The 72089-nt window shown below is 41.5% G+C and overlaps 1 long non-coding RNA gene and 1 other non-coding gene across 2 annotated transcripts; both read left to right on the top strand.

Moving 5' to 3' along the window:
• The first annotated feature begins 755 nt into the window (after window positions 1–755).
• Window positions 756–858, top strand: LOC125619856. Its single transcript, XR_007351447.1, has one exon. It is a non-coding gene; the product is annotated as a U6 spliceosomal RNA (small nuclear RNA).
• A 12253-nt stretch (window positions 859–13111) lies between these two features.
• On the top strand, window positions 13112–49189 carry LOC125619802. Its single transcript, XR_007351401.1, has 3 exons — window positions 13112–13240; window positions 38783–38832; window positions 47607–49189. It is a non-coding gene; the product is annotated as an uncharacterized LOC125619802 (long non-coding RNA).
• The last annotated feature ends 22900 nt before the right edge of the window (window positions 49190–72089 follow it).

Below are 72089 nucleotides of genomic sequence, written 5' to 3' on the forward strand. Positions count from 1 at the left end.
CATTTATTCTGTTTGGCTCCCATGTGCAATTAATGGCAATTACTTTATTTTTCATAGCAGAGTCAAATTTCCTCATAAACCTTTCATCATCAATGATAGAGGTGGGGAAGGACAATGTAAGGATATGTGATAGTACCAACATTTGCAAAATAGAAAAAAAATAGCTTTGTGATTTCTACTTTAACACAATCTCATTTTGAGTAAATATTCTCCTCTCCCTTTCTGAAATAGCTTCTTGGGCTCAAGAGAAATTTACTTGTATTCATGGTGGTGAGATGAAGGACAACGGGTGTCTGCCTGTGCCTCTGACAGTGGAAATAACTGAAGTGGCATCAGAGGGCCAGAAAGCAACCAAAGCACGGAGTGAATCCACCTGCTGCTCTGGTATGACAAAGTCCCACAATGCCCAGATGATCCTCTCAAGGAAGTAGACATAGAGACTGGGGGACTTTTGAAAGCACACAAATGATCATTGAACTTGACTGAATATTTATTCAAAGGAAAATTAACCTACAAGAATGAAGTTGTGGGCTGGGATTGTGGCTCAGCGGTAGAGCGCTCACCTAGTACGGGCGGGACCCGGGTTCGATTCTCAGCACCACATAAAAATAAAGGCATTGTGTTGTGTCCACCTACAAAAAATATTCTCTCTCTCTCTCTCTCTCTCTCTCTCTCTCTCTCTCTCCTTTCAAAAAAATGAAAGTTGTGTTTTATTCTGAGAGACACTGAACTTATTTTAATTAAGAGGATTAAGTTCGCTCACTTTGGCAGCACATATACTAAAATTGGAACGAGAGAAGATAAGCATGGCCACTGTGTAAGGATGACACACAAATTCGTGAAATGCTCCATATTTTTAGACACAGAGGCAAACCCACCTTAATACAGTTATCTCATCCAGACAAAGTCATTATGAACATACATTGGAGAAAAGATAGCCTCTTCAACAAATGGCGCTGGGAAAACTGGAAATCCATAGGTAGCAGAATGAAATTTAACCCCTCTCACCCTGCACAAAACTCAACTCGAAGTGGATCAAGGACCTAGATGTTAGCCAGAGACCCTGAGCCTACTAGAAGAACAAGTAGACCCAATTCTCTATCATGTCATCTTGGGAACCAGCTTCCTCAACAAGACTCCTAAGTACAAGAAGCAAAATCTATAATCAATAAATGGGATCAAAAAATGGCATCAAATAAAAATGCTTCTTCACAATGAAAGAAACCATCAAGAGCATGAAAAGAGAACTTTTAGAATGAGAGAAAATCTTTGCTAGCTGCACCTCAGATATGTTGTTAGTTTCTAGGATATATAAAGAACTCAAAAAACACCAAAAAACAAAATAACCCAATCAATAATGGACAAAGAAACTGAAAAAGACACTTTTCCAAAGAAGAAATATGAATGATCAACAAATATATGAAAAAATGTTCATCATCCCTAGCAATTAGATGAATGCAAATTAAAACTACCCTGAGATTCCATCTCACTCCAGTCCGAATGGCAATTATCAAGAATACAAGTAATAATAAATGTTGTCAAGGATGTGTGGAAAGGGTATACTCATACATTGCTGGTAGGACTGAAAATTGGTGCAACTGCTCTGGAAAGCAGAATGGAGATTCCTAAAAAAAAAAACTAGATATGGAAACACCATTTGACCCAGCTATCCCACTCCTTGGCATAGATCCAAAGGACTTAAAATCGGCATACTATTGTGACATGGCCACAACAATGCTTATCGCAGCTCAATTCACAATAGTTAAGCTATGGAGCCAACTTCGGTGCCCTTCAACAGATAAATGGATAAAAAAATGTGGTATACATATACACAGTGGAGTATTAATCAGTGATAAAGAAGAATGATTTTATATTTGCCAGTAAATGGATGGATGGATCTAGGGACTAGATCCTGACCTTTGGCCAGTCCCCAAAGCCAAAGGTCAAGTAGAAGAATAGAAGTTGAGTAGATTAGACAAAGAGGAATGAAAGGAAGGGAGAGAAGATAAGAACAGGAAACACAATGGATGAATCTGACATAATTTTCCTTTGTGCATAATAGAAATATGCCACAGTGAGTCCCACTGTTTTATACATTCCCAAGACAGGGGTCCTAATTAGAATAAGATATATTTCAAGCTTATATAACTATATTAAAATGGATTCTTGTGTCATATATAACTAAAAAGAACCAATAAAATATAAAATGTAAGATTATAGGGAAAAAAAGAAGTTTAAGTATTTGTTTTTCTTACTACTTTCAGTGGCATGTGACCTAAGATCAAGGTCAGTTACAGAAATATAAAGAATGTTTCATTTCATTTATTTATTTATTTATGTGGTACTAGAGATTGAACCCAGGAACCCCCCTACCGGCAAACTGCATCCCAGCTCTATTTATTTATTTATTTGGAGACAGAGTGTTACTAAGTATCCCAGGCTGGCCTAGAATTTGCAATCTTCCTGCCTCAGCCTTAGGAGTAGCTGGGGTTACAGGTGTGTATCACCACCCCTGGCAGAATCCTCCAATTTTTATTAATTCAAGTGTTGTGGGTAGAATTCTTACCTCCACTATGCTTGGACTGTGTAATAGAACTTGGCTTCCTCATCTCGGAATCTTACTCATTGGAGGTATCATGTCCCCTGGTGTGTTAGTCAACCTTTCATCACTATCATGAAATGGCTAAGATAACTAACTTATGAAGAGAAAAGGTTTATTCTGGACCACAGTTTGGGGGGTTCCAGTCAATGATCAGTTGGTTCTATTGTTTTGGGCTTGTGGTGAGGCAGCACATCATGGCATGAGTACATGGTAAAGTGAAACTGCTCACTTCTTGGCCCAGAAGCAAAGGAAAAAGAGGAAAGGGAACAGGGGCCCACCTCAATGACCTAAAAAACCTCCCAATAGACCCCTCCTCCTAAGGGTCCCTAGCACCTCCCATCAGCACTACTCTGGGACTGACCATTTACCACACGGATCTTTGGGTTACATTCAACATCCAAACTATGGCACTTATATCCCCAGATCCTACCTCTTCCTAGTTCTTCCACAAAGAAATGGGTATTAGGTAGGAAGCTACAGTCTAGTTCTGGCCATACTGCTAGCCAGCTGTGTGATTGCTCTGCTTCTTTATTTTTTAATCTATAAAAGGGAAGCCAAAATAAATGAACGTCAAAGTGTTCCCAGCTTTATGGGCATATTTGCAGTCTTGTTCCCATCCCAGCCCTTTCTTCTCTTCTTGCCAGGGTATATTTTTACTGAGGGGGTAGCCAGATTCTCCTAATCAATTATTCCATTTTGTTTATTCCCTTCATTGATTTCTCTGCTGAATTGACTTAGGAACAGGTCATGCTGTGTCTGCAAAGTGACAACCCCAACTAGAGTCCAGTTAGATTTTGTAGCTGCTCTAGATGGCTTATTGCTCCCCTCCCAACCCTCTCTTCCCTACTTCCTTCTTGAGAATGTAGTTCATTGTGAAAATACTACTGGTATTGTATACTCTCAGCTTCTCCATCATACAGCCTGAGTGGCTCTAAATGCAGCTTTTAAAAATCAAAAGCACCAAAGCAGAGAGTCTGGTTGGATCTGGAAGGTAATAGTGCACTTTCCTGACAATGTTGTTTCCCCAACAAAACAAAATCTGAACAAATGAATCTACTGAACCACTGGTGCTGGGGTAAATTTCTCTCTCTTTCTCTCGCTCTTCTTTTTTTGGTGCCTGGTAGGGTTATTTCCCATCGTCCAAAGCCGAAGCCCTAATGAGCTCCAGGGGGACAGAAGTCTGTCAATCACAGGGTACTTTTCAAGTATAGTCATCTCTGCCCCATCAGAGAACCACAAGGCATGAAATAATTAGAAAGCCCAAAGTAACTGCTCTGTTTTACAAGAGCAAAATCCGTATGTGGATCATTTACATAAACTTGTCACTTCCCATTACAGTTCTAATGTTGGCTGGGTAATAATCGCAAGCATGCTGGGGGAGGGGAGGTCAAGGTAGGCTGTGCCTCCATATTGGAAGCCCAAGGTGGGGTGCGCAGGAGCAGCACTCTTCCCTGCCCCCACCTTCACCAACTAGTGAATTAATGGAAAATATCTTTTCTTTTCCATTAAATAAAAAATGTTCGTGGTGCTATGGCAGCAGACCCTGCGCTTAAGAGAAAAAAGAAAAGAAAAAGGCTTTTGCATCAAGCTATTGTTAAGGGAGAATTCACTTTGAGGAGCATTTCAAAGCTGATCCGATTGGGGAATCATGTTAAATATTTGCTATGAAATATTTATAAGAGCACAAGAGCAATTGACAAAGTTGCTTGGGAAAATAAGCATTCCTCCTCATTTGGACATGTTAGGTTGGGGTTTTAAATGTTCTAGGGAGAACTTAAGTGTAAATACATGTGTGATATATGTTCAAAAATGAGCATGTGCACACACACACATACACACACACACTCAGGCACATGGTTGAATGGGTTGATAGGATTTAGGCCAATCTGCATCTGAATGCTGTTCCTCAAATACAGCAGCAGTACAAGGGTACTGCAGACTGTCTTGATGATTGTGTTTGAGGAAGCACTGTACTGATGTCAGTGCAGCAAGATGCTCCCAGCTTCACCCAGGCAGCCATTTTATAGGGGCTGCTATTCACGCCATACCTAGAAAAGGGACCTTTGGAGGGAATAGACTTCATCCTGCCCGTTATTCCATTCACATGATGCTCAACTATATGCATTGAGAAAGGAAACAGACGATTTGTGGAAAGCCAGAATACAGTGTTTCCATCTATGTGGTTTGTGGATTTAAAAAAATAAAATATTTAGCATCAAGCCCTGCCCACTTGAATTTACAATTAGGTAACACAGTGTGGTAACTGATTTATTGCCTCCTACAGTTAAAAGAAACTGTATCAATTATGTAATTTCAATATCTACTAGAAAGAGAGAAACAAAAATATTCTGTTTTAAGACAGTCTCCAATAATAAATCACACCTTTAATTCAATATTTGCCACATGGGCCTTGTGATCATTTTATGTAGTATCTTATACTTCTTAAAAACAAAACAAAACAACAACAACAAAAAAAAACTAGTTCACAGTACTAGTAGCATAAGCATCAAAATAGTTAACCAGGTAACGTTTAATCTGTTCCTGATTCTTTTTTTAGTCTGGAAAGTCTAGAGAGAATTTTACTGTAGGCCCCAATTTTCTTAATCAACAAACACATCGTAAGATTCTGGACAGAACAAGTGAGTGCTCTGAAGTGACCAATCGTGGTAATCTTGGTAGTATTTGACTTTGTGCAAGAGGAGCCAGAGTACCCAGTGGCAAGGCAGGCAGGGGGAAGATGCACGGGCGGGCGTGGCAGGGGTCTGAACCGCAGCCAGGCTGTTTCTTATCTAAGAGATCACCAAGTGGGAAGCATTGTGGATGGATTTAAATCAGCTTTTTTTCTCCATGCCCCCCTCCCTTGCACACAACAAAAGTCTAAATCCCTTTTCAGGCCAGATTGCCCCATTTCCCTGCATGGGCCAGGCAGATTGGAAACATGTTTGTCATTCAGCTTTTCTCCAGGCTAATCAGGAGACACTGGGGTGGTGGGATTTCTGCCTTTTATCTGTGGAGCCTGCGTCTAAAAGCAGCGGCGCAGAGGCCTCTGGGCTCGCTTGAGAGCTGGGCTGCCTGTCATCTCTGCAGACAGATATAAAAATATTGTTAACCACGAGCCTAAGCAGAGGGTTTAACAGGGATTTGAATCTAAAATGTGATACTCCACATAGACCAACTTGATTTGGTCCAACAGAGCCGAACCCCTTATTCTGTTCCAACAAAGTGTGTCACATTATGGGGGAGATTTTGATGGGATTTGCGACGTCTCTGTTTCAGGCCCGCTGCTGAATAGATCTAAACTGTGAATGAATGTCGCTGCCTCCAGAGCTGTCATGAGGAGAGGCCTCGGCTGACCAGACTCCCCACACAAGGTCTTGCTGGTAGGACAGCTTTCAAGTTCACAGGGGTGTTGTCCTGAGCCTGCTGTGGCAGCTGGGCTGGGCAGGGCAGGTGTAAAGCTCCGTGCAGAGGCGTAGCCAGGGTCAGAGAGTTGCTCTGCAGTGATTCCCACATCTTAGAGTGGGAACTTCAATGACCGTTTGAACCTGAAAGTTCTGGAAAGTAGTTATTTGCAAAGGCTATGGGCACTGATGAGGAGGAGGAAGGATGGAGTGGTGGTTAGAAATCCAGAGAAACTTGTTTGACTCTGGCTTCTCCACTCACCAAGTGACTGGCCAGATTACTCTCAACAATTCCATTTCCTCACCTATAGAATGGGGATAACTATAGCTTTTTCTCCTTGGAATTATTGCAATGAGCACAGGACTCAATCTAGACCACAGTGGTAAATGCTTGGTATACTGTTGAGAGCCACAGCCGAAGAGGCCCCAGCAAACTTCCAGCTGATTGGCTCCTCTGCGGTGATGCTCATTGGGCTGTTTCCCCGCCCTTTCAGACCACGGAGCTGCTCATTGGGGGACTCTTTTGGCTCCGCCCATGCGACCCAGCCAATCTGCCTCAAGAGCATCATATACAACCTTGTTGCCTGCTGTATGTGTTCAGCAGCAGTTAAGGTTAGTGTGGGGATCTGCCTTAACCATGTGCTAGCTTATTCATAGTCCAGCTGTCTGGAAAAGCCATGGTCCACATTCTCTTTGGCGAATGTAAATGAGGCAATGACATCCTGTCATATCCATCCAACAAGACATCATTTGGGAAAGTCCTATCATTTCAGACATAAGCAAAATCCAGAAAATAGTGCCATGAACACGCAGAAATGCTCCACCACGCTTCAACAAAATTGGATCTTTTGCCAGGTTTATCTAGATCTTTTGTTAGAAATAAACCATTAGAGATTTTTATATTTTGAGCTACTGGACTTCCCTCCTGGAGCCCGTTCTCCTCCTCTTCCTCCTCCTACTTCTTTTAATATGTCTTTAGTTGTTGATGGACCTTTATTTTATTCATTTTTATTTATATGCGGCCCTGGGAATGAAACCCAGTGCCTCACACATGCTAGGCAAGCACTCTACCATCGAGCCTCAACCCCAGCCTCCTCCCATTATTCTTCCTACATCCAGCCTCTGCTCTGGGATAACCATTGTCATAAATTTGAGCTCTAATTATCTCCAGACACATGTTTTGAAAATTCATGCATTGCTATAGTTATATCTGTCCATCCAAAAAACTCCATTTTATTTTGTATCATTAGGCTTAGCTATAAATGATATTATATTGAACACATAAGTCTACAACTGGATTTTTTTCACTGAATATTATGTTTCTGTTGATTCATTTTTATAAAAAATTATTAATTTTCACTACAAGATAAATGTCCATTGCAGAAATTTGTTTTTCTCTTCTCTTGCTGGTGCACATTTAGACTGTTTCCAGTGTTCCCTAAACAATGGCATGATCAACACATATCTGTGTGTATTTTCTGGGTATATGTGAGAACTTGTCTCTGGTTCATATATCTGCATAGGAGTAGAATTTATAGGTCCTTAGGGATGTACATCTTCACTTTTATTAGATATTGTCAGATTGATTTTAATGCCAGTGAAGTCTGCATGTTTGAGGGAGCATTTAATTGAAGGGAGTATTTGAAAGAGTGTTTACTGGCCCAACTTCCTCTGTGTCTCCAGGAACTGATTTAGGGGGTGATGCTGCTACTTTCTTATCAGTAGCTATTCAGTGTGGAGTATTTTTCTTTCTCCTCCCCATGTTAATTAACCCCTCTGTACCTCCCTGTGGCCTTGGTATATCCCATTGTCGATAATAGAATGTGCCTGGAGAAAACCAGACGCTCAACTTGGGTCAAAAGGTTAGGAAACAAATACTCTCCTGTAGTCCTTAAACACCATTCTTCCTGAAGAGCCCCACTAAAAGTGAAGCTCCTAAACATAAAATAGCTGAGCCTAAAATGGTTCATTAAAGAATTTCAGGTCTTTAGTTGACCCTCCTTTTACAACAGGGCACATATTAAAAAGGGAATGGGACAGAGAGGAGTGGATGGATAACACAGAATCCTGGACACTATGCTTTAGCCACTTTGAGAGCAGAGCTTATCATTAGGCCATAGGGGCTATATTTAACATTTTCAGGAAACTTGATTGGTTTCATGAAAATTTAAAAGAGATTCAAGAATCTTTTAATAAAATACCAGGCCAGAAATGGGTGTACAGGGTTATGTGAGTTTGGAAGCAAATAATTTTATTTCAGTATTGTATAAAGTTAATCACAACAATAGGAAATTAACAGAAAAAAACAAGGATGTGGACCTATCGTTGATATTTTGGAGAGAGGGCCTGTCCCTGTGTGGATGAAAGCATGGTATGTAGATGTATGTGCACACTGCATGCATAATTCCAAAGCCAAATAAGACGATTTTCACATTACTTGCTATTTAAAATCATGAATGCCATTACTTCCCTTCATTATTCTGCCTAATTGCAAGTTGGCGGTACTAGGAAATGGACTATAGTTAATTTAACAGTCAACTAGTGACCAAACTGAAGTTGCAAAGGGCAGATTGTTGGCATTAATTAGAGACTTTTGTTTGGCTTTTAGATTCTTATCTATTTGACCTTGCGTCTTCTATAATCTGGCTGGAGGTTTTCTGGGTCACAAGGGCTTTGGAGCCCCAGGACTTTAGAACTCTGCAATTGCCTGATTTTGCTGAAAGATGAACTAGCAGTAGGATGATAATGTGAAGAATTCCCATCTTTGCCCTCAGGTTTTCTCAGACAGACCCTGGGTAGAAAGGAAAGGTCTCATTTATTTCTATCACCCTTAAAAAACATCTCTCAGTTTAAACTCTTTCATAGGAGACACAGTCAGAATTTGAACACATTCTCTGAGTGTAGAGGTCCCATGTTTACCCCCTACACTCTCTTCCTGAATGAATAACTGATGCTGGTTTAACGACATGTGCTAGGCGCTTGCTAAGAGGTCATGCACTGATGTTTTTCAACTCTTGTAACTATTTTGGATTTAGAATGTATTGTTGTACAAATAACCCCCCCCCCCCAAAAAAAAAAAGTAATGACCCAAGCAGAGTAGAAGTCTAGCAAAAACATGCCTCCGTTCCATATAGTCATCCAGGGATTCAGGTTAGCAGTGTGATTCCTCAACACATGACTTCTATGATTGTTGTGATTCCCATTTGTAGGCAGGGGGAAAGGGAAAGAGGATATGGGGAGTGGATCTCCAGTATCCAGATGTCCTGTTCTAGAAGTTATACACCCAATTTCCAGTCATGTTTCCTTACAGATAGTTTAGTCATTGTTGCATCTGGCTATGTGCAAGACAAGGAAATACAGTCTAGCAGAGCAGCCATGAGCTCAGTTATTATTCTATTACTGTAGAAAATGGGGAAATTTTCAGCAATGTTAAAGGTATTTTATTTTCAGTTGTTCAGATTCCCATGAAATCTTAAACTCATCAGGTCTCTGGGCAACTTGCAGTCTCTAACTGTTATCATCTATATTTTTCTAATGAGGCAAGTTTGATTTAGCAAGTTCAAATAACTAGTGCAAGTGTCATGTACTCAGTAAGAAGAGGCAATGAGATTCAAACCCAAGTGATTTGAGGCTAAAAGTTGAGCATTTAAATACCATTTATACTGACTCACTGAATAATTAGTTCATTGGCAGTCGTTTTTCTCTAAATGGATATCTGCTGTGGGATTCTACTTAACTCTGCTGGAAGAGTGGGGTAATTAGGAATTTTCTATGCTGGGAACAGTGGAGATGAGTCCTGGAGTTCTATACTGTCTGAGTTCAGGAGGCTACAAGCCACAGGGATTATCATGCCCTTGGAAGTGAGGTTTCTGTGGTACAGGTAAAAACCCCAGGATTTTCATGGTTATAGGATATTAAATGACAAAAGAAGGTATTATTCTAAGTCATCTCTAATTAGGTGCTTTGGTTTAACAAACCCTGTCAAGGATATTTTGAGACAAAGCTTTAAAAAAAATCTTACCTCTTTAAGTAAAACTTCCCATTAATTCTTTGATGAAAGGTGTTCTGAGCATGTGGGACCATGGTCCATTGGCTCAACTATGTAACCCATAATATGACATGCAAATAGGTATTTTACCTGCATTTCTATTCAAAGACATTGGGCAGGGTAGGAGTTTGGCATTATAGACCAAGAATCAGGAAAAAATTTTATGAAAGGTCACTGTTAACTTTATTTAATTAAATGAATGCTATTAATTAATTTTGTAGCCTCAAAAGTGAGTGCTAATTTTTATAATCCAATATGCACATGATCATACTCATCAACCCCATTCATTCTAGCAGGGGCTGCTCTTCTCAATATATCTCAGAGATCTGGAACATTTCTCAGTGTGAACACTTATGCAAACTATTAATTCCATCTGTAAAATGGGGACGTGGATGCTTTTTACTTACTGATTTTGTTGTGAAAATTAAATGAGATAGTTCATGTAATAACATTAGCACCTAGGAAGTAGTGAATAAAAAATATTCAGGATTATGACAACTGTGCATAATTCATCTTAATGGCTGACAGAGGTGAGAGCATGGATAACTAAGTCTGTCAGATTATGAAAGTACAGTGCTGTTGGGTATGGGCTTATCCACACTTAACACATTCATTTATAGTATGAATCCAGAACTTTGATAGAGCTGGCTCTCAAAATCTTGTGAACTAAAGATTCAGTTAAAGTTCTTCTAATTCTTCCTAGGCAAAAGTAACCAGTCTCCTCCCCCCAAGACTTTTGCTCTTTATTCATATGTATATCTTTGTACTTCTCTGCTGTGTCACAGGTATCTGCCAGTTCAGACTATTTGCAAACTCAGTCGGTGACCATGCGACATGTGGAATCCTCCAGGTTAGGGACTGTATTTTCTGGCTCCTGGCATGGTGCCTGAAATAAAGCAGGATCTCCATAAACATTTCTTTAACAAGGGGCTGAATAGCCTGATGAAGGTTTCTGGAACATTAGGAGTCTGGAAATACCCTGTGTTGTGTTCTTCTGGTTTGTTGGTAATCAAGCCATTTCACACTCAGTTTCTTCATTTAAGAAACATCCCTTCCAGTGTGCTTCCCTTACAGAGATGCTGTGATAATTAATGAGACTCCTTGGAAAGGAACGATATGCTCTATCCCTTTGAAGTTTGGTTTTACAAGACGATCTTTAAATACGAGGCTGTAAAAATCCTGTTCTCCTTCCTGCCCCTTTCTTCTGCAAACCCAAAGGTCCAGGAGAGATTATCGGCCTCTGAAACTCCCATTTGCTAAATGCCAGTGTCCCCTGTAGTATAACCTGCAGTGCACTCAGCCTGGTCAATCCAAGCCCTTAGGGCTGCCCTTTTCACAAGTCCATTTGTGAGCATTCAGACTAGTGGAAGCCTCAGACAGCCCGAGAGCCGTCAGCAAACAGACCAGGGAAAGCAGTGGGTGTTCACAGAGGCACATTAGCATCTGCATTCTTTTCAAAGTTACCCGCTTCTTCACTAAAGAACCACTCATGAAGGCTTGCCAGGGGAGCTAGGAGTTGGTCTTCCACAGTGGCCTAGTATGTATGCAGACAGGTGAGTTATTACATCATAGCAGAGTGCCATAAGTCAGATAGAAAGCGGTGTGTGTGTGGGCATGACAGGTCAAGAGGTAGCTCAAGGATAAGATGAACAATGGGGTACAGTTGAGAGGATGGGAAACTGTGTCAGACATGGAGACAGTACCTGGGCCATGGGTGAGGGATGAAGAGGATGCATTAGCTTTGTAAACTTGGATTTAACCTCACTGAGCTTCCATTTTCTCATCTGTAAAATGGATACAAGAATTTATTCTAGGAATCTTCCATTTCTTCATCTGTAAATAGGTATAACATAATGACATGGAGGTTAATGAAACAAATAAGTCAAACTATCTTCTAAATTATAAAAGGCTTTGTAAGTATCCATTGTTATTTGTATCTCTTAATTGTTTTCCATAAGCTAAGCAGGGAAGACACAGTGTTTAAGAGCAGCAAAGACTGAGTTGACTTTGGTGTTACCAACATTATGATCTTAGCTTGTCTTTGTTTTGAAGAGTCCTTTACGAGGTGAGGATAGGGTGTTGTAGTGGGGAGTGGAAAGAAGGCAGGGAAGTCTTTGCATGCTGACAGCAACTATCAGTTTGCAAGAGTCCCAATGGAAATGCAAAACAGAGATTTAGGTTTTAGGAAACTTCTAGTATCCATAACCTAATTTGGAGAGGAGCAAGATCTTTTCCTGTAGGCTTGCAAGGGCATTCCCTTGCCTAAGTCAAACTTCCATAAACCGTTCATCTCTGAAATGATCATAAATTCAGGAATGTTACTCATCCTTACTCTGTAATTTCCTGATCACTTTATCTTCAAATATTCCCTCAATTCTAGCCCCCTTTTGCCTTGACTTTCTCCATTATCCATTAATCATTCTTATGTCCACAGTCTCACTGCTCTGCCCTTTGTTTTTTCAAAGAACTTGCTCTTCAACACCCAGCCTGAATCCACCTAGGCTAAAACTCAATCTTTTAAGGGTCTTTAGAAAAAGTCATGCAAAATGTGAGAATAGCACTGCTCCAAATTCTGGGTTTACAACTTTAACTGCTACCTGATGTTCTTCTCTAATGGGACAATATTTAAAACTATCCCTGGATGTGTTTTTCCTTCTAGGTATTCCTGCTGATTCCCTCTGAAGCCAAGGGCATCTCTTTGTGCAAGTGGAAGACAGTAGTAATTGGCCAATAACAAAGGAGTCATTATTGAGCTTTGGTCTTCCAAAATGGGCTCCTGAAACTCATTTCAGGAAAATAGATGTGAAAGTCCAGTTTTTTACTTGCAAGATCCAGTCTTTGTTGAGAGAAGAAATTATTTGTGAATTCTAAGGAAACAAAATAGAGAACAAGAGCATTGTTTATAGAGATAACCATAGAGTGAGGGGGACAGGTGATGTACTATGTTGTGTGGTGGTTTCCTGTCAAACCAGAGGGCAAGGCAAAGCAAAACAAATGAAACAGAAACTTCCTGGGCTTAGGGAGTGGGGGCAGGGGTGGGGCACGGGGGAGGATGGAGGATGGAGATCTCCTGGGGACATCTGGTAACCCTGGGGCTGAATCTGTATAGTTCTTCTCAACTGGGACTCTGAAAGAGGACTGTTCCTTCGTATGAGGCAGGGAGTAATGGCAGTCATGAAAATGCCACAGGTAGGTAGAGGAAAGCCCTGCCATAGACTGGGTCCTTCCTATTCCCTCCACAGGGCATGCAAAATGTTGAGATGCCCTCGCTGGGAGGATGAAGTACAGAGGGATCATGGAGCTGAGATGTGAAGGACACTCTTTTCCAACAACTCCTGCCTCCCTGTGGGGACTCTTCCTCTTTCTGTTCCTCCAGTACTGATGCTTTCTCCAAGCCACCTTCTCCTGGCCTTACACCGAATTCATATCTTACACAGATCATGCTCAGGTTTGTATCTCTGGGTCTAAAGAACAGATCCTGTTTCTTAGTCTTACTTCTGGAGACTGGCTCATAATTGAATCTCAGAATATGTTTCTCAGTAGAATAATCTATCTTTTGTGCCTCTGCACTGAGTTGAAATTTTGCAGCATCTTTGCCACCGAAAGATAATATAGTGTCAAGTGGAGCATGGTGGGCACATCTGTGATCTCAGCAACTTGGGAGGCTGAGGCAGGAAAATTGTAGATTCAAGTATAGCCTGGGCAACTTTGACCCGGACTCAAAAAAAAAAATGTGTGTGTGTGTGTGATCTTTCTGTTCAGCAAATGTTGTAAGATACTTCTTACTGGAATCTTAGTGATTTTGTTTGAATATTGTTGACCCATAGAATATTGTTTCAAGGGTACCAGAGGGAGGGAAGAGAGAAAGGGAAGGGGAGATACTGCGGAATGAAATTGACCAAATTATGTTGTATTCACGTACAAATATGTAAGGATGAATCCCACTTTTATATACAATTACACTTCATCAATAAAACTTTTAAAAAGAATATTAAGTTTCATATTTTAGATAATAACTAGTATCTTTATCACTCAGCAGAAGAAGTTTAGGAATAAATAGCCCAATATTTTGAAGTAGTATAATAAGGGTCAGTTGACTTAAAGTCTCCACCCTGTTCTAGCTGGTTTCTCAGTCCCTGTAGGTCATTTATGGAAATCTCTAGAGGAATGCATTTCTTGTGTCCACAAATCAGGCTGTCAGATATTGCCACTACATGGCATTTACTCCAGTCTTTTCTAGCTTTGGTTCCCAACTATCCATATCTATTAACCACAAAGCCACTTGAAGAATGTTGCTCTTGCCACTGCCCGTGATGTAAGCAGCAGTGTCCATGACAAAAGCCATGAAAGCTTCCATCTTTGGGATATCAAAATAATACTAGTTCCCAGCAAAGGACAATTTTCGTCATAATTCTGGGCCATAATATATCACTAGGCTCCTAAATCTATGGTCTCATACTTGTTTAAGCTTTTGGCTGACCCCCTTCATGAAAAAATGACCTCTTGGAAAAGATATAAGAACTAATCTACACCAGCCCCTTCAAACTTCTTCTGGCCCTCACCAAAACTCCTTCTCCAGCTCTCAAACAAGGGCAGCAACCACACACACACATACACACACATACACACACACATACACACACTCACACACCCAATATTAATAGAAGCAGAAAGATAAGCTTAATGGGCGAGGGAAGAGAACAAAGAAGTAAGGGTATCTCAATCACAGAATATTTAGGTACTGGTTCTTTCTCTTCAAAATGCTTTGCTTCAAAATATTTTGAATGTAACAATATAGAACCATGATTTCTAGAAAAGGATTTTATTCCTTCCCTAGTAAACATGGGGAAGGTGGGAGCTGAAATAGTAAAAAAAGAAACAGGTTAAGAAATGTTATCTTAGAAGACGCTCTCGGCCTGCAGCCACACACAAGGACGCCTGGGTGCTTTCCATGAGGATCGACCTGCAGAACTTCCCTGCTCTGATTGTACCTTGTGCCTTGTCCTCTCAAGACAGAAAGATAGACCTCCCATAGGCAGCCAGCAAAAGATTCTTGGAGAAGAAAAGGAGGAAGAGAGAATTGGAAAATCAAACTTCAAGCCCCAACTATTCCTAGCCACAAGGACAGTTCCTTAACATCCTCTAGATACAACCAACCCCGAAAGGTACTTCCTCTAGGGCCAACAGACACTCACCCACACACTTGTGCTGATTCGAGCTTAGAAATCACTTTTCTCCAGGCAAAATAGAGTGGATTCACCCTTTCTAGCAAAATAGAGTGGATTCACCCTTTCTAAATCCTATCTCCCACCCATCACCTATAGGAATAGATCAAGCCCTTAAAACCCCTGGACAATAGACATCCATTGACATCCCTCTCTTGATACCTCTCCCTCTTCGGGAGCTCTACTTTCTTTCTATTATTCTAATACATCCTGATGCTTTGCTCTCACCCTTGTGTCCGTGGACTTCATTCTTCAAATTTGCAAGACAAAGAACCTACCCACCCACCCTCTGCATCATACTCTTGCTTTGCCACTGGCTTCACCATTTATTCTCCCAGCAGATGTCATCTGCTGTATCCCTCAGACTTAATACATCCTATTTGTCTGCTGGATGGAGATTTGGCCATGTTTATTCCACGCCTGCCACTTCTCTTATGCTGGAGACAGGCCTCTGCTATCGGGGCCCAAACTCCAAGCACCTGAACCAGACAGGGTCCCCACCAGCTAGCCTCCTCAAGTATCCCTTCCTGGGATCCAGTAAATCCTGGTTTTGTGCTGAGGATCAGGAAAACTCTTTCTAATTAGAATTTTAAAGTTTGGTGTTTAAAAGAATATGGCATTCTAGAGATGGATGGTGATAATGTTTACACAACACCAAACTGTACACTTTAAAGTGGTTCAAATTATATATATGTACACATATAAATTAAAAAGATAAGATGTAATTATCTATATAATGACACATGATTAAAATGGGTTAATTCCTTCAATTCAGGAAGTCTAAAATGAAAATTGTAGACATTACCTACTTTCAAATATTGTTTGTCTTTTTCCACTTACATAGTAAGGAAAGAAAGAGAAATAGAAAAAAATTAGAAGATAAAGAAATTAAAAAGTTGTACAATTCTTCAAAAATATTAACGAATTAGGTCAAATTTGCACAAAGTACTTTTGCAGTATACACTTGGATTTGTGTAGCCAGTTTCTATTTTTATCATTATGAATTTAAGTATTTCTTGCCCTGGTGGTCTGTTGCTTCTCAAAAGAGAGAAAAGTTGTAGAAACAAAATAAGGCTTTGTATATCATCCATGAGGGATAATTTGTTTTTTGAAAAAGTTTCAAGGAAGTTGGGAATCTTAAAACTATGTTTCATATAAAGTTTTCTTCCATCACTGAGATCCTACTTTTTGCAAATAAAATGTAATTCTTATTAATGTTCATGAATCTATGAGAAAACGAGAATTTCAGATCATTTAGAAAACTCAGAGTCTACATAATTCTCAGCTTATTCAAAGGCCTTGTTTCCAGTGGGCCAAATACAAATTCTTCATTTACCACAAACCCCAAAATGTGGGAAGAAGATAGCTGAGTCAACAGGAAATAAAGGAGACAACTCTCAAACTCTGTGTTGAGAATTAAAATGCTACTGTTCCCACACACTGACATAGACAAACCCTGGCTTTTAGGCCCTGCAGGCTGCCTAGCTGCTGCCCAGCTTGGGTAGAGCACAAAGACACCATGAAGCTCACTATTAAAGAAGTTTATTTTCAGTGAAGAAAGAGTATGAAATATTACTGAGGCACATCAAGTGCACCAACTTCTTTGAACAAAGAGCAGCACTGTTTGGTATACAATTTTGGTTTTTACAGAGATATGAATTCTAGTCAAATAAATAATAATCTCATTTATAAATAATAAATAAATAATCCAATAAATAATCTCATGTTAAAGCGATATCCAGGTCACTAGAAGTCCTCCAATGGCAGTTCATTTCTCATTCTCATGTCTGTGGGTAGGCTTATAATTATTCTTATAGTTTCAGACAACAAACTACAGAGGTTAAAGGTCAGGGAATTCTGCTTCTCCCAGGGCAAAGCAATTTGAGATCTGAACCCAGGTCTATTTTGCTCCAGGAGCTCTTCCTGGAGAATTCAGTTCCTGATCTTGGGAGTTAAATTCCATCGCTGTTCAAACAGGCACTTTTCTGAATCAGATTCTTCCTTTGCTGAGATCCAGCTTGATTGCATTTCAGGCAGTTTTTCAAGATGGCAGACTGCCCACTTTCTCACCATGTCTCACCGGATGTATCTTGTATTCATCCTTTGTTTATTTCCTTAACTTAATTTTAAAATTATTGCAGCCTTTCAGTAACCTAATATAAACCATAATACCTCATTAGCAAAGCGTTTGACAGTGTCATCAGGAGGCGTAATGACTTCAGGAAAGGAAGAAGTAAAAAGCTAAAGAAAAATGGAATCCATGCTACATGTTATTATAGTAATGTTCTTTGTGTGAGGTGTGGGCAAAGAGAAAAATCCTACCAGGTAACTCACCAACAAGCATGTTAATAGAAAAACTCATTGGGCTTGGGTAGCCTGCCATACAGTTATACTTAAACCAATTAATAAGGAGAATGGCTTAGGAGCATTTTTCTTCAAGCCTAAGATATTTTAGATTATCAGTCAATGATACTGTGAGGTTCTTGGTTCTGCAAAACTCTAAACCCTGAAAATCTTGGGTTAGAAACTACATATATGAGATTTGTTAGACTCTTAATTTTCATCTCTTCATTTCACATTTATTTAGCTCCTACAAAATGCAATGTGGATTTATATGGCTTTGGACATTCCCAAGAGTGGTTGGTTATTAAAAATTATTTTGAAAGGAATCTATGATCATCTATTCTACTCCTGTGATCCTTTCAAATATTGGCAAAAATCACCCCTGTTTCTGCTGGGGTATGGATACTTTCATCCCAAGGGTAGAGCAGAATTCTGCCAAAATATTCTAGCTTCCATCCTACAGATAATTAAAACATAAATGAAATACAGTTCTGTACCAGTCATATATTCTTTCTACTGCTCCTGGCAGTGGGTACATGTTGCTCTCCAAGAGTCAATTACATGTGTAATATGCCCATGGGTGTGGGGGTCTCTGGCCTAAGAAGGGATGGAGTACTAACAGCCTCCTCTGAAAGACACAACTGCTGTAGAGCGAGAATGTTATATACTTTACCCTTTTTAGGGTCCAACTAAATTGCAGATAGAATTCTTTCTAAAGGTTTCAAAAGAAAAGCAAGCCAAAATGTGCAGGCATACCACCAAGCTTCTATAACTTTTCCAGATTGCGGGCATTGAGACAGAGAAAAAGAGGCGCAGAAGAGGAGAGACAGAGATCTGGCAAGACCAGTGGCAAGCTGACTAGACTGTTCCTCCATATCTGTGTGGTCTGGCTTTGCCTGTCACCCAACATTTAAGTTAGTTAAAAGGATAATACAGAAATAAAAGAAGTTGATAAGATTCTGATTTCATTCACTAAGACATAGGTGAGGACATTACTAATGCAAAATTATAGCTCACTTAATATTTATAAGATGGTGTACCATATTTGATTCATATTTTATTGAAATGTCTTAGTCTATGACCACTAGGATCTTCAAATTTGATATGCTAACCAAATTAAAGAATATTTTGCTTTTTAAAATGCCAACACTAAGTCTCTATTATGAAAGCCAAATTCAGAAATTCTAGCATAATGGCTAAGTCATGTTTATTTAAGTGAATGATTATACAGAAATAGGGAGTATAGAAATGAGTGGATTCCTCTGATTACATTAAAAGTTGCTGGGCATAAGCAACCCAGGATTAATAAATTCCTCTGCTAATGTTCAGTGTTGGAAAAATTATTAGTGAGAGAAAAGTTGTAAAATTCAAACAAACATATCCATGAGATACTTGCACATTGGTAAAAGTAGTAAATAACCCCTTTGGTCCTATCACTCAGTGAAATCCATCTGTACTTCTTTTGATGTGATCTGCAGATGGTACTTGGGTTCTAAGGAAGGTGAGTACAGACAGGTGTCTTGGTATGTTCTGTCTCCCTCTGCAGCAGCTGCTCTAGAGGATGTGGTTTGGCTTAGCCCATTGTAGAGTCATGTTATTGTGTAAAAGGTGTAACTGGGCATGGCTTCCTGCTTTCAGACTCTTTCCTTGACTAAATTCTCCACCAGAAAAATCAGGGAGTCAGGTGATAGGATAGAAAGAAAGCAGTCCCTATGAGGGAGAAGAGAAGCCCATGATACATGACAACAGGATTGTTTGTAACATCTCGAAGAAAAATGCAGAAAATAACCTCACAAGGATCTGAAATAATGTGCCCTGTAACATAGCCTCCATTTATTCCTCTGTAAAATGGCATCAGTAAGGACTGCTTCTGTCCATCTCTCTTTCTCTCTATTAAAAAATGCTGGTTCTGTGGAATGTTAGGAAGAGGAGTCCCTCTTGCTATATTCATCCCATATTCTCTGCTCAAATAGGGTGAGGCCGAGTTGCAAGACAAGAAAAGAGTTCCCAATCCCTGGAGGAAGCCTCAATTCTGGGAGCATCCCAGGCACCACCCTTTCCCTGTGTACACCCTTTGGGACTCTGGGGTGGGCTGTGCACTGACTAGCATAACACCATCACAGGCACAGCTTTATTCCCTTTTTTTGCCTTGGATTGAACCCTGCTGGAGGGCTCCTTTGAAGGCCAGAGAAAGGAACCGACTATGCAGGATACTGCCAGTCCTTCCCCGGACTGGGCCAGAGTTGGAGGCAGGGCTGTGGAGACATCTAGTTGCTCAGTGTACCTTGACTCCAAACACCTCTCATCTGCCCTTTGCTGCCTTTCACTTCTCTGTCACTCCTTTGTTCACTTCCTATACTTCCACTCAGATGTGGTTTAGTGTTTTCTTTCCAAGGCATATTTTGCATGGAAGAATGCTTTCAGTGAGCTGAGGCCCTAATTGCCAAATAATGGTTGCCAAAACATGTTATTTTGGCTTCAAGCTGGTACAGAGCAGGAGGCATCTTCCCCTCATGAAAAAAGAAAAGAGAAAAGCCTTCCTCAGTAGCCCAAGGACCACTTGCCAGCTCAGCTCACAGCACTGAGGCCTGGTGGTTCTTCCGTTGGTGGTGAGGGTAACTCCATCTCCAGTGGTCTTTTCCCAGCCTGAGTGGACCCGATCCCTGTGTCTGTGGAAGCTCTGAGGAGGGGTGCGTCTCTGGGCCTGGCTCTTGGCTGCAGGCACTGGAGTGCATGAAGCCGCCGAGACTTGCCTCCCACCCAGCCCCGCCAAGGGCCGCCCGCTCTGCCATGAGGAGTGTTCCTGCCCCGCACACACTGGGGAGCATCTGCCAGATAACTGCAAATACAAGCCGCCCAGCCAGCACGGGAATTCCAAATAGAGACAAATCTGGGGCCCCGGGGGAAGCTGGATGGAACTGATCAGTATGAGAGATATATCACTGCTAATTAAGTCCTGATCCCCTGGCTCTACTTGAAACAAATCAGGGAGGGATCAAGTTTTGAGAGCAGGTGCTAACTGGTTGCAAAAGAAGAGTCCATCACTTCAGGAAAAGGTTTTGCATGCAGTTTGGGGAGGACACAGCCTGGAGAGCCCAAGGCTTTTCTGAGAAAATTCATTACTGGACAGAGCCACAAGCTCCTATTTTGTCTCAGGACATAAAGGAACTTGTGAAAAACAACCCCCAAACCAAGAAACCTTCTGTTGTCACAAAGAACTATGTGCCTTCCCTATGTTTCCCTCTCACTAGCTGATTTACTTCCTTCTCAGATGGACAATGGAGTAATTTAGAGGCGAATAACCCTTTCCTGGAGATGCCAGAAGCAGTTTCATTTGGATACAGACAATATGGGATTTGTTGTGACTTAGATGCCGGTCCCCCACAACCACCCACCCTGCTTCTTTCCCAGACGGCCTAAGAACAAAGTATTCTGAGTACAAATGTATAAATAAACTTAATATAGCAAATATTTACTTGAAGAAGAAAGTGCGAGGGTTCTGGGTATAGTGTGTGTGTGAGCACTGCATGTTAAGAATTCGGATGAGCTTCCTATGTGTAGATATATATTTTTTTTTTCAGAAACTTTGCCTTTTACTAGAAACTATGGCTTTACATAAGGACTACTAACATATACTAGGCACTTCTGTCTGTTGAGGTCTCTGCCAAGTCTTTACCTGCATGATCTCATGTAATCCTGACAGTGGCCCTGTGAAGTAGGCTGCTTAGAGAGGTTAAATAAACACACCCAGGAAGTGACCAGGATTTGAATATCACCAAAGCCCACCTTTTAAAACATGGTTCTTATTCTGACTCCCAACTCCAGATCCTGAACAGAAATAGCAAAACTGTAAGTGCCTAACAGATACACTAAAGAATGAACAGGCGAACGAGTCTTGGGTGATATTAAGAACTAGTCTCAGGTTCGTACCAACACAGTCATCCAGGAAGTTGCTCTAATATATGTTAAGTCTAGCATTCTGGAGATCTCCTATCTTGGGGACAATATTTGTGCTGAATTCGAAAAAAAAAAAATTCCGAGGGTCTTCCTTTGATCTGCGTGAAGAATGTTCTTAATGCTGACAGCGTTGGACCTGCATTTTGGCACATTTTGATGAACCTGCAGGCAAGTTGGCTGAAGTTATTGGCAGTGACTCCAGGAATCATTATCAACATAATTTCCTTTTTCTTATGACTTGTAATCCTTTCCCTATTCTCACACCCCGATCTTCCAACTACTCTTGATATTGGGAGCCTAGTGCTTTGAGTCATGGATCTACCCTCTGAGCTCAGGCTTTCTCTGGAATGTATCCTGTGTTTATTGCACTATTTATTAGTTTTATAGCAACAGAGCTGAGCGCTTCCTCAGTGTCTGTCTTTGGATTGTGCACATCATTCAGCCCTAAACAATGAGTGGTTTGGATCCTGGTTAGCACCTGAGCTGACTTGAAAGAGAATTTAGAGCTAAGTGTTTATAAAGCATGAATGTTTATGAGCAGTATTGTTTTATGAATGTTTATGAAAAGAGAAAAATATTTCAAATGGTGGTGCTTGGAGATACTATGAGATGAGCCAGGGTTGAGCTCAGTAGTTAAAGCACAGAATTACAAATGCTCTGGGGAGTTTTACCAGTTGGATTTAGCTCTGATGGAGGCAATCAGGCCCATTCCACTGTTCTTTTGATTCACCCTGACCAACAGTTCTCTGACTCCATTTCACTGTTACCACAATGAAGAAGCAGTACTGTTGGTCAATGCATTTTTTATACCTTTATTTATTTATTTTTATGTGGTGCTGAGGATGGAACCCAGTGCCTCACATGTGCTAGGCAAGTGCTCTACCACTGAGCCATAACCCCAGCCACAACCCCAGTGCATTTTTACCAGAAAGTTCAGCTAAAGGATATCACTCATAGATGGTGATAGTCTAAGCAAGCTGTCACCCTGAATAGGTCTGTATGCACCCATCCAAATCTCTACCTATCATTTTCTGGAGGGTGATTTTGCTGTATGGCTTGATGAACTGTTGATTAAACTGTTTTCTTGCTTTCAGCCATGTGGATTCTTGTTCCTGCAAATAGATTTCCTCCACTCTTTAGAACTTTGACCTTTAAAGTCTGTCTGAGGAATGTAAGAGAACAGCACATTTCAGAAAACTGATGTAAGATATGTTTAGAACTTCAGAAAAAAAAAATGGAAGAGGGGTGCACATTGCATTTTTACAAGAGGCCCATTCAACAACACAGGATATGGCGAAAATAAAACAGGATTGGGTGGGATGCGTGTTTGGGTTCTCAGGGGGCTGAAATCAAAGAGGTGTGCAAACTATTCTGCATAAATCCCTGCCATCCGCTTTGATAAATGAGATTATGGACTTGAAAGGTCAATTATATATTCTTAAGGAGAAATGCCAGGTTCTTGCTAATGTTTTTGCCTGACAGGATCTTAAAATAGACTTGGGTGAGCTAATCACATCGATGACCACGTACAGTAGTGGGGTAAGAGCTTAATACAGTTTTATTACCTCCTATGGGCAAATATTTGCCTCATGAGACACACCCACTCCCTCCAGAATAGTCTATTGTAAACAACTGGCTCCTTTTTACAGGAGCTGGAATCTTTATGATGTTTGGGAACGCTGAAACTAAGGCTAAACAGCTTATTTGAATCTTGTCTTTCAGCCAGGAAAGCTCTCCAGTTGATTTTTTTCCCCTCTAGTTCTTTCACACTAACTATGCCCAAGGCATGTTCTAGAAAACTAACATTGGCAAGAGTTCTGCTTGCCTTTTCCAATTTTATTCCTGAGAATGACAAATGGTGGTCTTTTAGAATTTCCCAGGTGGTTCTGGAAGACAAGGGTCCTTCCCCCATTTTTATCTGTCTTGGTGTGGCAAGGAGCATGGCTTAAGTTTCTGATAGAAAGAGTCAAGTGTCACTTCAAATACATTTTGCTGGCAGCATTTAGGCCTACAAAAGCTAAGCCTGCCTGCTTGGATGGCTCATGGAAATGTAATGAGTCTCTACCCCAAAGTGCCTCACTTATAATTGAGCACACGCTAGGTTAATATTATTGCTCCTAAACTGTGCAGTTGCGGGGCCATGTGAAGTATTTTATTTTAATTATCTTCACTTGGTTCCTTTAATAGACATAAATATATTAAAATGGTGAGATTAAAAAAATGGAGAATAGAGATAGTATCTTTTTTCTTCATTAATATGTGCATATATGTGTTTGTGCATTATTTACATTAATACTCACAGAGTTATATTGTGGCATTATTTAGGACATTGAATATCATTCTTGTTGTCAAAAGTGACTTAGTCTAACCAGATTTAAACAATTCCAGTGTAAACAAGAGTGATCTGTGTTTCAGCTAGTTTTTCATATTAATTAGGTCTGGTTGATTCCTACGTAACTTCTAAAAATATTTTTTAGCCTGTATCAGGCTTAAATTCGATCAAAGGAAACATTGCTTTTGCACTGCTAAGAGCCTCCTCTGACATTGTTCTCATACTCTTAGAGCCATATAAGTTATCATCATGTCATACTGACTGTTGGATTTGAAATCATGCTCTGCGGAGGGTCTAAGAAGCAGGAAGACCTTCTTCCTCCACCCAGAACCCTTAGAGCCCACATAAGTAAGTGAGCATAATAAGATGTGGTGAGTACCTTGGTGGACGTACATACAGGTCTAATTGGATCATGAAAGAACAGGTGGTCAGCTCTAGAAAGATTGCAGGAAGTGAAACTTGAATTGAGTTTTGGCTTTCTGGGGATTCAGATTTGGAACTAGGGCTCCCTAACACCTTCTCTTCCTTGCAAGGTGACTTTGGAAGAGCCACATTGCTATTCCAGCCAAGTTTTCTTACCTGTAAACAGTAACGCAAGATCATTGCAAAATTGTTAGAAAGATTCTATAAGAGAATATACACCAAAGTGCTTTGACAACTGGCAAGTACCCTTCAGGTGTATATGTTCTTAGAGTACCAAATGTTTTTCTAGCTTTAAAAAGAACTTACTTGATCTTTGAAGCCAACTGCTTAAATGTATGTGCAGGCCTGAGCGTGTGCACCTGCGCATGCGTGTGTTCATATAAAATATATGACTGTGGGTGTATTTGTTAAAATTAGGCTCAACTATCGTCACAAGTAGAACCAAAAATGTATTATAATTTAAACAGTAGGAGTCTATTTCATGCTCATTTAAGAGTCCAGGATGAGTGTTCCTGGTCAGTGAGTGGCTTTTCTCCAAACTGTGTCTAGCTTTGTGTCCAGAAAGAAAAGAGAATTGCAGTAAATGGCTGTCTAGCAGTCTTTGCCACCCCGGGACTGTTTGTAGGTGCACATTCCTTCATACTTCAGGCAGTACGTGGACATCTACCCAGAACAGCAGTCAGTCTCTCTCAAAGAGTCATGCACCCAAATATGTAAAGAATGACACCAGCTCCTCTTTTACAAAAAACAGTCATGTGTATTAGGTTTAGAAGAGACAAATCCCAATGAAATTCCCCAGCAGAGAAAGATTTTTTGCCTTTTTGTCTGTGATGACTGTAAATGAGGCTGCTTAAAGAAAAGAGGCCAAGAGGGTGAGATTGGCAGGTGGGAGAACTGAAGGGCGAGGCATCTGCACCTTTGTCTGAGTCTTATGAAATCGTCCTTCCTACTCTGTCGTGTTTTCTTCTAATATCTATTTCTCTTTGTTCAGCCAGCCCTGGCCCCTGAGGGCTTTAATGGCAAGAAAAGGTCATGAGTTTTCTTCCCTACAGGAAGAATATGCCAAGTGAGCCTGATACCTAGGAATATTAACAATTTAAAACCCTAACTAGATTATTAGGTCCAAGACAAAGGAAGCGGTTAGAGTTGTTTACCTGCATTGTGGCCCTTTGATAAACCTACCACTAAAAGACAGTATCTTTAAACAGACGCCAGTGTCTTGTGTTACTCAAGGCCTCACGCCATATTGAGAGTGGAAAAGAAGATGAAATCTTATTGAAGGAAGGGGAAAACCCACAAAGAAGCCAACCTGACATTTATCAGTGTGAGCTCTTTTGTTTTGGTGACATAACACACCATGTCAGTTCCTGGCATGCTTGTTTTCTGGCTTGCCTGAAGTAACAACAATGCCAGTTACTAGAAATACAGAAGCTATAAATGGTAACTGATAATATTATGCATATTTTTAACGACTTGATAAAAATGTCTTTAGAAAACTGCCTAGGAGGCTCCCGTTTCACTTCTGTAAACCAAGGAGTGATAAGATAAAGTTGGGGAAATCTATGCTTTCTCCAGCTCAGGCACCTTCTGCACTGCCTAAGGTGCTGGGGCTAAGTGCTAGGCAGTCTCTGGCCTTGCCTTTGAAGTAAAAGTTTTGGGGAAGCCCCAGAGGAGGGGGACGGGATGGACTGGTTCTGAATCACAGCCAGTACTCAGCTGTTGCTGGCATTGGCCTCCACAGACTGCATCTGCTTGGTGGCTGTGTGGGCTGGGATGAATTCGACTCCAGCATGGAATTGTTGACCCCTGACTATACATAAACATGAGAAGTAATGGAAGGAGTCTACATCTTAATACTACATCTGGAACCTGATAGGGAACTGTTGCTAGTGGTGGCCTCAGCATCCTCATTTAGACCTTGGTAGTGGGTTTTCTCCAGAACCCAGAAATACATATTTTCTTAGTAAACTTTTTGATGTGTGGAAGGCCTTCTGAAAGCATTTGAAAGCCCAGATCTGTGTTTTGAGGGTTAGTGGAAAGTATCAGAAAGTTCTGGCCTTGACCCAAGAAGCCTCTGGTTTTCTTGACATTTCTGGCCTACATGCCAACTTTGATTAAGTTGGTATAGGAGGTTGTGATAGACAGATCTTTCAACTAACTAGTGTGTGTTGGTCTGGGTGTCCCCCTCTGACACCAGTGACAGTCAACAATTTCTTCTTTGTGAAGGATCATGAGGACACCACTCTTTCTCATTACCTTCCTACATGTGTTACAAAGGAATAGCCAATTATTTGGATTTACCATGGTTTGAGATTGTCAAATTTTCCATTATCTGGTAGAATGGAAAAATCTAGAAGCTTTGAACTCAGATAAAATTTCCATCAAAATAAAACTCTCGTAGTTTGCACTTTTCTGTGTGAAGTAAATTTGGCTATCTTCATGATAAATTCCTCTAACATGCTTTGCAGAGACTATTGACATTTTTGACTAGAATAAGGTGAAGGATTAAACTACTTATATTGGTTTTAGAAAATTAGACAAATTTCCTATTCAGAAAAAAAAAAGCAGGATGAACTTGATTTCTATAAAATCTACTCAGAAGCTAAAATATTAATAGCATTCTAAAAACTGAATTTTATAACTCTTAATGTCCTGTGGGGGTGGGAATCTGGTCAAGAATGTTTATTTTTTTTTTCTTTCTGTTGCTTACCTTTTTTGTCATGTCACTAACAAGTCAATTGAAAGTTGATGGAATTCTCACTCTAGCTATTTTGCTTAGTAGCACATTTGGGGGAAAATATGGATGGGGAGAAGACTTGAAATTAAAGATTTAAATAAAAAGGTTTATATGCCTGACTTCTTTAATCAAATAAGATCAAGGTTGCCACTAATCTGTGCCGCCTTCTAAGACCCGTGAAAAGCTCCTCTCTGTGAAGCCATCCCCCAAGATGGCGGACAGGTGGAAATGCCCATCCACGAGCACCTTTGCTGTTGAAATCACTCATCTCTTCTTTTTTTGCCTTCTCATATTTTTACTCTCACTGTGTTTCATCTCCCCAACAAAATATGAAGTTTCTTGAGGTCAGGACCTATCATAAGTCTGTCTTCTCCCCTTAGTATTTATCACAGCCTTGTACTTACAGTAGTTATCCTAAACATGTTAGATAAACAGATGAAGTTGGAAACTCATGAAATTCTCCCTGACTCCCTGATTTTTGTTTAAATCCCCATTTTCATACCTTATAATTTGATTTTAATAAGAACATCTAAATTTTTGTTTTCCTTATTAGTAGCAATGGGAAAATTCAAAACAAAATATAAAGATAAGTAATAAAAAGGAAACTATAACCCTAAATATTATCTACTATGACTATTTTGCATGTTTCTTGGAAGTTTTGCTTTCTACACGTGTGCATGTATGTATGCACAAAGTTTGGGAGGCTCTGTTCATTGATTGCAAATGTATTGACAGTTTTGCATGCTGCTTTTATCACTTAAGAATTACAACTAACATTTTCCCCAGGTTTCAAGTAATTTCAGGTATATCATATTCTACTATGTGAGTACATCACAATTTATTAATTAGTCTGATTCCCTTTCAAATCCAGGTCAACCTAACAGAAGCAGATAAAGAAGGAGGAATATTTATTATAAGGTAAGATAAAACATGACATGAATTAGCATAATCCCACGTGTAGAATGATGGGCACCAAAGGCAGGGTGACTATGTACAGCTGTATGGAGAGATTGTCTTTGGGAGACCATAAAGCTTCATAGGGAGATGGTATTTCATCTGGGCACCCAGGCAATGTAAAGATGATAGTGATGTAAACATTTCAAGTGCTGACCATGTGCTACGCTGTATTATCATTCTGTATGGGTCAGTTAATTAATTCTTCAAAACCTTTGCTCTTTTGACAATTACCATGTAGTATTTTCCCATGTTCTTTTAAGACATTTTTGGTTATATTATATTCCATCACAAGAATACCTTGTAATTTATTAATCAGGCTTCTTAAAAGTTGCTGGATCAACTCAAACCTAACTGAGGCAAAACAAGGTTATTACCTTTATTATAAGATATTTCAGTCCCATTTTCCAGATGAGAAAAACTGAGGTTTAGAGAGGCCATGTGATCTAGCCCATGCTCAGTTAAGATTTTGATAGGCAAAGAGGAGGAATGGAAACTGAGTTGGGTGGTGAGAGCAGAGGGAGACAGTTTGTCCAAATGAGTAGCTTCACCGAAGACATGACTAGCCACATATGTCTATACGGTGTCACCGTAAGTTTGGTCCTTGGGGTGCATTTCGTTAGGATCTGCCAGATGGAGAAGACAGGAAATAACTACCTTTCACCGGGGTTCTTTAATGTGGTTCCTTCAACAGCCATCTGTGCTACCCATTGCAAGGAACTGAGGATTTCAAGTCATCTCTTGAATCTTCTGTGTGACAGTTTCTCCCATAACAGCTCCTGAGTTGAAGATCAAAGGCCACCAGACATTTCAGCATACAGTCAATTTTTAATAAGTGATTTCTACAAGGAGGGTAATTAAGGTGACTCCCAGAGAAACACACACACATATAATGTAACAAAACAAAACACTTAGCTCCTCTCCCATTTCCAGGTCTTAACAACGTCATGTATAACCTGTTACAGTCATAAGAGTATTGGCTAAACTAATACACTGTGATGAGCTGCTCATCCTCACTATCTGCCTGAGACAAGTGTCACTCTAGCCTGTGCAGAAATCCCTAAACACCCCTCCAGGTTCATCCTGCCTCTTTGCATCATAACTCACAATGCACGTGAGAAAGGCCTCATTTCTTGGTTTCCCCTGGCTCACTTGTTGCATGCTGGGAGCCACCAACTGGAGGCAGCAGCCCCGGGCTGTTGGAATGGCTGCAGTGGGTCTGTCTTTGAAGTCTTACCCCGCAGTTATCTCTCATTGCACCAGGCGGGTTGTAAGCAAGCCCGTTGCATGCAGCTGTCACCATTTAAGCCAGCAGGCGTTTGAAGATGTGCCGCCCCCTACCCCTTGTGAGCGAGGGAAGCCAGAATAGAACAAAGTGTGGCGTTCCCATGGAATCATTTGAGTGCTTGATAAGAGTGTGAGTCTGCACCTTTTCCCCTGGGTGGCAGGAGGTTGGGGGAGGGGCCAGGAGGAGAGTAAGGTGGTTCTTAGGTCCTCTTTGCGAATGTCCCACCCAGGAGCCGAAACTGCCACACTTCATGGTTCATGATGACAAAATAGTTTGCTTAAGATAGAGACGGCAGGGATGGACGTTTAAGGTGTGTGTGTAGGGGGGGCTAGGGGGGAGAGGCCTCCAATTTCTGCTGTATTTCTCGTGTGGGTCTTGTCCACGCAGCATTTCCCACCTCTTTCCTTCTGTGCTCAGAGCACAGTTGAGACCCTGCATCTTCACGCTACTGTTGAACATGTGTTCTGAAGGAGTGGTGAGATAATGTCACAGCCGTTGAGGGACTAAGCATGGGCTGTGGTTTGTGATTTCCTCACCAGGTCTTTATCACTTGATGAGTGTGTTGGTTTTGTTTTACCCCTGGAGTGTGGGCTAGGACAAATTTCTGCCACCTCTTTCCCTCACTCCCAGGCCTCCTTTCTCAGAGAAGACCATCTTAAAAAAAAAAAAAAAAATAAGCAGCTGCCCAGAAGAGCACTGCACTTGCCTAGACCTCCCAAACATCTCATCAAATGTTTCTTCCTCCTGGATCGATTTCTCTGATGCTGCAAATCCCACACATGGAGAACTGGCACTGGGCTTCTGGAGAGCCACTCTGTGTAACAAAACTACTTGCAGGATCCAGGCAGGGGCCAGGGGCAGGCCAGGCGCTTGAGGATCCCCTTTTGCTTCTTCCTGACCAGCTGTCCTGCTGAATGAGCCACCCGTGCAGTGACTCCACAGAGGAGCCAAGCGCCCAAGAGCAAATTGCTCATTTTACAAACAAAAATGCAGACAGTAGGAGAGCCCATATAAGCTGAGTTATAAATTGCTGTCAGGCCTGGGCGGGAAGCTGGCAGTCAGCAATGGAGCCTTAGGTTGTTTGCCACGGGAAGGAGGAAAGAGTCCTGTTATTCGCACTGGAAGGACAGTGCAGGAATTCCTGGTATGAGAATTGTCCGCCTCTCTCCGCATCTGCAGACACCATGTGGCTGGTCCCTTGGTGGCCTGGGAGATTACATAAAGGGCTGGAAAGCTCACAGTCTTTGTGAAGGATAAACATCTTCCTTCTGCCACCAGAGCAGTAGCAATTGTGGTTCCAGGAGGGGAGGTTTGAAAACAAAAATAGGCCCATGGTGTTGGCACTGCATTGCCTCCAACAAGATATCATCAACTCTTGTCAGAGACCAATTCTGTAGCTTGTGGATTACCCAGACCTTTTTCTCCCCCCCCCCACCTTTGCATTGGCAGAATCAATAAAAGGAAATGAAAATTCAAACTAGACAATTTTTCTATTTGTAAGCACTTTATAGAAAAGGTTTGGTTACAGAAATGATTCAAGCTACTGACCAAACTAAGTTTAGGCTGTGTGTGTCTGTAAGCAGCTTTGCCCCCATGGAGAGAAGTTCGAGAATATCAACAGGCTGGACCATGCAGGACTCAGGCCTCCCCAACTCTTTTAGCTTAAGACATGATGGAGCCAAGAACAGAATTAGGCTTATTCCTATTGGAGCGTTGCTGGTCCTCAGAAGGATCCTATGTTCTCTCTCAAAACTCTGGGCAGCATGAAGGACTGGTAGGACCCTCCCACCACAAAGCCTGTCACAATCTTAATCCACAGACTTAAGAAATTCTTGGAGGATTAGGAACACCCAGGATGAATAATTGTCTGAGCACGTTGATCCCAATCTTCATTAGAGGTCAAGGTGGCTTACGAGATAGTTTCTTAGGAGAAAGGACACGAAGATGTTGTGTTACTCTTCAGATTCATACTCTTTATTAACATGGTAAAATACATCTGCAAGGGGAGTGTGGCCTGATGCAGTGAGCTCTCCATCCAAAACCCCAGTGACACGCTCCGGTTCCATTAGCAATGTCAGAACTGGTCCAGAAGAGTTCGGGTGGGGGAAAGCCTGGGTGTGAATTCTAGATTCTCCACTTAATGGATGCTATTTATCCTTTCAAAGATGTGCTCATCTGATCCCTACAATTGAGACAATTATATTTATCACAGAGAGCTAGTGAGATAGACTAGATAAAGCTTATGAGATGTCTAGTACCAGGCCAGGCATATGATAATCACCCAAGAAATATTATCTCCTTTTTGTCCCTGCATGCTCTCCCATGTCCAAAATCAATTAAGAAGAGGTAATAAAACACGCCTTTTAAAATAATTTTTCGAGACATACCTGGAGATCGAGCTGAAATAGAAGATCAGTCTGGGAGAAGGATGGGTGATACCCCTAAAGCCACTCAGTGACCTGGGCCTGACATTCAGCATATATTTGAAGCAGAGATTGGACAAGCCACGTGATGGCAACTGTACAGGTGTTTTTCATCAGGCTTGGTTCCCTGTATGAGATAGAGAAAGTTAAGGGCAGGTTACCTCACTGCCTGGTGGAGAGGGTGGATACAGGGCAAGACTGAAAACTACCCCTAAGGAAATGGGGTGTAAAGTAGGACTCAGGCATTGGAGGAAAAGGGCAGAAACCCAATGATTGGATAGTTTGGAATCCCTCAAGGCAGAGCAAGCCTGACCTTGTAACCTAGGACTTTCAAATTCACACACACACACACACACACACCTATAAAATTAGGGTGACATGACTTTTCCATGCTATGTAGAAAAAAAGAATTGGAGATTCCACTTGACAGTACTAGTCAAGAGTTGGATGTGGCTATGCATTCTAGGCAGCACTAATGAAAATGAAAATATCCAATCTAGATCTAGAAAGAGATAGCAGGGGCAAGGAGGAGAGCCAGGAGGGTGGTGAAGGGATGGGAAACTGAACCAGCTGGAAAAGCACCAAAGGAACTGTGGGGGTTTAGCCTAAAAGTCAAAAAGAAACAGTAAGAGTATATAATAGTTATCTTCAAATGTGTGAAAAGAAAGTCAATGAGTCAGGGCTCGTGGTTGTAACCAACGTGGTTAGGCAGATTTCAGCTAACTTAGTCAAAATAGGAATTTGTTGAAAGGTTGTTGGGTGTCTTGCAGGATCATCGGAAGATGCGAGAAGCTGGTGGGGAAAGCCCACAAGAGCCAGGAGAGACTGGCAGAGAGAACAGAACCGTGGTTACACCACAAGAATCAGCCAGCCAGGGAGCCACCCTGGGCTCCACCTCCCCTGCATACTTGTGGCCACTGTTGCTGGGCCCTTTTCTGCTTCCACAAATAGTCTTGGACCGTGTCTTCCCCTTCTCCATATTACAAACCCTACTCAGAACTTCCACTTGGCTACATATTCTAGAAACTCTCCTGTGGATTTTGAGATCTCCACTCTTAAAACCCTGGGCCTTGAAACTGTTCACATGTGCTTTGGTACAAATGTGGAAAAAGCTATGATTCCCTTAACATTTTCTAATAGATTTAGAGGATGGGGGTTAGAAGGCGGGTGGCAGGGAGCATGAATTTCCTGCTTCCTCAGAACTCCAAGTCAGCCATCAAATCTTGGCACAGACAGGCTGTAGGAGTGGGAGGCTTCTGGCTACTGGATTGGTCCCTAAAACTGCCAGAGTGGCAATAAGAAATGGGGGGAGGGGCAGAGGAAAGGGTGAGAGTATTTCTACTTCTCCTATGCCTAAAACAGACTTTTCAACCCCCTCCTGCTTCCCAAGAGGACACACTGGTGACAAATTGCATCTGGAACTTGGGAAGCCACATTTGGGGTCTGACGTTTGGCCATTCTTCTGCCCAGTTCTTTGACCTCGTGTACCTGTGTCAGTTTCATCTCTGCTGCTCGCAAATAATTACAGCTCCTTTGTGCCCTTGGAAATTGAATTAATCTTAGCATATTTCTGGACAGAGATGCCCCTGTCCAAACTTAGTCCCAAGGAATAGGCAGAATATTTTTTTTTCTTTATACTGAGTAAGCTCAAGGAGAGAAGGTGGGGGAGGAGGGAGACAATAAAGAGGAAAAAAGCAAAAAAAGAGGACCAATATTACAATGCTTGGGGAGCAAACTAGGAAAAATGGGGTTGCTGAAGGGCAGTGTCAGTGCCCAGGTCAGGGGGTATAAAGATTGGGATGGGGGGCAAAAATAGAGTGTACCATAGTCATGATTCTGGAGAATGATGTCAATCACCTTCAACCTCCATCACCAGGTAAGAGGAGGAAGGAGATGCTTCACAGTCTTTACCACGTGCTGGAAGCAAAAGGGCTGATAAAGAAGTTTCTGAGCAAGGTTATTAGTGTGGCTAATTACCATAATCATTCGGGTTTTATTTAGATTCACACAGCATCTTCTGAAAAGGAATTTTAAAGCCGTTGAACTGCTAGGCTCTCCTTCCTTGCGCATTTTAAACTGCCCGAGGTTCCTATCTTTTCAGATATTTACCATTTTCTGTTAAGAAAATGCCTTCCCTGAAATGTTGCCGGTTAAGGAAATTTATCTTTTCCTTCAGTCTTCACAGGAGTGTAGGCGATTAGCCACGGAGCCCTTCTCTGTCTAGCACCAGGCATCAGACACCCAGCTACGCAGAGTCCCTTTGAATGGAACTGCAGAATAATCTCCAGAAGAAACAGCGAGCTCAGATGAGTGGCAGCAGCCCATTGTGCTGACTTAAACACACTGGGCAGCAGCCGTCTTGCGGGCCCAGGGAGGTGTGGTGTTAGGTGTTAATAGCAGGGGCCAGGGACGTTTAATATCAGTACATTGGGCCCCTTTGTAATTAGGGTTCCTAGTTAAAGACCCTGAACACTGTAAAAATTTTGAGTATTTTTGTTTTGTTAGAAGCAAGAGTCATTCAAACCTTTTAAATTCAAACATCATGGGGGACACCAACAGGTAAGACAACAATATCTAAAACCTACATAGCATTGTTCACCTGCGGGGTTTTATGTGTGCTGATTGATTTACTCTCCAAAACCCTATAAAGAAGTATTATTATCATCTCCATTTACAGGTGAGGAGATAGAAATGTGAAATGACTGAGGCAAGACAACACAGTTAGTAAATAGGAGGGCTGGGTTTGCATGCAGGCTGGCAGACAGCGTTGGAAGCCCTCTGGTCACGTGTGAATGGAGGACTCCAAGCCTTGCCCACTTGGCCTTGGCCCTTTTGTTTTTGCTCCAGAAAATACCCTGGGCTCTTTATTGAACGTAACTCAGAAAGCCAACCATTTGTTTCTCTCTTTCCTTCAAGGGATGAAATTGAGCCGCAGAGAAATAAAATGACTTTCCTAAAAATCTCACAATTAGAAAAAAATAAAAGAGAGAGAGTCATTTACATCTTGTTCTTGAGATACAAGACTCACTTGATTCTCCTCTATCTGTGGTGGGCAGGTTCTGTGTGTTTTCTATTGGGGATAAAAAAAAAGTCTTCAGGTAAGGGCATCCTAAAGAGAGCTTAAATGGATATAAGAATCTGTTGAATGTCCAGAAGATCAAAGAGCAGCTTGGGGGAAAACCCAAATTAACCCAATTATGTCTTGCACTTTCTCCAACTTGTTATATGAAGCTCAGAATAATACTAATGCAAATGAGACCTCAGTCATGAATTATCATCATTCATTCATTTGACAAATACTTTTTAGGACTCACTATGTGTTATGAACTGTACACATGCAGGCACATCCCTTGTGTCACATACAAGCTACTGGGATACAGTAAGTTCCTGTCCTGGTGGAGCTCATATTCTAGGGTCTGTGGGAAGACCAGTGAACTTTGCAAAACAAACAAATAAACAAACAAAACTGGTCTTTAGAGGGCACTGCACCAGTCTGTAACACCTCACTAGCTGCCTTGCAGCTGTGAGCCCCTGGCCCTGGAAGATCAAGTGAGAAGACCAATGGCCTAGAGTAAATCCATCACTGTTTTTGAGATATTCTTGCTTCCCCACTATGAACATCAGAGGATTTATTTAAAACATTTTTCCTTAACAATTTAAAACTCTGTGCCTTGCTCCATACTTGCAGAGTGCTACATGTCACATCTTTTGTTTGTATGGAAGCATGCAGAATATTTTTAGAAACTGATACCCACCATTTCTGTTTCATTAACCCACCAGGGCCTATTACCATTGATGAAAACTCCAATAATTAATACATTTTCAAATTGATTCCTACAGCTTGTTGATAACAGAAACTTGTATATCAAAACCATAGTGTTGTAGGAGAGGTAGATAAACCCATAGAAACTGCACAGTGCCAGTCAGGGGAAGAGAGGTGGAAAGTAGCACAGTTCTGCTTCAACCTACTGTGTGCCATATACCATGCTTGAAGGAACTTCAGTGAACAAGCCTGTCTAGCCAAATACCCAAAGCAGAAGTGTTTTAAACATTCACAGCACAACTTTGAGGTTCTTAAAAAAAAAAAAAAAACACAGGTGAAGCAAAATTTCAAATTATAATTCTGATATTCCTAGGATGATTTCCTAGCCTACCGTGCCTAGCAAAGCCACAGGAATTTGCTCATTTACACTCCCAACAAGTGGATTTTGTGTATAAGAAAGAAGGCACAGTTGGTAGGTTCACTATGAGACTTTACCCATTTCCTATCTGCTTTGGATTTTAGTGGAAAGCAATTAAGCTTCCATAATACAAAATAATATATTTAAACACCTACATAAATTAAAATTGATCATGGTGTTTACATTGTACGTTAAACTTAAGCCTCAAGCAGACTGAGTTTTGGCATGGCAGAGGGGAGATGGAGAATGTGGAAAGAGTACACTGCCCTGTGGCTGCATCCCCTGTTGCCCAGTAATGTTCTCTGCAATAAGTTGTGCCTGCCAAGTTTTACCAGGCTGGCAGCTGGCATGTGCAACAGGAAGGTCACTAGTGAGCCTATCAAGATCAAGACTGGAAGTGGGATGAGAGCTAAAGGGGCATCTTGAAGATTTAGTTCCTCCCAACTACTTGGGGTATGGTCATTCTTACCTACTCATTAGATACACATTCCTTACTTCACTGAAGCATGCTGTCCCTGAAAATCTTTCAATTGTTTTCTGGGAAACACTTGTGAGCTGCATTTTGTATATTTATAAATTATATGATATTATAGTGTAAAGAGTGATCTTTGTCTTATTCACAATCTTAACAAAGACTGAGAGAAAGCACATGAAATCTGATGCTCTAGGGTGACAATAACAAATCCTATTCAACAAGTCTCAGTAGAGTGTAGCGCTCTGATTTTAGTCTGTCCTGACTAAGGCCATTGCCACCGTGGTGAAGCTGTGCATACAAATTGTCATTTTCTTGGTGAACGTTGAGAGAATTATAAGGATGTGAAAATTTAGGCATCAAAGTTGATCAGAGAGAAAAAAGAATAAAGGTTATGACATGGATATTTGATTAAAATTAGTTTAGAATAAATAGTATATTACTTCAATGAATCACCATCATAAAATAGGTAGTTTGGTACACTGTTTCCCTTTTGTTAAGGGAAATAATTAGGTGGATCTCAGATGATTCCATGAAGGAGACCTCTTTTCACAGAGGGGAACAAGGTGCATTTCACTGCTAAGGGTCAGATCTCCCAGTCCTCCTAGTTAACAGAACTATGGATGTCCTCCAAGGCACAAAGGGACAGCATTCGGCCCTATTAAACGGGCTTCTGCATTAATCTAGAAATTCTTTGTTGAAAACCAAAAACATAGCAACCATATTTAAATTTCAGACCATTACAATTAGGTGTCTTTGAATAAAGAAGAAGAGAAAAGAAACCAAAACCTATTGAGTAGAGCTTTTAAAATCATGGCTAGGTGTATTTCAAAACAAACACGCCTACGCCATTCCAGTTAAAGTAGATCGAATCCTCTAGCCTCTTCAGAAGTTGCCCTTGGACTATGAAATAGGAATTTTGTTTAGGGTTTTTCAGGTGTGATGTTTTAAAAGAAAATGTTTGCAAATAATATTTTCAATGCAACTGCTTTTGAACGGGGCAGCAGGAGAAGCCAAGTTAGGTTAACAGATCAACCATAGAAAATTCAGCAGGATCCTTTGCAAGGCAAGAGGGAGCCTGTCTGTGGCTTTGCTGTGTGGTCATGTGGCTCCACCGAGCTGCTTTGCCTGATTCTCAGGGGTTTGTGGTGTGTGTGTATTCACCGACACTCAGGGGGCTGGAGGCAAGGCTGGGGATGGCTCTCTGGCAGGCTCAGCCAGTTTGGCACGCTCTCAGCTCTGGGAAGTCCACAGTGTTTTACAAAGAGCAGGTGGGCGAGAAAGCTCAACACTGCAGGGCAGATCGCGCAGCTGCGAGAGGTGGAATTCCCCACCAAAGGCTCGGCACTGCTTTGAAAATGAATTCATCATTAAAATAGAAGGATTTCTGAAGCAGTAGACGAACACGGGCCTTGATTGGTTTCAAATTAACTCTTTGTATTCATCTTTCATTCATCCTGTAAGAGAACGTCTCTGCTTTTCCAGAGACTGGTAACACAAATAATCCTTGACATCTTTTCAAGGAGAGTGAACCGCTGGCGTGCTCACAGGGCTGCATCTGCTTTCCATCCCGCCTGCATCTTGCTGCTATAAAGCCTGGCATGGAGGGACTCTTGCTGCAATCCAGGCGCTCTGTTTTGCTTGTGTTCAGTATTTAGAAAAACAGGGATTTGCTTCTCCCTGGAAGGAGAGTCTATGCTTCCTCTGGAGGCTACAGGAAAAGGAGGCATGGCATTCCCCATGTCCTTTCTCTCTCTTCCCCTCATTTCTGGGTCTTTCCTTCCCCGGTCCCCTTCTCCCCTAACCCAGGAGCTAAGAATGGCCTGGCTTCTGCTCTTGCTGCTAATTTAAAGCCTTTCCTTGTAGAAAATACCTGTAGAACCGTTTTCTCTGAGGGAAACTATTTATGTGTCTGTTAAAAGTGTCTTTCGTCCACCAATCCCATAAACAATTAAATGCATAGCCTGCTAGCCCAGAAACCTTCCTGGCTACTTCAGTGAAATTTCCTAATCCTTTTCTACAGCAAGCCATACCCAAGCGCCGTGGCCCATTCATCTGCTGTTGCTCCTCAAGCACTTTGATCTTGGGGCTTCATTACAGCTCATTTCAGCATTAAGGATGATCTGAATTCATGAGCTCTTCCCTTCCTAATAAGTGCCATTCAGATCCATCCTCAGGAGCGACCGCAGCTCACGGGAAACTGGTTCAAACCACGCGCAAAAGAATAATGGGCCGGCTTCAAACACAAGTGAAAAACCGGGTTTTTATTAGCCAAATGAACCTTTGAATGAAATGCTTCATTAAACAGAGGAGTCTCATTTTCAGGGCACTGTTAAATCAGCCAATTGCCACCCCGAGATTAGTAAGCGTGATTATTTCATTTTTTTCTTTTTCAGGTGGAAACTATGAGGTAGAGAAGAGACTGAAAGTGCCCTCCTCATCCAAGGTAGGGCTGGCATTAATTTGGGGTAGATTTGGCTTCATAGATCTTGAAAACCAGAGGGGCTTTTATAGGATTCCTATCTATTAATGTGGAGTGGAATGGGCCACTCCTAAAGAACCCCCTCTTTTTTTCATTTCCTTTAAAAAAAAAGAAATTTAATTTGTATTCAGATAATACCCTTATAACTTCTAAGGCTGTCAAGCAAAGAGAGGAAAAGATAATTAGAAGATGATAGGAACCAGCACAAAGCCAAATGGAGGAAGACGGGCCCACAGTAAGACGCACAAGCCACCACCTAATCCGTGAACTGCCTTCGCTATAATTATGTTTTGCTCTGGCATTAAACTGGTGAAAGCACAAAGGAAACACTATTAAAGTCTAATTCCCACAAAAGAGAGCTCATCCTGTATAACAGTAAGCAGCGTGCACCAAAGAGGTGCCTATGGCAAATTTTAATTTAGCATTTAATAGGAGCATTCAACAACATTGCAAAAATAAAAGGGAAGAAAGAGTTGATGGTATTTATTTATTTATTTATTTGTGTGCTTGTTTGCAGTACTGGGGATCAATCCAGGGCCTCATGCATGCTAGGGAAATGCTTTACCGCTAGTATGCTTTATTAGTATGCTAGTAATGCTTTATCCTAGTCCTGGTGGTATCCCTTTAAATACACTCTTGCTATTGGCTCATTCTGTCCCCACCTTCAACCTTCTCAGCCCTTCCTCATGCCCTCACCCCATCTGCAATCCCTATCTCTGCTCTCCCCGACCCTAGCATCGAATGCATAGCTGAAAGTTATCGTATACATATGCCATCAAGCCTAGTCTTCCTCCTTTGGTGGAAAGAGGTCAGAATGAGGGACAGAGGTGGAAACTTATGAACCTTGGGAAGAACAGGTGTGAGGTGACAGGACAGTTCGCCAGAGCACCTGACTGCACAGGGAACTTGCATAAAAAAGTGAACATGACCCTGAATAGAAAGTCAAAGTTAAGATGGGTAAATTGGCATGTGCCTGTAATCCTGGTATTCTGGGGAGGCTGAAGCAGGAGGATTGCAACTCTGGGGCCAGCCTCAGCATTTTAGCAAGACCCTAGAAAGAAAAAAAAAATAAGAGAGAGAGAGAGAGAGAGAAAGGATGAAGGAGGGTAAAGAAAAAAGTTTTGGGGATGTAGCTCAGTGGTAAAGTTCCTCTGGGCTCAATCCCAATCCATAGTTTAAAAACCAAAACAAAACCCCCCAAAAAGATCAAAGTGAATAATCTAGCTTTTAAAAGTCATTTCTAGGCCTAAATGCTTTAGATTTATTCCACACAGTTTGTAATTATGAATAATTAGCAGACTTTTACCTTTTTGCCATGTAGTCCTGGTTTGGTACACTTGAATAATCACTTAAATTGATCACAATGGGCTGAGATGGGTTAGGAGCAATGGAACTGATATACCCTGGTCTTTGTAACTCATGAAGTTGTAGATAGGTTATAAGAAATTACAAGGACTATTTTTTCCCCCGGTTGTTTTTGGTTCTACCACTTATAAAGAGACAATGGCAATTTGCCATTTATTTCCTCTTCTTCCTTTGATTCTTGCATGTCATATGTCCTGAGTCCAAGAGGACAAGTAGGTAAGTATTATTGTCGTTGTAGAGATGAAAAAGAGCAAATCAACTTAGCTACGATTGCAGTCTGAAGAATATAGTGGTTAAGAATGGAGGTTTTGAAGACAGGCTGTGTCACTTAAAATGCTGGCTTTCATGTACTTAAAAGGCACAGGTTGGCTAGGTGGTACATGCCTGTAATCCCAGCAACCTGGGAGGCTGAGGCAGGAGGATCGAAAAGTTCAAGGCCAGCCTGAAAAAACTAGTGAGACTGGGTCTCAAAAGAGAGTCGGGTATGGGAGAGCTGGGGATGCAACTCAGTGGTACAACACCTCTGGGTTCAATCCTCAGTACTGGAAAAAATCAAAAAGCACAAGTTAGTCATTAAACCTCTCTGAGCCTCAGTTTCCTCATCTACGTAAAGGGGATGTAATAAACCACCACATAGGGCTGTTGAGAGAGTTAAAGAGGATAAGCGTGTGAACCCCTAGCACAGGGCGGGTCTAATGCATAGTTGAACACCCCATAAATATACTTGTATAATTATTATTACTAGTACTACTGATGAGAAGACCAAGGATCGGAGTGTTTGAAGGACTTCTATTAAGAAGGCCACACAGTTAGACAGAGTTGCAAATACAGCCAAGACCATATTTTCCCTAGCTTTTGAACCTACTCCTTAGCAAGAGTTTTTCTTTCTTTGACAAATAGAAAAAGTGAATTTCCTCTGAGCATTGTTGTTATTCAGTTAAGTCTGTTTTCGGGGAATATACATATTTTAAGCAGGATTAGCTTGCAGAAGCAACCAAATGGAGAGATGGTTAGAGGATTCACCCTAATACTGATTCAAACATAAATTTGATCGCGGCTGAATGCATCAAAGTACAGGGCTCTATTTAGTTGGTTACAAAGTAGTTTTAGCAATATATTCTTCCTAAGGGGCACCCAGGCTGATGCAACTTCAATTGCTCCAAAGTACTATGTACCATTTGGAAATGAGTGAGTGGTCAGATTTGCCAATGAACATGTTTGCAATTCTAAATCCATCATTTTAGGAGTGCTCATAAAACAAGGTCCAGATTTATTTTCCACTTGGTGTTTGTTCTGTTCATTAATTATATTCATATCTGCTTCTTTGAAGTTATTGAGACTATTGGGAAATGTAAAAGAAAGCTGTATTGATTTCAGTCTTAATATCATTCCATCTCTATTTCCTTCATCTATGAACTCGCAGGCATGTTGAGTGACATGTGGCGGTGGGTGTAGTATGTCGGGCATAGCGCAGGGCATTATCAACAGAGCCCAGGCGTCTCCAGATCTGCAGTCTCTTTGGTGAGAGGGTTTAGATTTAGAATGTCTGGATTGTATTCTACTAAAATCTCCACAGCCTTTCCTTTCAAAATCAATTTCAGTTGTCAGAGGGGGAAAAAAAAAGAGGGGGTGGTGGTGAGTCACTTTGAAATCATATAGCTTATTATTATCATCATTTTTTTTAAAGCTTATTACTATAATTTTTCTCCCAAGGGAGCTGAGTTGATTTATCACCCCACCCTCCTTATCTCAACATGTGGCTGAGTTCAGAAGGGAATTAAAATCGGGGATTTTTTCCCCTCCAGGGAAAACTGATAGAATATACCCTAACCTCATTTTCAAGTTTAGCAGGAACTTTTTAGCCCCTTGAGTTTAGTTTTAAAATGTACATACAGCAAGTAGGCTCAGACCTCTCCCTACATTCATGTTTTTTCCCTGAATAGTTTAGAAACAAGAGCAACTGAGGTACAATCTTCACAAATGGAATGCAGTACAGACTTGGTAGAAGATAACCTCATTGACATCAGGGATTCTTATCTAATTAGTTCACAGTTCTATGCTAAGCTCCTAGAATAACATCTGGTTAATAGCCGGTGCTCAATATATATTTGGGAATATATTCTTACTTTTGTGAATTCCCCAGATCTAGGCTTGAAGATTCCCTTCAATCCAAATACTAGGGGCTCATGAAGTGTCAACTGACTGCCAAAACTGTGCTTCCTAGTAACGGCTAGGAAGTGACCCTCACCAATAGGGAAGGAAAAGTCCTGTGTCACTTGGCATTTCAGCAGTGGCGGGAGCAACCTCCTCTGTCCCTGGGCCAGTTTCACAGCGCTCCTGGGCTCAGGATCTGTGTCAGGTCATTTCATGCACAGCAAAGGGAGAGGAAGAAACTGTTCTCAGCTTGGATGACTGATAGCCTGGGATTATTATTCTTTGGGTTCCAGGACACAGGGCTCCTATTATTTCCAGAGAGTTTTCATTTGTTTTTTCAATGCTGAAAGCTCATGCCAGTATGGTCGCCTGAAAGCTCATGGCAGCTTATATATGAGACGATCATATTCCATTCTTGGTTCCCTTAAACAGGGTGCTACTGTTGCAGAGAGGAAGTTCCAGGGGTAACTATTCCCCTGTGACTCCAGTGTGGTCAGCGGAACTGTCATATGCAAAGCAGGCTTTGCAAAGGCTTTTGCTGGCTGAAATATAGGAGTGCCATTCCTAGCTGGCTCACTTTTCCATCCCGGCCAGAATCCTGCCTCTTGCCAGTGCCAACAGCTGATATGCCAGAAGAGTACTGAGCTTCCCTTCAACTCCCTGTCCTTCTCCTACCTCGTTGGCCCCTTTGGAATAGATTTTGTTCATGAGATGTTGCTATAACAAAAATTGGATGATGAAAGACCACCATAATGTGCATGTGTTGGAAATGGCAATCCAAGATTAAGGAGAGTGTTATGCCTCGGTCTGATAGGATCTAGGGGTGCAAAATCTAATGCTCAGAGGGTGAAGAGGGTTTTATAAGTGAGTAAAGAGGGCAGGGTGCAAGACAATCTAGTGACTGGGGAAAATCTCAAAGTGAATGTGTTGCCTGAAAGGGACAGCAACTCACTACTTCCGGCTGAAGGCAATATGTGGGATTCGAGTCCAATGTGGTCAGGTCTCTTGTCTTAGAGACGCCAATAGTCCATTTTTTGGTCTGTGCAAACTCTGAAATTGTTAATATTCACAAAATATTTATTATTTTTGAAATGGTGTGCAGACCAAAGATAGCATATCTTGGGGCTTTCGGATTTCATGGATATAAACATTCATTCTACAGTTAACATGGTGAGTTACTACAATGTGCCTGCACTGTGTCAGGAGCCAGCAGAAGTGAAAATGCCAAAGATATGGTGTTAGAGTCTGTAAACAAGTCAAAAATAACACCTGGCATTTTGCCAGGGGAATGTTGGAGTTCATAAACAAGTCTGGATGGGCCTGGCAAAATGTCAGAGGGAGTGGTTTGAGAAGTAACAAAACCGAGCCATTAGGTGTAGAGATTCCTGATTGGTTGACTGATGTATCTAGTTTATGCTAATTAGATAAGCTGTGTGGAATGTATAAATACTGCTCCTGTCCTGCAATAAATGGCTCCTACTCCTGCTGTATCAACGTACACAAGTTATTCGTCACCCCCCGATTATTCTGCTGCAGCCGGACTGCGGCAGATGGTGGCCCGTTACGGGGAGCCCCGGGACACTCGGGGGTAAGTGACGAAAAAAAGCTGCCCGTCCATAGATAGGACGGGGGCAATCTGCTCGTCCCTAGGCAGATAGGGCGAGAGGAAAAATGACCATTTCAAGAAAATGGAGAAGATTGATACAGTATGTTTGTGTCTTGTTTTGTCTCAGTGTATTGTATTGTCTTTGTGATGAAAATATGGAAGGGGTGAGAAGTAAATTTCCAAGAGAAGAAGGCACCCCAGTGGAACCAAGAATAGTTAGGGCATGTGTTGATAAGAGCCCAGGAACTCTAGTCAGAAAGAAAAAGAAAGTTCAGAAGAAGAAGGATTATCAGGAAAAAAGTTGCAGCAAAAGGCTATTACTAAATACTTTTCGTTACCGGAGGGTGTGTGAAGCGGAGAGGCAGCTGCCGAGTGTGCAAGCCGGTCACAGCGCAGCAAGGATTTTCCAAGAGGCGGCGGTGACTGGCCCTTCCCCGCCTCCTGGCCGGGGAGCTGGCTCTTCCACTGCCGCGAGCCCAAATCTAGACCTGACCTGGAGGCACAGTCTCGCAGGCTCTTGCTCCCTGTGCCCAGTAGCAGTTTGAGTCCGGGACACTCCCCAGGGCCATCTGGGGCTGCCCAGGCACTACAGCCAGCAGAAGACGCTACTGGTGTCCCTGATGTTTGGTCATTTTCAATGCCAATAACTAAGCTACAATGGTTCTCCCACACCTGGAAGCTGATGAGTAATGAGCACTATTAATGCTTATTTCAAATGCAAAAAAACCTTGAGATAATGTACTAAATTGTTCAGAAGGTTGTTTTCTTAGTAGAATGCTACAGGATTTTCTTTAGCCATCCGGAGTTCCTGCCTTCGTCCCAGTGCCGGTAAAGACCAAGGTGGAAGAATTTCCAGTGTTGCTGAAAACCGGACGAGACTTCGGCTGAGAAACAGACGAGACTTCGGATCAAGCTAGCTGCCTGCAGAACTTACCTGGACTGTGATTTAAGCTAGCTGCCTGCAGAACTTACCTGGACTGTGATTTACCTGGACTGTGAGTTAATCTATTGAGACACTGCTTTACCTGGACTGAGACAACAAACTGTAATCTACAACAAATTGTAACTCGGTATCTTTGCTAACAGTGTCATTGCTGGTATAATTTTTCCAAGGGCTTCTTGCATGGAGCCATCAATTGGCTTGGTATTGTGGCATTTTGTATCCTCCCTTTCTGTTTGTAGCAGGTTATTTATGGTGTTTCTGTAAAAACCACTATGGTCGTTATTTAAATTAAACAAAAGGGGGAAATGTTAGAGTCTGTAAACAAGTCAAAAATAACACCTGGCATTTTGCCAGGGGAATGTTGGAGTTCATAAACAAGTCTGGATGGTGCCTGGCAAAATGTCAGAGGGAGTGGTTTGAGAAGTAACAAAACCGAGCCATTAGGTGTAGAGATTCCTGATTGGTTGACTGATGTATCTAGTTTATGCTAATTAGATAAGCTGTGTGGAATGTATAAATACTGCTCCTGTCCTGCAATAAATGGCTCCTACTCCTGCTGTATCAACGTACACAAGTTATTCGTCACCCCCCGGTTATTTTGCTGCAGCCGGACTGCGGCAATATGGGTCGTAGTCTCCTTATGCTTTGTTAAATGAAGGAGAGAGAGGAGGAGAAATAGATACAATAAGTAATAAATGCAAAAGGACAAAGACTCACTGGACAGTAAAGAAGAGGCTACCTTAGTTTCTGAGGTTGAAGGTCAGTCATGAGAAGGTCTTAACCTCTGGAAAGCTGGGCTGTGGGGGACATTCAGGAGAGGGACAGTACTACCAGTGGCTTGAAGATGGGTCCTGCAGAATATACTTGGACATCCAGGAGTGGGCTTGTGCCACTGGTGTATGGCACAAATGCTAGGCATTGAGGTGGCTCTGAAAAGCACCCTCCACCTCGGTATCCAGTATCCTCTAGATCCTGTTCTAACTGGTACCATCTGAATTTTCTGAGTCTCAAATTGGCCCAAAAATGGCAGAACACACTTTCACTTTCCTCTGACACTCACTATGGAGTGTGACAGCTGAGGATCAAGGAACCATGACATTGAAAACTCTGCTGGGGAACCTGGCATGGATAGATTTTATCCACGGCCAACCCACATCTGCAGCCAGTTTAGTCACATCTGCATCTCGCATCCCATGGTGCTGTATCCATCCAGCATCTGGGTGCATCTGCACCCATCCATGCCCAGCATCTGTGGAACAAGTTGAGTGGTGGTGGCACTGATTTCACCAACAGCTAAAATGTTAACAGTAGGTAATTGGCTATTTTCCCCAAAACCTTTTTTACAAAACGCATCTGCCAAATTCATGTGGACATTCTTAATAATCTGTGAATGTGATTTGATTTTTACTGGTCCTGTCTAATAAGGTGTGTGGTTTTATTTTAAAGGTTGGTCTTTATCCTCCTTTTCAGAGTTGTATTGGTCATCAGATCATTATCCTGATTCTGATACACGTAGCTTGCCCTCCCTCCATTTTTTTTCTCATATGAGCTGTAACTATGGGAGAGTATACCATGGTATCATGGCTAAACTTCTACTCTGGTGCTAGGATTCAAATCCCAGCTCCACATCTGACCCATTAGGACCGCTTTACATCTCCACATTTGTTTATCATGGAACACCCCCACACACACATACCTCCAAAGAATTCGTGAAGATTAAAGGGGCTAATATAAGCAAAATATTTAGTACCAGACACAGACCTGTATGAGTGTTTACTACTATTACTAAGTAATATTATTATTTCTAGTGGCCCCAAATCAGTAGAGGAGAATAGCTTTAAAATCTTCAAGGGGATCTCATGAAAACAAAAAGAAGACCAGTGGAGCAGACAAAAGGGACAGGGTGGAGGGAGGAGGAGAAGGAAAGGGGAGATACTGGGGAATGATAGTGACCGAATTACATTGTTATATTATGTGCATGTATAAATGCATAACAACCAATCCCACTATAATGTATAATTATATTGCACCAATAAAAATATGGAAAAATCATATCTCTAGCTGGTCCTGTCCTTCTCTAGCTGGAGACATGCACAATTTGAAATGTAGAATTTTTGTAGAGAGAAAGTAGATCAGATAGAAAAGGTTATAAGACATTATTTTAGCAGGAAGATCCTCACCAGGGTGGAATCTTATTTTCTTCTTTGTATTAACTGCTATGTGTAATTCTAGAATTTATCCTCCAATTGGTTAGAAGAGGCTTCCTCTCTAGATTGAAGTAATAATAATCTCATTTGCCCCAACTCCAAAGCCCTTTGAAGTTAAACACTGAGAGAAAGAATGGCGGGGCCACTCAGCAGAGATTACATCTTGTTTTAAACACTAGCTGCTCTGAGAATAATTTCCTTAATTAATATTCACAAGATATCATACACTTGAGACTATATTTTCATGTAACCTACTTGCATGTAATTGTTCGCTAAGGCTCTTCACTTCGTTTGTATCTTCCTTTTGTGTCAGTATTCCACAAAATCATTTCCATCTAAAAGCGGTGCTGAAGGGGCTGGCGGTTCGCAGGGTCTCCCCTTCTGTGGGAAAGCTGGCACACATGGGCTTTCATCTCATTTCTAAAGTTAATATTGTTTTGTGCTGATTCCTATTCTTAACTAGATGCACATGGCTCCCAGACTCCCTCTCCTTCTGGATTCAAGCCCCAAACACATTCCCAGCCTGCCCTCCTGGAGTCTCGTGGACCATGCAAAGTGTTATCAAAGCACCCTGGAGCTGAAACTGACCAAAGTCACAAAGCCCTGAAGGAGCTACATTTGCCATCAATAACAGCATCTGAGGGGATCGATTCCTGGCTGGGTCACACAATCAAAAGATGGACAACTTCAGTGACTTTAGATTATTCAAGAGTCGATTTGCCCAAAGATTAGTGAAAGGAGCTAAAATGACTTGGAAAGAGATTTTCCTGCATCTCTACTTTCAATACCTTGTCAGTTTGCATAATTCTCTCAAAAAATTTTAAAATTAAAAGACTACTTTTAAAAAAGGTATTTAAAAATGTATTGTAAAAGTTTAAATAAATTTGCCAATTGCTTGGGATCTCTAGCCAGTGACTTTTCCACATACACTTGCAAGAAAATGTCTCTTCCAGTAAAACAGCAAGCCCTCCCCCTCCTACATTTTACTGGCAGAAATCATTTTTTGTTCATTTATTTTTGTAATTGTTTACTGTGTGAAACTTTTTAAAATTCAAACAACAATTCTACCATCAGATACTCAATGATTGACACTTGACACTCTATATACGTATATATTATGTGTATGATGAATATATACTGTGGGTACATATATGTATATATTCATACATATATCCCTAGATTCAATAATTGCAAGAACAAATTTCTTTGGTGATGATACTTGCTTTATAAACAGTCTTGTCTTGGAGGGTACAAAATATTCTCAAGGGTTTTTTTTTTTTTTGCCTGATTTGCAATTTCCTGATTGCTATATACAGCTGGAGCATAATACCTGCTAATAATTCTCTCTTTGGAATCATTACCCATCCAGGAATTTGCCTGCATTGTGGATATGATCTAAACACTGTTTGTGCACCCTGCTGAATGAAGTTTACCATTGTCCAAGTTGGCATCATGTTCTGCTACAAATAGTCCATGCTTCTTGCTTGCAGGTTTCTTGACATTTTCCTGGGTTCAATCCTGGCCCCTTCTCTTGCGCTCTCTCTTTAGATAGATAGATAGATAGATATGCAAACATGCACACATGCACACAAACGGTTGGCCCTGAATCTAAGAGTTTCATGTCATAGACTCAGCCAACCCTGTAGTGAAAATATTAGGAAAAACTTGCATCTGTACTGAACATGTAACAATACAGTACAACAACTATTTACATAGCATTTACATTGTATTAGGTATTATAATTAATCTAGAGGGGATTTAAGTTATGCAAGAGGATGTGCATGGAGTTAATATGCAAATAGTATGCCATTTTACATAAGAAACTTGTGCATATATGAATTTTGGTACCCTTGGGGACAGGGGTCCCAGGAACCAATTCTCCAGGATACTGAGGGATGACTTGTACATAGAAGATCTCCTGCCAATCACCCGCATGGCGGTTGAGATAATCCTACTGTTTAAGTCAGCTTTTTGCTGCCATGACCAAAAGACCTGACAAGAATGATTTTAGGAGAGGAAAAGTTTATCTGGGGAGCTCACAGTTTCAGAGTTCTCAGTCCATAGATGGCTGACTTCATTCCTCAGGGCTCAAGGTGATAGAGGACATCATGGTGGAAGAATGTGGTAGAAGAAAACAGCCCAAGACATCACATCAGAAAGCAGAAAGAGAGATTCTACTCACCAGAATCAGAATGCGTACCTTCAAAGGCACACCCTACCTCTCCCAGCCACATCCTGCCTGCCTTCAGTTACCACTCAGTTGATCCCTATTAGGGGATTAATTCAGTGATTGAGGTTAAGGATCTCATAACCCAATCATTTCACCTTTAAAACTTCTTGCATTGTCTCACACATGAGTTTTTTTTGGGGGACACCTCCCATTCAAACCATAACACCTCCCAAGTAAGCATTCCAATACCCTGTGCAAGACAGCTTGCAGAATAAGAAAACACAAATGAGCATATTCAGCATTTATCTGCTCAGCCTCACTCAACTAAGCTACAGTATTTCACCCATCAATCAATATTTAATATTTTCTGGTGCTAAATGGGGAGAGGATGGGAAAACAGGCACTCTCCTGTGTTGCTAGGAGGAGACAACTGGCACAGCCCCAATGGGAGGCAATTTGCCAACATAATTAGAATGATACTGTACACATGCTTGACCAGCAATTCCCTCCCTAGAATTTTATCCTGCAGATATATTCTCACATGAGCTAAATGATGTATTTACTAGAGTATTCAACGAAGCATTGTGAGAGGTATTGGAAGCCATCTAGATACTTAAAGAACTGGTGAAATAAATGGTGGAGCATCTGATCAAAGGTCTGTCTACAATGTGGTTGCTGAGGAGAATGAGGAAGTTCTCCTCTGATGTGGAGGCTTTTGGAGATATTCTTATATAGGAGGGGGAAAGCATCCATTATTTATAGGACAAGGGTGGAAGTAGGGTGACTGGGAGCCAGGATAGAGATATACAATTGGTAGGATGTACACAGAGCATCCCTGGGAAGATTCATGAGGAACTAGTTGTACTTATTCTTGGGTGAGGGATGGTGCAGGGTGGCTTTGGGACAAGGCTGGAAAAGAAACTGTCACTGTATAGATACTATTTTGTAACATTTGAATTTTGAAATATGTGAAGGTAGGAGCTACTAAAGGTGATAAATAAAAATAAAACAAAATCACAAACATTATGCACCCATCTTTGTGCTCATCTCCTGGAAGTTGAAATTATTTGAAGCATGGTGAAATGAGGGAAATCAGAAGCAAGAAAGCCAAGTTATTAAAGGAATGGGGGAAATGGCGGTAAAAAAATAGGACCATTTAGCTTCTGAAAGAATAGGTCAGGGAAAGATTTAATAATAGTCCTGAAATACCAACGAGTCATTTGAGAGGGTCAAGGAGTTTCTGTTCCTGGTCTGGGTGTGAACTTAAAGCTTTTAACTGAGAAAAATATGGAATTGAAATTCCAAAGTGAGGTGCAAGGTCACTGCTTTCAGATTTTTTTAAAGAAAAATTTAAGAACTGGCTCTATACTTTTATGACTCCCTCAGCCATATTGAGGCCAAAAAGAGGTTTGGGAAAAGAGAAGGAAGTATTTGTAGGGAACTTTCTTTTGGGAGAGCCTCTGGTGCTGAGTGACCCCCCCCCCACTCCCTCTGGGGTGAGACTCTCCTTACCTTCTACTTATGGAGGGGCTGTTGGGGGTTCAGTCAGAGAGCTTGGAGAACAAAGGCAGTGTGGGCTTGGGTCTGGTCCCTGAGGAAGCACAGAGTACAGGAGAAGGTGGCAAAGAGCTTCGATGGCAGATGCAGGAGTGTGATGCTGAGTTGGGGGTGGGTGGCACAACTGTTCAGAGACAACGGTGTGTGGGTGCTGCTCCCAGGACTAGATATGGGTCACATCTGAGGGGGTGAATGCACTGAAGCCTTCTCATGTCCAACACAGCAAGAGTGCCCCAGCAAGAGGGAGACAGAGGTCCATGAGGACAAGGCCACCAGAGTGGTTGCTGGAGGGAGGGATCCAAGGAGGAAAATCTTGGAAAGGATGTTAATCATCTGCTAGTGCCAGACAGCACACTGCTACCTGGCCACCCAGCCAAAGAAGGACTGGTGCACTGACTTTCCTGTCCTGTCTTGCCCCTGTCACCCAGCTGGGGTCTGTATCAATGGCTAGATAAGAGATGCTGGTCACATCCTCCCTTCTCTGCAGGCAGGTGGCTTCCAACTACAGGCCCCAGCAAGAAGAGAAGGAGAGGTCTGGTCTTCAACTGAAAACTGAAGAGTTGATTCTTATCTTAAGACACACTCTCTTTACTGATTTGAGACTCTAGGATGGTTTGTTATCTAAGAGTAAGCAGAAAAGTTACAGGGCCTGCTGAGTTCTCAAGTAGCCAGACAATAAATTTTAAAGAAGACGTGATTAAAGGAGACACAATGCTTAAAGGAGATGACTTTTTTTTGGGGGGGGGGATTGAACCCAAAGGCACTTAATGACTGAGCCACATCTCCATCCCTTTTTATATTTTATTTTGGGACAAATTCCCATTAAGTGAGACTAAATTGCAGAGACTGGTTTCAAACTTGTGATCCTCCTGCCTCAGCCTCCTGAGCAGCTGGGATTACAGGTGTGCACCACTGCGCCCAGCAAGGAGATGATTTTAAAGGAGACACAAGAATAAAGTTAAGGTACAGTTCTCTGCCATGAATCATATATATGCCAACAAATTGGTGAGATTTATTTTTATAAAATCAAGAGAACTGAATTTCCAGTACTATCAGGAATAAGAGGGGGAGACTGGGCAGCACAGAGAATTTCCTCGTTCTAAATTTGCTAGATATGTGCTTGCTTACAATGGGAGATTGTGGTCCCTTCTTATTTTAATTTTTTTTTAAATAAATCTTTACCAGTACAATGTTTCTTTCCTTCCCTTTCTCTCTTCCTTTCTTCCTACCTTCCTTCCCTCCCTCCCTCTTTCTCTCTCCATTTTTTCTTTCCAATTTTTAAAACAAGTTTAAGAAGCTATAAAGAGAATTTGTTTAAAAATTCTAAAGTAAAAAATTTAGAGAAGTGGAATGAAGATTTGGTGAAGTTTGTGAACAAGGGATGTAAACAAGGTTTGGAAAACACTGTTCTAAACAGGGTTTGTGGAAAAACCAGAAAACAAGATGCTCTAGAATGAGATTTCAAGTTACCATTCAGGGTGACTCCATAGGATTCTCCTCAGCTAAAATGTCCTTGCAATTAGTCTGGAATAAGCCACAGATTTCTGACATTTTTCTAAACCACAGTTCAAATCAATTGGTTCTCAAGACAGACTCAAAGTCAGGAAGCAGAAATGTAAGACAGCAAAAATAAGGAAAAAACAGTACAAGAACAAAAGAAAGGAAGAGAGGGAGGGAGGGAAAAAAGAGGGAGAAGAGGAAGGATAGAAAGAAGAATGAGAAGAAGAAAAGGTTAACACACAGATAGAGTTTGTGACAGTTTGGGAACACTCTGCGTCTTTAATTTCATTTTGATGGTTCTGGTACCTCATAAGACATAATGATTTGCACTCTTAGTTTAAAACATTAAACCACGGTTTTAAACATTAAACCAAGCTTGTTTCAAAATATTAAACCAATATTTAAGCTCTCTTGCCTCCCTGATTCTGGGCCTATAATACACAGACATTGTTCAGTTTTCCCTGTTATATATTAAAGCGCACAGACACTATGATTTTATTTAGCTAATTTCAAAATTAAAGATTTCCTTAATTGTAGTCTTCCGTTAGTTCTTTGTAGTTGCTAAAACTGCATGCTTTATTGCCCAAGGGAAAACTTGTACTATTTGAGTCCCTGTTAAAAGAAAAGTAAACCATGGCCTTCCGCTTCCAGGAAGGTAGAGTAGATACAGTTTTCCCTATTCCTCCCACCAAGGACAGCTAAAAACCCTGAAGAGTGTGTGTGTGTGTGTGTGTGTGTGTGTGTGTAAGATGAGAGAACTCTAAAAGGAGGTGACCAGAAGGTCAACCAGCTAAGGAGTCTGGGACCCTAGAAACCACAGAATGGAGAGTTCCCTGCCTTGTCTAGCCTAGACTTGGAGCTGAGGAAATTGGTAATTGGTGACACCAATGGGAACAGACAGAAAAGAGGCCCCAGTGAAAGTTAGCTCTCTAACCAGTGCATAAGTCGTGAGGCAGTGCGGCAAATCAGAAAACTTAGACAATAACTGCTCGATTCCAGCCACAAACCACCATCCCTTGCCACTCCTACCCCTCCAGCAAAGGCCAAAGGGAGAGCCTAGATGGGTGTCCCCACTGCCCAATCCCAGCAGGATGGTGTCAGAGGAGTCTAGCAGGGAGCCAGGACCGGCACAGCTGCCCAGAGGTGATGAGGCCACTGCCCAGCAGAGAGGAGACCCTCAGAGAAGGCCTGTGGGGAGAGGCCAAGATTCCCACCTCTGTGGCTGGAGGCTCCACAGAGGCTAAGACAGGGACCAGCTGTCCACTCCAACCTGGCAAAAATAAGGCGATGCTCTCCTCCCCCTGCCAGAGTGGGGCTGCTGTAGGCTAAAATAGAAGTTTTAAATAAGTTTTAGAACCATATAAGCCCTAGATACCCAGATTTTAGTACAAAACAAAACTTACTGTACCAAAAAACCAGGGAGATCTTAAACAGAATGATTAAGGACTGTCAGCAGATGTCAACACTGAGGTGACAGAGATGGTCCAGTTACCTTATTATCCTAATAAGGTTTTTAAAGCAGACTTTCTAACAATGCTTTGATGAGTAATCACAAACATGATTAAAATAAATTAAAAAATAGAAAGTCTTAGAAAAGAAAAATACAAATAACCCAATGGAAATTTAGAAATGAAAGACACAATAGTCCAAAACAACAAAACTTAACAACCCACCCAACTGCTAGGCTGGATGGCAGAATGGAAGGGACAGAGGAAGGAATCCATGGACTTAAAGATGGAAGGCAGCTACCCAGTCTGAACTTCAGAGGGAATGAACAGACTCTCAAAGGCTGGTAGGACTACAAAGGAAGATCTCATGATCCTATTGTCAGTGTCCTAGGAGGAGAGGAGAAGGGGCAGGGCTGAAAACCACCAGAAACAAAATGGCTGAAAACACCTCAAATTTGGTTAAAAAAAAAGAAAGAAAGAAAGAAAGAAAAAGACATAGATCTACAGCTTCAAGAAATCTGAGTAAATCTCAAGTAGGATCTCCAAGAAATCTACTCTATGCCACATAGCAGTCAAACTCCTGAATACAAAGCAAGGAAGAACCCTGTAGGCAGCAGAAGAGAAGCCACACCTGACCCACAGGTGCAGGTCCCAGGGCAGCAGATTTCTCATCTGGAACCACGAGATCAGAGGGAATAAAAAGACAACCATTCTCTGATGAAAGAGAGCTGCGAGAACCTGCCACCAGCAGAATGCTCCAAACAAAAAAAGGAAAAAAAAAAATACACAGAGGAATCTTGAGACTAAAAATGGCGAATAAAAATAGAGGTGCTGTCATAGAGTTTGCTTCTCCTCTCGAGGGTTTGAAATTACGTTTGACAGCTGCAGCAAACAGGATGACACTCTCCAGTGTGGCTCTGGACGTAGGCAAAGGAAATACTTCAGATAAACCCATTATAGATGTGGGAGCGTAAAGGGCATGGAGGGAAGTGAAGTTTTTATATCCACGTATGATGTAATACCTAAAGCAATCACTCAAAGAGCTACAATAAAATATAGACTGAAAACATTATGGATACCATGACTACGGTAATAAATATAAAGACATGCACATGTATACACACATTTGCTTCTCTTATTCAACATTGACATAAAAATGTATTTTCTGACGATGATGGAATATATAGATCAATGTTAAAAAAGGGAAGAGGTAAATCTTAGTACTTAGCACAAATCGATATCATGAACAAAATGGGGGATATCGCTACAAGCCCTGGAGACATCAAAAGGTAATAAAGAGGTCCTATGATTACCTCTACACATTAATTTGGCAACTTATAAAATGGGCCAATTCCTTGAAAAATACAAGCTACTACAACTCATTCAATATGAAATAGAGACTTTGAGTAGCCTCCGTTAAGGAAATTAAATTTGTCATTTAAAAGCTTCCAACAAATAAATCTCCAGATCCAGATGGTTTCACTGGAGAATTCCTCCAAATGTTTAAAGAAGAATTAAGACCCATTCTATACAATCTCTTCCAGAAAATAGGAGGGAAGACTTCCCATTCATTTTATGAAGGCAGTACTACCCTGATATCAAAACCAGATAAAGTCTGAGCAAAAAAAAAAAGAAAACTATAGACCAATGCCCTCTTAAACACAGATGCAAAAGTACTTAACAAAATATTACCCAACAGAAGTCAGCAACATATAAAAATACCATATATCATGACCCAGTGGGTTTATTGCAGAATGCAAGAAATTTTAAATTCAATAATAGAAAAAATCAATCATAATCTATCATATTAACAAGCTAAAGGAAAAAATCATATTCTATTAATCAATGTAGAAAAATGTTTGCCAAAATTCAACACCCTTTCATAATAAAAGTTCTCCGACAAATAAGAACAGAGGGACACTTCTTCACCTTGGCAAAGAACATCTACACACAACCTGCAGTTAACAGGTTGCTGGTGAGAGACTGAAGGCTTTTGCCCTAACATCAGGAACAGGGCAAGGACAGGGGCTCCCACTGTTCTTAATCAGTGTAGTACTGGAAGTTCTAACCAGTGCAATAAAGAAGAAAAGGAAACAAAATATATGGATCAGAAAAGAAATAAATAAGACTGATTTTATTTTCAGATGGCATGATTGTCTATATAGAAAATCCCAAGAAATCTAGAAAACTGCTTAGGATTAATGAGTTCAACAAAATTGCAGGATGAAGATGTACATATACTACTATATAGTACTCACAGATACACAAACACCAAGATTAAAAATATAACAGCATTGCAAAAGACTATAAAATATTGAGGTTATATCTAACAAAACACGTTCAGGAATTTTATACTGAAAACTATAAAATGCTGATAAAAGACATCAAAGATCTAAATAAATAGTGAGATATACTGTATTCACATTCATTGGAAGTCTCAACATAATAAAAATGTAAATTTTTTCTGAGTTGACATACAGGTTTAATGCAATTTTTATCAACATCCTAGCAAGAATTTTTAGACACGTAGACAAGATCATCCTAAAATATAATATAGTAAGGCAGAGAAAATAGAGCAGCTAAAACATTTTTGAAAATGAAGAAAATAATAAGAGGACTAGGTCTGTCCTCTTTGAAAACTCACTGTGTAGTTACAATAATGGATACCATGGTGCTGGCAGAGAGAGCTAGAGACCCACAGAGAAAAGGAACGGAGTAGACACCCCAATGCGAGATCTACACAAATGTGCCCAAGTTATTTTTGGCAAAGGTGCAAAAATCAATTCAATAGAGGAAAGAAGCTTTTCAACAGATGAAGTGAAGTAACTGGACACACATAAACAAACAAACAAACGAAGCCTAACTCTTACACACAAATTAGTAATTCAAAATGGATTGCAGACATAGAGAAGACAAAAAAAAAATCATATAACTCTTAAAACAAAACAGGAGGAAATCTGTGGGATTTAACATTAGGCAAAGAGTTCTTAGACTTGACACCAAAAGCATGATCCAGAAAAGGAAAAAATTGGCAACTTGAACTCCATTAAAATTTAAAACTTGGCTCTGCGAACAATCCTGTTAAGAGACTTAAAAGACAAGCTAGAGACAGGAGGAAAATATTTACAAACTGCAGAGCTAACAAAAGACTAGTATCTTGAATATAATGAATTCTCAAAACTCAATAGGAAAAGAAGAAACAATCCAATCAGAAAATGGTCATAAGGCATGAAGAGCTAGTCACAGAAGGATACACATGTGGTAAATAAGCACATAGAACAACCAACGGGCAACACCATTTTCCACTAGGGAAACCCATGTGGAGACTACGATGAGATATTGCTACGCACCTCTCAAAATGAAGAAAATAAAAAACAGTGGCAACACCAAATGTCGACAAGGATGTGGAGAAACTGGATCCCTCAAACTTCTGGTGGGAATATGAAATAGTAGAGGCGCTCTGGAAAATAGTTTGGCAATTTCCTTAAACAAGACATGTAAGTACTATATGACCCAGTAATTGTACTCTGGGGCATTTATCCCTGAGAAATGAAAATAAAAACTGGTACATGATAAAATATGGAAGATACATATAATGTAAAAACTGGTACATGATATTTATAGCAGCTTCATTTGTAAAAGTCTGAAATTCATAATATCACATATGCATGCCACATAAGCATCAACACTTCTGGAGGCCCACATACTTGGCTTTAATAGTTGTCACTTCTGGAGGGTGGCAGAGTGGCTTTGAGGGTCAGTGGGGTTGAAGAGAAGAGTCTGTTTTTTTGCCATTAAAATATACTAAATTCCTTATGTGTTGTGTGAAAATAGATTTCTTACAGAAAGCATGCATCACTTTTATAATAGAAGGAAACAAGTTAATAGAATGTAAAACTAAACTTCTTTCATTTCTTATTACTTAAAGAGGATCTTCTCTGCAATTCTCTATGTGAAAAAAAAAGGCTTCTAGGCAGAAATAGCCTTGGCATTTAGAAATTATATTAAGTTCAGTCTTTTACACCAGAGGAAAATCCTTAATTTCGTGTTTTTAAGGAGAAATGCATTCAGAATCTTTAGCTCATGGGATCTTCCCATTACAAAACACAATTTTATTCTACATAACCCAATCTATGCCACAAATTGCCCAAGGTGGTTTAAAATAGATCAGGGTCCTTCCTCTTGTAAAGGGTAAAATCCACACCCCAAGATTCCCATAGTTTTCAATGCAAAGGGACAGGATGCCCAGCTATCCCTGGGAAAACCCTGGTCACTGGGAATGATCTAGCTAAGGACAGGTATAGTGATCCTGGTCGTATAGTGATCCTGGTCATAGAAGACTCTGACTATTCTCCTCTGAAGAATCATTCACTGTACCTGTCCCTGCCCTGTTCTAGGCCAGGCCCTGCTGGGGGCAGGTGATATGGCCAAATGGATGGCAAGTTCATTTATCCATAGAAGTAGCAATGCATTCTTTCTTTACACTATGCAACTTTCATGGTTCTTTATTCAACTAATGGCTTGGGGACAAGGCTGAAGGATAGAATTTGATTCACTGTTTAAGGTTCGTGGCAATAGGTTTGGAATTTCCATCTCTTGCAAAAAAGCTCAAGTAGGCATATTATTGGAAAGCTCAAGAAAACATCTGTAAGTGTGAGCAGAAACAAGCTCTCACCTACTGGAATTCTTTAAAGCCACATGGGATTTTATTTTAACATGCTTTCTTTCCAAAGATCTGGAATTTGATAGCCAGTCACCTAAGTGTGGGCAGTGGCTAAAACAATGGCCCTGGGAAACAAAGCTTTGATGTGTGAGAAGTCACATCTTAGATGATGGAGTCATCCTCTGTACCCGGGAGCAATGACAAACTGAAGTAAATCAAGAATGTTCTCTGCTTGCTGTATTCCAACTTGTCCCAAATAATTACACTTTCTTCTTCTTCTCCTTCTCCTTCTCCTTCTCCTTCTCCTTCTCCTTCTTCTTCTTCTTCTTTGCTAGGGATTGAACTCAGGGGCACTCAACCACTGAGCCACATCCCCAGCCCTATTTTATATTTTACTTAGAGACAGGGTCTCACTGAGTTGCTTAGCGCCTCACTTTTGCTGAGACTGGCTTTGAACTCAAAATCCTCCTGTCTCAGCCTCCTGAGCCTTTGGGATTACAGGCATAAGCCATTGCACTTGGCTATATTTTACTTATTGATGACTACCTATTGTGTGCAAGGCACTGTGCTGGTTCCCAATTCTCAGACCTTGTAAGGTTAAGTGTTGTCCCATGAGATTTAAGTGTCATATGATATGCTTGGTAATAAAATCAGACGTGATTTTTATTTGTCTTTATTATGCTTTTTGTATTTTCTACTAGAAGCATTTATTATTTTCATAAAAGAAAAAAGTTCATTTCAAATATCTAAGTGTTCATTTGCAAATATTAGGAGCAAAGGGTATATTATAAACTACCTCAAGCTGAGTACAGTGGTGCATGCCTGTAATCCCAGCAGTTTGGGAGGCTTAGAAGGAGGATCACAAGTTCAAGGCCACCTCCGCAATTTAGAGAGGCCCTAAGCAACTCAGTTTGACCCCCGTTTCAAAATTTAAAATTAAAAAAGAGCTAAGGGTGTGGCTCAGTGGCTAAGTGCTCCTGGGTTCCCTGATACCAAAACAAACAAACAAACAAAAACTGCCTCAATAATTAAGAGAAATAAACTGAGACTCAGGAAAATGAAAAAACTTTCCCAAGAGATCAAGTCAGTTGATGCTGGAACCCACGATTCTTTTTGTTCTCCAGTGCTGCCACTCGACCAAGGTAGCATGGCTTCGAGAGCACTGTTATAGTGTGTCACCTGTGTCCTTCACTCTTGTCTCACCTAAGAATGTTATCAGCCCTCAGAGTGGAAAAATCTGATGCCCATTTTTCCCATGTTGGAGGATACCATTTGGCTACGCTGTACTTGTGAAAACATCAGTCCCTAAAGCATAGACAGATCTAGAGAAAGTTCTAGAGGCAATCAGTCTCATGGCAGAAACAGGCCTGTAGGGAACCTGTAAGGTTTGGCAGGATAGTAAAATTTAAGTAACTGATGTACTCAAGACACACGGCTCCCTAAGGGAAAACAACATCTGCTCAGACACAGCGACCTGAAAGCCTGCAAGAAGTTGTAATTGAACATGGTCCTTCTGCAAAACGATGTTCCATGACATCCTTCACCATACAGGTGTGAGGGCCTTCCTTACACTCTCTATGTCTTACCTTATTTAACTGGAATAAGCCACAGAGAAAAATACTTTGTCATTCACTGCTTACAACTTAGCCTGTCCTTTCTTACACATGATCTTACTTAATCTATTTAATCATTACTGTAGACACTGCTATGAGCTAGATAGAGTGAATGGTATTATTTTTTCCACACAAGGAAACCGTAGGTAGTGAAAGTAATTTGCTTGAGGTGACAGAGCTAGCAAACCCAGAGAACTATGACCCAAATTTATCTCATTCTCTAATACTAGCCGCAAAATAGTAATTATTGAGGTTGCTTTGAATATACCCTTTGCTCTTAATATTTACTTAGAAAAACAGATATTTAAAATGAACATTCTTCTTTTATAAATGTAATAAATGTTTACGGTAGAAAGTCTAGAAAGTATAATAAGGAAAAATAAAAATCACATCTGAGTTTATTACCCAACGATATCATCATTGTTATAATTTTGAAGAAATCTTTCCAGTCTTTTATCCACGCCTAGGGGCCTGGAGGTGTAGCGCTTGCTTAGCATGATCAAGGTCCTGGGTTCAATCGCCAGCACCAGCACCATTAATAAATAAATAAATAAATAAATATTTATCCATGCCTATATAAGCTAAAACAAAGCAGAACAAAAACAAGCTGTGATCATGTTTAAAGATTATTCTTTCTTCTTAGCATTATATAGTAAACAATTCCCCTTGTATCTCAATATTATTCTACATCCTATTCAAAGGGCATCATACTGGATTGTGTGAAAGCATCACAGTTTATCTAGCCAAGTCCCTATTGTAAAACAAAAGCTTGTTTGTAGGGTTTTTCCCCCCATGATAAGCAATGCTGTGGTTAATGTCCTTGTAGCTAAATCTTTGAACTCATCCATGATAATTTGCTTTGAATAAATTCCTAGAACTGGAATGTTTTTTGGAAAGAGTTTGCAATATATTAAAACTTTTATGTATCTGAGGAGTCAAAACTAAAAGTTAAGGTTTCATTTGTCATGAAAGTTGCTTTAGCAAATTTTTATTTTACCGTCACTGAGCTTGCACTAGGTGCTGTGCCTGTGGATTTTAATGCTAATCTTCTGAGCCAGATGATAAAACATCACAAAATGGTCCCTATTGCTTTAGTCATTTGTGAGTGCTCTGAAGAATTCACATCTACAGAAGAAGAAACTCAGGACCAATGTGCCTGAAACTATAGTGTGAGCTGAGCAGCTGTGGGTTGCTCCTAGGTGCTCCCGTGATCCCTGACCTCCATACAGTTCATGCCTCTCGTTGATCCCCTTGCTTGAGTGCAGATAGGACTCATGACTTGATCCTAACCAACAGAATCTGGTAGAGAAAATGCAATGTTATGTTATAGAAGACTTGCTCTTGGCAGACTGGCATTAGAGGCTGTCCTTTTGGGCTTAATGAAGCAAGTGACCCCGTTGGACAAGCCCATGTGGCTCAGGACTGTGGGCAGCTCTAGCACCTAAAGAGACCCTTTAGCAGACAGCCATCATGGCCCAGAGCCTACACCTAGTAGGAAAAGGATTTTGCCAATAGCCTGAATGAGTTCCCAGGCAGATGAAATGGATTCTGCCAAGAGTGAGCTTATAGGTGGATTTTCCCTCAGTTGAGTCTCTGGATAAAATTGTACCTTGGCCACGATCTTGATCTCAACACCCTGAACAGGAACCCAGTTAAACAATGCCCAGACTCCCAGCCCATGGAGACTGGCACTCATATATGTGCACTGCTTTAAGCTGCTAATTGCAATGCCACACGAGATCTCACAGCCACCTACCTACCCTGAAACCAGTGAGATTATATGACTTTTTTTATTCCCACAGCCTATTCTCACACTGACGTTGAATTCCTTCCAGATTTGTCCCCTCCCACAAAATGCAATGCCACCCCTATGGGCTGAACCTTGGTGTGTTTACCCTCAGATTCAACCCAACCTTCCAAAGCACTGCTCTGTGTGGCAGGGGACTGACCTTGTAAGAGGCCTGTCCAGGCTCCTGCTCCACTGCCTTCCAGCAGGGTAAGGCCGGCAGGGGCACTGGCCAGAGACTGGAAGGTGGAAGGAGAAGCTTCTCTCTCCCAAAGGCCTGTGCCTTTGGCCACGGCTGCACGTCCTTGGTGGCCCCTGCTCCCACAGACCATCCTCTGTACCCTTAGGTGGTTTCGACTTGGGCTCCTGGAATTCACGCCTCCTCCTTTGTCCCTCCCGTCTCGGGGTGTTCGTGGCTTCTAGTTGCAGCTAACATCTGGTTTTCTTCTCCTTTCTTCTGTTTGGCTTCTTGAGTCATCCAACACCTGTGGAATCAATTCTCTGCATTAATTTAGTTCTCTGTGAACCACCGGAAGTGGTTCTCCATTCTTCAGGGACACTGGCTCATGTAACCCCACATCCCTGAGCCTATGCCTCATTCTGCTCTGTACCAGCAACACCAGCCCAGGACTGGGCGACATCCGTGCCACCAACATTGCGTGTGTTGCATAAACAGATGATGGGTCAGCACCAGGGCTCCTGCCAGGTGTCAGGGAAAACAGCAGTGAGCGGAACAAGGCATCTGTCCTTGGCAGTGCACAACAGCGGGGACCCCTAACAAATCCTTAGTTCAATGTGATGAACTACAAAGTGGGATAGGTATAGGTGGTGACTAGGGGGAAGGAGGAAGAGTGCTCCTACTGGAGGGAATAGCCCATGCAAAGGCCCAGAGGCACAATGGTAATTACCATATCCCGTTGTCAGGTTTGATTATACTCAGCCACACTTTCTCCATCCCCCAAATATCGTTCTACCAGCCCATCAATGCATCCTGGGCATTTTTCAGTTCCTACTAAAGGAGGGAATCTCTTTATGCCAATCTGTGGCACCATTGTTTTTGATTCATGGGTTTCTTCTTAAAATATTTCCAGGACATAAGCTTAATGGAATGACAGTTTCTTGGTAACCAGCCGTCTTCCATGAGTCTTGCAGCTCTGAAGGCTACAAGGACAGGCCCTGAAGACTTTGATGGAAACAGAAGGGACAAAGAGCAGGACCAAGCAGAGTGCTAGCAAGACAGCCTTGGGCACCAGGTCCATTGCTTAGTAGCTGTCACTTGAGACAAATGGCCTTACCTGTCGGATGGATGGAGTGCCTAACCAGGGCATTGGGGGGCTAGCTGGGAAAGAGTGTGTTTTCCTGCTTTTTTCATTGATGCAGTATAGTTGTGCATGCTGATGGAGTTTGCAGTTACATATTATTAGTCCATGCACACAATACACAATATGACACTGAAATTTGGCCCATATCCCTCCCTAGCACTTTCCCTCTCCCTCCCCGCCTCCCGTCCTTTCCTCTCTTGATCTGCCTTTGATTATCACGAGATCTGCTTCCACCTTTCTTTTTCCTTTTTTTTCTCTTTTAGCTTTCACATATCAGAGAAAGCATACGACCCTTGACCTTCTGAGCTTGGCTTACTTCACTTAACATGTGTTCTCTAGTCCATCTATTGTTCCTGAAAATAACATGATCTCATTCTTCTTTGTGACTCAATATGAAACTCCATTGTGGATATATACCATGTTTTCTTTACTCATTCATCCATTGATGGACACCCAGTCTGGTTCCATAGTTTGGCTATTGTGCACTGTGCTGCTATAACATGGGGGATGCGTGTGTCACTGTAGTATGATGACTCTAATTCTTCAGGATAAATTGTGAAGAGTGAAATAGCTGAGTCATATTGTGGTTCTATTCCTAGTCTGTTTGCGGAACCTCCATACTGAAGAGAAATGTATTTTTAACTCTAAGTACTAGATTACTCATACATCACTAAATTCTTAAATAATGCTACGAATGAGACACAATTTACCCCATTTTAGAGATTTGACAACACTGAGGCTCAGAGAACTGAAGTAATTTTTCCAAGGTCACACAGAAATCCATGGGCACAAACTTGAAACTCTGTGCCCCTCTGACTTGAACACTGCTCCATGGCAAAATATGGGTCCTGATGTCTGGCTGGAATTAGCAGCTCAAAGAATTTCTGTTCTATCCCTTTCCAGTTCCTGAGATGACAAAGCTGATGTCAGGCCTGATGCACTCTCTGCAAGCTGTAGAAACAGACAACGAGGCCAAGAGCAAGTCTTCAGCTATATTTTTTTTTTTGCTGGTTAGTTTTGAGCTTTGGAGATGAGTGTTTTTAGGGTATAAGATGAGAAATGAAACTTCCAAACACCCAAAGAAAGCCAGAGAATCCCAATTCTGAGCAAACACACCTTCCTGGGAAAGCCAAAGCCGGGAACATTATCTCACCAGGCAGCATTATCTTATGAAATTCTCATCACCAGAGAAATATGTTACTATGTATATTTTACAGATGTCAAAACTAAGGCTAATTGACGTACTTCTATCATTGGGCCCGGGCTGTGTGTGAACCCTGGGCCAGGGAGGCAGGGCCCAGGGCTCCTCTGCAGTTGGCTCCTGACCCTCTGCTCCCTTTCATTGTGCGCTGCAGGACTGATGTGCAGTGCAGGCTGGGGGGCAGGAGCTGGCAGAGCCCCAGTTAGACGGCCACGCCTTCAAACCCTTCCCCAGGAGCTCCAGGGCGGGGCTCGTTTTCCTGCACCAGGATTTAGCTCCCTGAGGAAGAGTGGCAGGACGCTGAGCCAGCTGGGATGCCTCTGCGCCGACATCAAAGAGTTAAGGGCCTGGCCTGTCTGCACAAGTGCCTGCTGGCCGAGCGCACACCTCCCCCACGCAACCTCACACTCACAGCATACACCACACACACGCACTACACATGACACACACTTGTGCATACCTACACAGAAATGCCACCCACCCATGCCACCCACTCAAACACACCACATAGAGCATCACTGTACATTTACAGGAACCATGAATAACACCACTTTATAGACACCACATATAACACACGCCACACCTCACCCCCTGTCATCACACACACAGCACACATAAATATACCACACATACAGCAAATGACACATGGACCACATACACACAACCCATTCCCTCTATAGCACACACACACAGGACTCCACACCCCGTTAAATATGTACACACAGCACACATGCATGGACTACACATGCTTCAGCACATTCATATTGTGCTTCATATCATGACACTACAGCTGTTCACATACCACACACATATACACTTGATGCACATACATACAGCAATACACACCACACACTTTCACACATCACACACACTCCAAACACCTCTATGTACTACATGTACTACACACACACACACACACACACACACACACACTCCACACGGCACACACCACACCTGGTACTCTCATATCACAGGTATTTGTAGGTCATAGCACTCCACACACCATAGGTAGACACACACCACACATAGCCCTTCACTATATCACACACACACACACACACACACACACACACAGAACTTCAAGTTCATTCACGTCCAGGCTGCAGCCCCAACCCAGCAGGACCCAGTCACTCTGAGGAAAAGCCACAGACGGCCCCTCGAGGGCTTCTTTTTCTCCTCCTGGCATCGGCAGAGCCTCATTGCTGGATAAATTAATTACAGAGTTGGAGAAACAGAAATCCAACTCCCACCCACCATCCCCCTGAAGTATCAACATTGTCGATCTATTTATGAACTTCAAAATCCGAGGTGTGACACGCTTTGTCACCGTGCACAGGGATCTGGCAGCAGGCCGATTCCTCCCCTTTCATGTGGTAAGAAGTTATGCCTCGCTGCTCTGCCCTTCTCTCCGGTGCTCACCTGGAGTGTGTCACTGTGTGGGGAGCCAACGTGCATGGTGCCCAGATCTGGAACCCGCCCAGCCCCGGGGCTCCTGGCTCTCAGAGAGGGAGGGGATGTGGAGTCCATTCCAGGGCTCTGCTTGCTCTTTGGTCTGATGGGAGGAATTGCCTGCCCAGGAACCAAGGGTCAGGAACTATTGTAACCATGGTGTTTAGCCTTCTTGGTTACTTTTAGAATTGTTCTTTTTTTTTTTTTTTGCACTTGGGTGGAATGCAGAAGGTCACTGCCATGGGTGGTGTTGCCCTGTCTGGTAAACATCGTCTCTGTCTTGGAGATGTAGGTTCATTCAATTTGGGAGGCTGCTGGTGGGAGCTCCCACTTAGGAAGGCCACCTATAAACTACTAGCTGTCCCAAGAGCAGGTTAGAAGTGAATGAGGTGGTGGGGTCATCCACCCTCCCCTCCATCCATGGGAGACTCAGGGAGAACAGCGGAGGGAAAGTCCCCTTTTCTCTGCAGCTCTGCAGGGTACAGACTGCCAAACAGAGGCACAACCTGGAGCCAAAGTGGGAGAAGGGAGCCGCCTGCTATAACTATTTGTTCTGTTGGCTTCAGCACTTCAAAGACTATTAGCTTTCATTAGGGGCCAAGCCCCAACACCAGGGCCATCTAGATGAGGCTTACAGCAGCAGCTTCTAGACTTGCCACCCACGTGAAGTGGGTGGTCAGGGCCACCTTGAAGCTACTGAAGGAACTTGGAGGCTGCAGAAGGAGAAGGGCAGGCTGGTGGATAGGTGGCAGCAATTTTTAGCAGGTGTTAAAAAAAAAAAAAGGAGAGGGGTATTTGATAGTCCCTGTGACCCACAGGGACTGGGATTTTGGCCTGCAGGGGGGTTCTGGGTGCAGCTCAGGTCTACAGCCCTGTGGAAGTTTGGCCGGAGACTTTCACTTCCTTGAGACTAGTTTCCTCCTTTGATAAGACATTTTCATTTCATTTAAATTCACGTTTGCTCCCAGCTCCTCCTCCGTCAGCATTAATATAAGGTTTCAGTCTAATTGCTGGCTACTTGAGAGGCGTCCATCTTGAGCACAGGGAGGGTGCTGGGAGGCCCAGCAGTGAGGAGGCCCCAGATACACGCTCCATGTGCAGCCAGCCAGATGGCTGTGCAGTGTCTTGTGAAGGAGTTTGGCCAGAAACCCGTAGGAGAAGGTTTCTGCAGTGCGGCCTGGTCTGTGGTCACATTGCTGAATGTCGCCTCCCAAGAATTGTAGGGTGGGCTGAATTCTCTTGCTTCCTGAGGGCGTGTATGTACTATGCATCTCCTGATTTCAAGGAAAAACTCAGGAAATACGTGGTCCAAGGAGAAAGGAGCCTCAATGGGTTTTTTGTTGTTGTTATTTTGCAAGGGATCTTGAAGTCCATGCCCACAAGCTGCCCACACCATGAATAGCAGCATTCATTTCCCAGGGCAATGAGGCCGGAGCTGGGCCTGCCGGGACATCCTGCCCTCCCTCAGCCTCCGGCTACCTTCAGCTCCACGGCCACTTTTTCCTGATGTGGGCCCGAGGGGATTAGCAGACACCAGGAGCTTCTTCCCTCTGATCCCTGCTCTGAGAGACAGTCGCCTTTTGGCTTTGGGCCATTAGCTTGACTACTTCACCTCAGTTTCTCTATCTATAAAATGGGGATAATGGTGTTTACTTACTTACCTCATGAGTATTATAGAAATTAATTACTGTTTGTAAAGTACTTTGAAGATGAAAAGTCTGAGGTGGCATCATCATTATTATTATGAAATATCTTCCACAGCTACCAGCCAGGTTCTGCCAGAGTGAAGCAAACGTTTCTACCTGTGTTCCAGATGAGACCCTCACAGCCCTGCACATGCATGTGCGCTCTCTCTCTTCTCTCTCTCTCTCTCTCTCTCTCTCTCTCTCTCTCTCTCTCACACACACACACACACACACACACACACGGAATCCCAGTGGAATATCTGGAGATGGAGAACAACATAAACCACTTCCACCAAGGACAGTGTCCTTCTTACTTGGGAGGCAATGATAGCAGATTTGGGGGTGAGAAGTGGCAGTGGTTGGTGGCCCCGTATACAAGGAGTATGTCACGAATGTGATTCAGCAGGAGCAGAGCTAACTAACCATCTCTGCTTCAACCTTCTGCACTACCCAGGCCTTCTCATGGAGACTCGCCTTCACCTCGGGGTAGGAGAAACATAACATGGTGGGTGCATCACATCTGCTACCCTGACCTTCAGGAAGATGAAAGGCCTCTGCAAAGTTACTGTCCATGAGGAGCTATGGGAAAACAAAGAACATTCTTAGAATCCAAACTCTCCTGAAGTATATTAGATCATCCCTCTACTTCCACGAGTGTGATCTGATCTTTTGGAATTTGTAGAGGCAGAAAATAAAGTTTTGTCAAACTGCCATTTCTTTGGGTTCTGGGGTTGTCCCTTGACTGACTATGGGAATGTTTTCTCCTTCCCCTTATCTGTTATCTGGTTCAACAATGGTGTGTGCAGCAGGTTGTGCTTGTTCGTGGGGCTGAGTCCGTGGGGATGCCTAGGGCAAGGTTATTCCAGAAAGATGGGTCTGTCACGAGGGGAGGAATCTGTTGCCTTAAAGTCTATGTATTGACCACTTCAGTGAATGGCCTCTTCCCAAGTTTTAAGTTTCTAACGTAGCATATTCCGAATTCATATAGATCTCATTTTTGCTGTGAATTTAAAGCAGGCAATATCCCAAATTCCAAAAGATACCATTTATGATTATGCTGTCTGTTTATATAATAATCCAGGTACCTCCTTTCCTTGTAGAGCATAGTAATTATATCTAGGAAGCCAGGAGGTACCTGTGTGAATTACGCTGAAGGGCAAGAACACCAGGTGGGGGGAAAGCCAACTCTAGCTATTTATTCAAACGGCTCGTGGAGTCTTCCCACCTCTGGCAGAGTATGCTCCTGACAAGGAGGTTGGAAATCCAAATATTCTAAATTCAATGTAATTTTTAAATAGAAATAATAGTGAAACAAGAGGCCATTTTCCTGCTTCCAGGTGTAATGGCCAATTTAGTTTCTTTATTACAAAAGTAATTCATGTTCATTATTTTTTTAAATTGAGTAAGAAAAAAGAAAAATGTTCATACTCCTCCTTCTAGATTTACTACTTACAGCTTTTTCTTTCCGTTTAGCACAACTTTATTGTTTTTCCATATGCAAGTAAATTGTGCTTATTTATAAAACCAGAGAATAAACAAAATGATAAACAATAAACCCATCTGTAGTCTCATTGATTCAGAAATAATCACCATTAAAATTTAATATACATATTTCCCACCTCATTATATGTATGTTATATAATACAGATAAGTGAGATATATCTGACCCTTTGCAGCTTTTATTATTATTTTACCTTTTTTTTTTTTTTGGCAGTGATGGTGGGTATTGAACCCAGGGCATTGCACATGCTAAACACACAATCTACCTGCTTTCTCTTATTTACATGTTTTTTTTTTTAAATTTGTTCTTTTTAGCTATACATGACAGTAGAGTGTATTTTGACATATCATACATACATGGAGCATAACTTCCCATTCTTGTGGTTGTACGTGATGGGGAGTTACACTGGTCATGTATTCATATATGAACACAGGAAAGTTATGTCCCATTCATCCTATTGTCTTTCCCATTCCCAGCGTCTGTCTCTCCTTTCCCTTCCCTGTTTACATCTTACCACTGTTCTTTTGGTACTGAAGATGCACATTTTTAAAAAGAAAGTGTTGGACATAAGGTTTTGTAAACTTTTGTACACTTACTATGAAAAACTACCCACACTAATAAAAAATTTTTGTTTTAGATTACCTTGATAGAATTATAACTAGTGGTAGAAAACATCATCATATGCTGACTGCATATATATTTCTAAAATTTGAGTTTCCTGTTCAGGTGATAAGCCCATGTTTTTCAAATCGGGAATTCATTTCATCTTTATTTTTTAAATAATTATTATTATTATCATCATCATCATCAACTTGTTAGAGATTTTGAAAATGAATATATTCATCTTTTGTCATGGATATTCCAGATATTTTTATAATTGTTCTTTTTGCTTAATTTTGTTTCTAGCATTTCATTTTATTTGGATGTATGAGAGAGGAATGTTTAAATTTTGCATGATCATATCTTTTACCTTATGATTTGTACCTTGGTTTCATGCTTAGAAGACTTCCTGCAGCTGGGTGTGGTGGTACACCTGTCTATAATCCTAGCAGCTCAGGAGACCGAGGCAGGAGGATAGAGAGGGTAAAGCCAGTCTCAATAATTTAGGGAGGCCCTAAGCAACTTGGTGAGACCCTGTCTCTAATTAAAGTATAAAAAAGTGTTGGGGATGTGCCTTAGTGGTTAAGTGCCCCTGGGTTCAATCTCCAATACCAAAACAAAACAAAAATAAAAAATTCCTCTATCCCCAAATTATGTAAATATTTACCAACAACTTAGCCTAGAAGTATGTGGGTGTATTTCTGAAGTTATGTATATCTTTTGGGGGGATTAGAAACACTTGATAATTTGGGGGGTCTGGGGCTATAGTTCAGTAGCAGAGTGCTTATCTAGCATGTGTGAGGCACTGGCTTCGATCCTTAACACCACATAAAAATAAAATAATTAAAAAAATTTTTTAAAGAAATACTTGTTAAATTTTGAAAGAGTCCAGAGAAATCAGTCTGCTTTGATATTTTCCCCTCATTTCCATTTTTCCTTTTTTTGTCTGAGAAGGCAAACAAAGTCATTTGGCTATTGGCTCTGTGTGACCTTCCTAAGGCTTTCTTGGATTTCCATTTCATTAGCTCTCACTCCTTTCTCTTTATAGAAATGATATTATAAAAGTTATTCCTGTCTTAAAGCTGTACAACCAGTTCCCTCTTCAGATCTCTGCCCTCCCCATGTAGTACCATGTTAAAATGCCCTCAAGGTCTTGCAGACCTGGGCTTGTTGAAACTGTAGTTTGAATCCTGAATCTGTGAAATGGAAATTTTCCTATCTTTGGCCACACTCAGTTCTTCATTAATCCAAATCTGTCTCAAATGCCAGGTTTTAACCTTAGCCCCACTTTCTAGCTGAGCGATCTTGAGCAACTCATTTACTTTTTCAGAGCCTCAGTTTCCTCATCTGTAAAATGGAATTAATAATAACCTTCCTTCACTGCTTCACAACATTATTATAAGGATCAAATGAGATCATGGTTGTAAAAGTGCTTAGTAAGCTGTAAAACAATATACAAACATAAGCTGTTATTATTTCTCTTTTATTTGGCATTGTAAAGGATTGAAAATGAATATGATGTGAGAGTATAAAGTAATAAGAATCATTTTTTAAAGTAACAGGCCAGACTGCAAACATTCAAATAAGTGTGATTCTTTCAGGAGGACTCATAGAAGCCTTAACTTTACTTCGAGGTAATATTGGCTCAAAACACATTTTAAACTTCCTTTGTCTTTGAGATTATCTGTCACTACAGATAATTCCCCTTGGAATAATATTTTCTTATTTCTTTTCTTTCCAGTCTCCTCTTTTTCTTGTACCTCTTGCTCGGAGGACCTCAGGGTGATGGAGGCCATAGTGGATAGGAACACTTGAAGCAAGTGATTGTTTAGGACACAGAGCCAGTTGACATGACCACAGTGAAACTGGCTGCCAAGAGAGTCTTTTGGGGTCCATTTTAGGAAGAAGACAATTTGTACATTCATGTGAATCTTGCTGCAGATCCACCTGTAGTCAATGGGTAAAAACACTACATAGAGGAAGCCTTTCCTGAAGTCTGTTGGGTCTCATCAAATAGCATTTGTGAATTGTGGAAACAGAGCCAGATTAAAAGTAAACACACCTGAGTTTCAGTTCTGCCTCTGCAATCAGTGGAACTGAATGCCTGAGAGATGTTGGTCCCTGGGTTTTAGTTTCCTAATTGTCTAAATTAAAAAAAAAAAAGAATTGAAAAAGATTGTCTTTAAGGTCCTTTTCCCCTTGACAACATCAAGATTCCAACAGCCTTCCTCATCATGGTTTTGTGAAAGTACAGACCATTCTCTAGCTCTGCAACTTTGGTCAACTTTTTTAACTTGCTTGAGCCTCAGTTTCCTCATCTATAAAATGGGAAAGTACTACCTGTTAGGTCTTCTTATGAGGACTGATTGATAAAATGCATGGAAAAGTATTTGTTCCAGAGCAAATGCGAAATAAACATTAGATAAAATTTCTCATTTTGCTGATCCCTTG

The sequence above is a fragment of the Marmota marmota genome, unplaced genomic scaffold (assembly GCF_001458135.2).
Source record: "Marmota marmota marmota unplaced genomic scaffold, marMar, whole genome shotgun sequence".
Taxonomy (NCBI): Eukaryota; Metazoa; Chordata; class Mammalia; order Rodentia; family Sciuridae; genus Marmota; species Marmota marmota.